At 39.8% G+C, this 57,417-nt stretch overlaps 1 pseudogene; it reads right to left on the bottom strand.

The window, feature by feature from the left end:
* Positions 1-24,783: 24,783 nt before the first annotated feature.
* Positions 24,784-39,002, bottom strand: LOC116252555 (protein TORMOZ EMBRYO DEFECTIVE-like; annotated as a pseudogene).
* Positions 39,003-57,417: the final 18,415 nt, after the last annotated feature.

The raw sequence follows: 57,417 nt of genomic DNA, 5'->3' as shown, positions 1-57,417 counted from the left end.
AATATTCAAGAGAAAGAACCACCTCAACAGTACACACCCAAGGCCGAGCCAGTCTCCAAGAATTCGCCCCAGGCTAGGTGTGCTCCTGAAATTCTCCCAAAACTATATCGATGGTGATCTAAATTATTCTGATAGATATCAAACAAAGAGCCGCCCAAGTGAGCTTGCTTTTCGCTTCCGAATTTTCGGAACCAAATTAAGCTGACCAGTTTTTTGAAAAAAAAAAAGAACAAAATAAGCAATTGTAAATAGTGTGCTAAATCCCAAGGTCTGAAATTGGATAACCCTTGTCAGATCTACTAGAGAGCATTCTGAAATCAAGTGTGCTCCTCCCTTCCTTTACTCCTTCATTTGAAATGAAGAAGACAAGGAAGTAAAAATCTAAAGGTAGCTTCTAATCCTATCCTCTTAGGAACAGAAGGTTTTCCTAAGTCCAAGGCCTGCGAATCCTGAAAAATCAGGATTAGATCATGAGGGAACTGCCATGAATGCCGTGTTCCCCTCTTCCCCTTGATTTCTTCCTAAGGTCAGCCTAATTCCATCAACCCCCTTCCCTTGTTCTTCAAGTCAAACGAAAGGAACAAGCTTCAAAAAGCTAGAAGCTGGTTGGTGGAGAGGGAGGTCCACCCAACAACATGCATGTTGCCTTCCTGCCCATGCACATCCAAGTGAGATTTCCTCTCTTTATCTCATTTGGTTCAGAAAAGAGGGACCAATTTCCAGCACCAAGTCATCATGACTTGGGGCCTACAAATAAGACCATTTGCATGAAGGATATTCGGCAGCGGAACAGCGTCTGTGCTTGGCTCTGATTCTGCGCAGCAGGTTCACTCTCGAACTTGCAAGTGAAGATGCAACAGAAGCGACTAACCAGCGGCAGAGGCAACAACAACAACAGGAAAAAGAAGAAGAAGAAGAAGAAGAAGAAGAAGAAGAAGAAAAGCAGAGGTGGACTAGATTCTCGGGTTTGCTTCTGGGGTAATCTCACAATCAACCCTAAGATAGAGATAAGCTTGACTTTTGTAGTCTGCCTCTCAGAACTTACTGAATCGGTTATGAGCAGAGAGATTTTTGGCAAGCTCGTAAATGGTAACAAATTAGACTTTGATTTTATTCAATGAAATCCTTTTATTTGGAAATCAGGATAGGGCTCAGGGCCACTATCCAGCATTGCGTACCAGCAAGAGATCTCTCTCTACCTCGACCTGAAGCAGCCTCCAAGAGAGAATACTCCAAGTGTGGTGGTGGTTCCTCCTACCGAGCTCAGATGATTTAAGCCGAGCCCAGACATCCTAGCTTAAACCCATTCCAGGCATCCTCTCCTCTGTTTGGGTTCAGCTCAGACGTTTCCCTGCTTAACTCCAACCTGATGTCGAGTACCGGTCCGACGTCCCCTAGTTCAGACGTGCTAAACCGAGCTCCCTGTGAGCTTCAGCCCAGGCGTCTTGTGCTCCATTCAAACGACCTTGCCGAGGTCGATTCCAATTTCCAAGCATCGCCCTGTTTCAGACACATCCAATCCTAACACCATCAGCATATCGGCTCTACCAGTCCACGCATGATTGGACTGCTCCCATGGCCTAACCTCTTTAACGCCTGAATCCAATGGAGGTTCCAACATGCGGTCTAAAACTATCCATCTTAGGTGCCAACCTCTGATTCTAACTAGCAAACAGTTATTAGGGTATTCTCCAATTACTGAATTCCTACGGCATGACGGTCTTGCTTGATTCATTTGCCTCAAAACAAGCTTCACATCAACAAGTCCCTAACCGGAACTGGTGGGATGGGAAAATTGACAGCCCCCATTGCTATCTTCCAACTAGAGTTTGTGGCATCCTTTCCTCTAAATCTATATATGTGTATAGCTCCTAAGATGCTACAACATTACAATCAAACATGGAGATTTTAAACTCACTACAGCCGTACTGGAAAACAGTGAGTACACACAACACTATGCCAACTCCCCCCATGAATGATGGACGAAATGGCCAGCGCCTGTGGGGTGGGGTTCTTGATTCAATTTAAAAGCTGTGAATAATGTCCAGTTGGGTTATCATGCAAAATCATATGTGAATGGTTTTCGCAATCATTCCAAACCTAAACTCTATTTTGGAAGCCAGACAATGGCATTTTCAAAAGCAGCTCCTCCCATAAAACAAAAACCTAATTTTAAAAGAGTCCTCGTCGTGTGAAATTGTGATGAGAGGATCAACATAGCTTGGAGTAAAAGTTGGCTCCTTCGTCTATGCATTGGATGGTTTTCATGATGTATGTGAAAGAAAAGGAGCGAGTGGAGGATGAATGCTGCTCTCATTCCACGAATGGGCAGCTGATCGAACTCCATAACTCACCAAATTCAATTCCACCAAGGCCGGATTCACTCGAACCATGAGTGCAGTCCATCACGCAAATGGAAAGAGCAATATATATATATATATATTTCTGAATTTTTCAGAAATTTCTATGGTTTCATTCCCATTCCGGGATCAAAACTAAAGTTTTAAACTCAAGTTTTGCCACGGTTCAACGTTTCCAAAATCCAATTTCTAGATTTTGGCTTTAAAAGCAAATTCTGGTTCAAGGCCTCCAGGAATTTTTCCAATCAAGTTTTAAATCCCAAACCCAAACTATTTTCAAAATTCTAAAGTCCAGCCGTTCCTAACTGAAATTTTCGATTTCCAAGGTCTGATTCTCAACTCCAAAAATTCCAACTAAACTTCAATTACCAAATCCACAATTTTATTTAAAATCCAAGTTTCAAACTCTCAATTTCTAAATCAAAGTTACAATTTTTTGATCAAATCAAAGTTGTTAGAGTTCAACTACTAAATTCTAGGATTAATTCAATAATTCCATTCCAAAGATGACTTCCAAATCTTTCAAATTCCTGAAATACAAAAAGTATTTCTAAAATCTCAGTCGTTGTTCAACATGAACTTTAAAAATCCAAAATCCACTCCAGTTAATATTTTGAGCTTTGATGGAGAATGCAACGCATGATTATGTTGTAAATGTGTAGAACTAATTGTCTAAACTTTTTTTTCTCCTCTTTCCATGTGATGTTCATTTTTGTTGGGCAACCAATCTTGTAGTAACTCTTTCTTTTGTCCCATCATTTTTTGTGTGCAAACCTTCTTTATTACACGACATTTGCCTCCACACAGGAATTTGTGTGAGCATCAAATCCACCTATATTTGCATATACTTTGTAAAACTCTAAAACATTTTTATCACTATTAAATTCCAAACCGATGGAAGTTGTTAGGAACAAAACACAATAAATTCTCCTCTCGCACTCTCAAGAGGGGGTTAGAAGCAACAAGAAAGAAGACAATGATTTATGTGGTTCAGAGCAATAATCTCCTATGTCCATGGTTGCACAGATCTCTTGTATTCTCTCTCTCAGATGAATACACACAGAACAGACTCTCACAAGCGGCGGCCATCCTCAAAACATAAGGATTAGGGCAAACCCGCATTGGTACAAAATGACATATATGTCTTTACATCCGTAAATGAGTGTCCAGTATGTATCAAGTTCCATACACCAACAAGGTGTACATTCGATGGGTACGATTGAAGTATATCCAACATCTTGGTTTTCAACTGGGACACACTCTTCTTTATGTTCTATAGCTTCACAGTCATCATTGTCTAAGTCTAACTCCATATCATCACAAGCAAGCATCTACATCTTGCATTGTCACTATTTTCTTTAACTAACCCAACAATGATTCACCTTCAAATAACGCTCTTGTCACTCTTCTGTTCCTCCTTACATCTACAATTCTGATGCAAAAACAATTATAAAATAATCTCATTAAATGTGATGCCAAAAGTGGATAAAGAACCTAAGTAAAATTATGCCAAATTCTAGAAAAATAGTACAATACCCCCAATAGGGAACATGTAGCTAACGAAGACGTGTGAAACAACACAATGCATGTTCCATGCTCAAGGCACATCATGATAATATAATTAATAAAGAGATTCCTTAAAAACATGTACAAAAAGAAAAAGAGTTTATTATGGACAAACCGCATGGTCCAAAAGCCATGGCATAAGTGGAACTCCAGCTACAGAGGCTGTGAGACGGGTGCTGTTTGTATAAGAAGACATGGTATTTGCGAAGAGACAAAATCAAACAAATTAACAATAGGTGCTTTCTGCCAAGGCGTAGTGCTTGTGCTCTATTGGGACGGAGGAAAGAGAGCTTCTTGTTGCGTCCGCAATGAAAGAGGTGATCGAAGCAGCGTGCATCGATTTGGGTCGATGCGCCCTGCTGCTGCAAGAGAGTAAGAGAGATGGAATTTAATGCCTGGTTGGATGGAGGAAAAGAGAAGGAAAGAATAATTAATACTTTGTTTGATTGATTAATTAAAAAGAAGGAAATGAAAGAAAAGTAATTTTTTTTTTGTTGCAAACAAAGGGAAAAGAAAGGGAGGAAAAGAAAATGGAGCTCTAACGTAAATCCAATCCTTCTAAAATTGGAGGGACTGGAAATGAAAGTAAAAGCTTATTACTTTCTACTCTATACTTTTTCCACCTGCCTGCATAAGAGATAACAATCGACCTTGTGTGGATAGGCGCCAACGGCGAAAGCACTCTGCTGGGCCGACACTAACACTGAGAGACGAAAGCTAGGGGAGCGAATGAGATTAGATACCCCAGTAGTCCTAGCCATAAACGATGGATACTAGGCGCTGCGTGTATCGACCCGTGCAGTGTTATAGCTAACGCGTTAAGTATCCCGCCTGGGGAGTACGTTCGCAAGAACAGATCTGTCTGTCTCTCCCTTCCTGCCACTGCTCGAGACTTGAATAGTATTTCAACGGCCCCTTTACCAAAATCAAGTTTTTGTCGTTTTTATGACATCCAATTAGTGCACCTGAAAATAGCGTTTTGTTTGATTGATATAAATTTTTGTCATATTTATTACTATAGAATGAAATGTCGAGTGTAAGTGTGGTTCCTCTTTTATTGAATCAAGAAATCAAATTAAAAATATTTTTTATTTGAATGACAAATTTTTAAATATTAGGGGTACCATTGTAAAGTATTATAAATTTTATCATTTCCTTTACTTTACGTGGTCCAAACAAACATGATTTAGCAGTTCATTTCTTTCTACGCAAACAAGTTTTATAATCACCTCTTTAGTTATCTTTCATTTCCATTCTTTTGTTTTTTCATTCTCTTCTTCTTCTTTTCTTTTCTTTTCATTCCTCTATTTCCTTTCCATCCCTCTCTTTCCTTCCCTTTTTTGCGTTATGGCAGTAGAAACAAATATCCCTTTTTTGCGTCCATGGCAGTAGAAACAAATAGGAAGTACAACCACACACACGAGCAAATAGGGCCTTCATAAAAGAAATCGAGGGGGGCAGATTCTGTGTCTTATTCAAGAGCTTTTGCCGCCGCAGAGTGGAGAGGCAGGAAAGGGTTGAGAAGGAGGCTTATTTCGTTCATTTTTTTTTTCCCCTTATAAGGAGGGTGATTATTGGTATGAAAAAAAATACATGAGGACCCATTGACTGGGCGGGCCATCTGATGGAAGCCAAATTACCAATGGAAGCCAAATTACCAATGGGACCGCTGTCTAGCTCTGAACACTTAAAGTTAAAATGTCTTAGAAATAAAAACCAGACTCATTGATTTTTGAAACATTACTTTAAATACAATATAAACATCTTAATATATTTATAAAGACTATTTTGATATAAAACATGTTTTGATTCACCCCAAAATATTGATTTTTTTATTATCATGTCATGGGAGTCGTTTAGTTTTTCTTATCACAAAAACACCGTTAAAGTTTAACAAATAACCAACTTAGTATATGTTATGCACCACCCCATTTTTAGGAGCATATCAATAAGGTTAGATTGTTAAAAAAACACTTTAAAGTTCCAAATCAAAGGGTCTAGTTTTTATTTCTGACTTCTCTCTATCTCTCTTTCTATATATATATATATATATATATATATATATATATAAGGTAGCTAAGTGTTTGACTTCACTCCTACTATCTTGAAGAGCAGAAGTGAGGCTTTTACTTTCATAGTCAAAGCAAGTCGCCATGAATAGTGGCAAGCACCAGGTGCCCGAGAGGAGCACAACAACCAAAAGAAAGAAGGGGAGAATCATAGGCAACTGCAAGGATGATAATGGTAGGACGACAATCCGAAATTCGGGCCCTTGGCCCGGCCCCGACATTCTATATCAGGCTTGGCCCCCGCCAAGGCCAGCCTGGTTGCAATAAAAAAAATGATTTTTAAATTATAAAATAATTGTTTGAATATAAATTGTATTTTAAATAATAAAATATTTATTATTAAATTAAAAATAATAAAAAATATATATTTTTTTAAATATTAACAGGTCGGGTCCCATCGGGCCTACCCAAGCCGGGTTTTTCGGGCCCGGACCGGGGCCCATTGTGAGCTGGGTACCGGGCCCCCGCGGGTGGCCCAGCCCAGCGCCCATCCTTGCTCCCATCCTTGCCGAATCTGCATCCTACTTAAAAAATCTGAATCCGATTGAATCTGAGTTTCAAATTCATAACTGAGTTTGAATCTGACTTCGATTTCAAAAATGCATGGACATTGAGTTTATGATATCCATCTAATGTAAGATCATTTGGTAGGCCAGCATATGTCTATGAGGAATTTCAGACATTATGGCTGTCTTAAAGTAAATATCTGCTTAAGTGATTGCATTTTGAGATATTACGTCATTTTAGAGGGTATGGGGTAATTTTGAAATGTATAGATACCAGTACGCAATTACGGACTCTTTGATGGTTTGAATCCGTAATTGTCTCATTATAAAATGGTAGTGGTCCCTAGGGTCGTGCGAACAATTGCTTTTGGTTTCTAGGGTTTTCTCTTTCCCATCTGAGAGAGACCTGATGCGCACTGCACGTATCCTGGAAGATCCTACCGCGATCTACTGTCTGTGCACTTCAGATGGATTCAGGTACGCTTCCGCTTCAGTTTAAGGTTTTGTTCAATTCAATGATTTAGCATGAGCATAATCCTGTTTTTGGGCATATCGTTTATGTATGCATGAAGGAGAGAATCCCATCATTTGGTATCAGAGCCCATGTTCATTGTTGAATCGTTGATTTTTTTGAGATCTTCCTTTTTCGGTTTTCCCCTTTTCTTCGATTCTCTTCGATGTTATACATCGAACGATGGAGAGGGCACTAAGGCATTCACGCCTGCTTCCCTGCAACACAAAATCTGGAGGTGCCGGCGAGCAACGGAAGCCATCGGGCTTTCTTTGCAGCCCCAAAACCATGCAGAGGAAAGAGGGGCGGTGGCCAGCAGAATAGTCGACGCCCACCGACCTTGACCGGAGGCTGTCGGGCTTCCGTGGAAGGCGTTGGACATTGCAGAAAGGAGAAACAGGGAGGTGCAAGAGGGGCGACGGTTTCCGGCCATCTTGGTAGGCGTCGGCCTGCCATTAGGCGACGACCGAACACCGCCGTCCTTGCGCGACCCACCGGTGGCCATCCACGCTGTTGGGTGGCCTGCCGGCGGCTTCTTCGTCGCTCCTACAGTCACCCAACTTCAGAAAGGGGCAGATTTGCAAAACAAGGGAAAACCAGCCGGTATCGGCCGGTTTTCGGCGGGCGACGGCCGGCCATCGCGGCGGGCGACGGCCGGCCGTCCTGGCTGCACCTGCCGACGGCCACCCACGGAGTTGGGTGGCCTACCGGTGGAAGGCCACCGCTCGCCTGCCGGTGGAAGGCCACCGCTCGCCTGCCGTTCGGCAGGCGAGCGGTGGAGACGACGCAGTCGAGCCAGCGGGTCAGACTGGGTCGGGTCGTAACAAAACCGATCCGGATCCATAAGCTTAAAAAAAAAAAAAATTCTTTCGCCCGCCCGCCCGCGCTCCGCTTTCGCTTTTCGGATCGGGTTTGGTCCTATCGGACCCGACCTGTATCCATATGGTTTAAATTTATATGGGATCCGTTTATTTAAGTTTAAAACCGGTTCGGATCTTTTGGGGACCCATTCAGATCTTTTCTGAACCGGTTTAATTGGTTTTCAGGCCGGTTCGAACCCTTTTAGAACCGGTTGACACTTTTGGGGACCGATTCAGACATTTGGTGGACCGGTTCATTCAGTTTCAGAACCGATTCAGACCTTTTAAACCCGATTCAGACCAATTTGGGACCGGTTCATTCAGTTTTGGAACCAATTCGAGACTTTTCCAGACCCGTTCATCCAGTTTTGAAATGATTCAGACCTTTTCCAGACCGGTTCAGTTAGTTTTCGGAACGATTTGGGGCTTTTCTGATCGGTTCATTCAGTTTTAGAACCGATTCAAACCATTGTCAAACCGATTCAGGGTTTTTCAGACCGGTTCATTCATTTTTAGAACCTATTTTTGCCATTTTTAACCGGTTCATTGGGTTTTGGAACTGATACGGTCTAATTTTGAACAGTTCATCCAATTTTTAGACCGGTTCAGTCCTGTTTAGGGCTATGTGGGTGTTTTTGTTGTGGTTTAAGACCGATATGGGCCATTTTAAGGCCGATTCAATGGTTCTTGACCTATTTAAACATAATTATGGTACCGGTTCATGAAATTTTGGACTCTTTTGGGCCCATATCATTGACTCATTTGGTTTTGGATTCAATGTAAGGCAATTTTGTATGTGTCACATCATTGAATCATTTGGTTTTTGATTTAATGCAGGACAAAATTTTGTATGTAAATTTGGTTTATGCATCATATTTTGCATGTTGTTAATTTGTTGGTGTACTTTAGATAAATGTTGGATTATGAATTTGATCTTTGGCCATGTCTGTTGTTTGAAATGAGTTAGTTTGTACTTTATGTTGCCAAAGTGACCTCTGTTGTACGAATTTGTCTGTTTCGAACATTAGATGATAGTATACTTAAACCATACGGGTAATGATCAACCCAAAGGAGGATTGTTGCTTGGTCAGGTTTAAGTATACAGGACAATGAATATGTGATAATTTTTCAGGTTTCCATGTGAATAACGAGTCAATCCAAACATAGACTTGTTGTTTGATAGGGTTAATTATCTATATTCATTGTTGACCAAGAATACTACTTGCAGTTAATATTTCAATCCAAAGATTGGATATAGCGTTGCATCGGTACCTTGTGATGGGATTTGGGTCATTGTGTTAAATTCATTTATATTTGTTATTTCATCTTTGTACATGTTTTGATTGTGAGCATGTTGGCATTTTTATTCTTTTTACAATGAGTTCTGCCTCTATGATACTTGCAAATTTGAGTACTATTCCTAAGTTAAATGATTCAATTTTTATAAGTAAGAAAAGAAAGACTGTTAAGGAAGTTGCAGTTGACCAATCATCCGTTAAGAAATAGAAAAAGCATAAGGAATGCCTATTAGGCTGCTTCTTTTGTAAGAGTGAAGGTCATATGAAGGAGGATTGTACTGAGTATCACGCATGGCGTGAAATGAAGGGTACAATTCTCACTTTGGTTTGTTCTGAGGTTACTTTAACTTTAGTACTCAGAAACACTTGGTGGGTAGATTCGGTTGCTACTACTCACATAAGTGTGTCTATGCAAGACTGCCTAAATTGTCGAATGCCAAATGATGCTGAAAGATTCATCTATGTGGGCGATGACAAGAAGGCGAATGTTGAAGTCATAACCGATTTTCGGTTATTGCTAAAGACTGGTTGTTATTTGAATTTGGCAGAAACTTATGTGGTACCGTCTTTTCGATGGAATTTGGTTTCTATTTCCTCATTGAACAAATTTGGTTATTATTGTTCATTTGGAGGAAGTAAATTTAAGTTGTTTCTGCACTCAAATTTGATAGTCACTGGTTTTTTATCTGGTAGCGATAACCTTTATTTGCTTGATACGGTTGCTTCATATAATGAAACCTTGCATATTACATCTAGCGGTACTAAACGAAAATTGCCCAACAAGAATTCTGTTATGTTGTGACATAAGCGTTTAGAACATATCTCTGAAATGAGAATAAAAAGGCTTATGTCGAATGGAATTCTTAAGTCTCTTGATTTTGCAGACTTTAATGTTTGCATGGAAAGTATAAAGAGAAAACGAACAAACATTAAGGGGTTATAAGTTTTATAATCCAATCAGTAACTCTTTCTTTGAAATGGGAAATGCCCATTTCTTTGAGGATATTGAGTTTGGGGGAGGTGATTAGGTTAAACATATTGTCTTTGAAGAGATACGTGAGTCTACTCATACAAATGTTGTAAGCAATAGTCAGGTCTTTGTTCCTGTCATTGTTTCATCAACATATTCAAAAGAAGACAATGATGTCGGTATCTCTACTGAAGAACAAACTCAACAACCTCAAGAAAATCAAGTAGAGGTGCCACTGAGGAGATCCACTATAGAGAGGAGAAGTCAATTTCAAATGATTTTGTCTATCTCCAAGAACATGATGTTGATATGGGCTTAATGGAAGATGATCCTATTAACTTCCAGCAAACAATAAAAAGTTCTAAATCTCATAAGTGGATAGATGCCATGAATGAAGAAATAAAGTCTATGATGGACAATGACGTATGGGAAGTTGTTCCCTTACTTGAAGGTGTGAAACCCATTGGTTGTAAATGGATATTTAAAACTAAGAGGGATTCATTAGGAAACATCAAAAGGTATAAGACACGTCTTGTTGCAAAGGGCTTTACTCAAAAGGAAGACATTGATTATACAGAGACTTTCTCTCCAGTTTGTCGAAAGACTCTTTCAGGACGGTAATGACACTTGTAGCTCATTTTGACTTAAAGCTGCATCAGATGGATGTTAAGACATCGTTTCTAAATGGAGACATTGATGAAACGTTATATATGGTGCAACTAGAAAACTTTGTTTCAGGTGATGCAAAGAAAATGGTCTGCAAACTCAAGAAATTCATCTATGGGCTAAAACAAACTTCCCGTTAGTGGTATTACAAATTTCATCAAGTTATAGTTTCATTTGGTTTCGAGACTAATATGGTTGATGAATGTGTATACCAAAAGTTCAGTGGGGGTAAATTTATCTTTCTGGTTTTATATGTCGATGATATATTGCTGGCAAGTAATGATGTGGGCATATTGCATGAAACTAAGAATTTTTTTGTCAACAAAGTTTGACATGAAGGATTTTGGTTGTGCATCTTTTGTATTGGGGATCTAAATATTTCGAGATCGTTCTCGTGGTATTCTTGGATTATCACAAAAGGCCTACATTGATAAGGTGCTTCAACGATATGGCATAAAGGATTATAAACTAGGAGATACTCCAGTTGCTAAAGGAGACAAGTTTAGTCTCAAACAATGCCCTAAAAGTGAAATCGAATCTAAGAAAATAGAAAGGATTCCCTATTCGTCTGTTGTGGAAAGTCTTATGTATGCTCAAGTTTGTACTCGTCCGGATATTGCATTTATCATTGGAATGTTAAGCAGATACTTAAGTGATCCTGGTATGAATCATTGGAAAGCAGCTAAAAAGAGTTTTGAGGTACTTACAAAGAACATAAGATTTTATGCTCACATACAGGAAGTCAGACCAGTAGGAGATCATTGGGTATTTGGATTCTGACTTCGCTGGGTGCCAAGAAAGTATCATAACAAGTTAGGAGGCATCCAATCATGCTTTATGATTGTCGAATTTTGTCACGGGGCTGCACATTATGTATGGTGTAGAAAGACCACTAAGGTTATTGTGTGACAATAATTCAGCAGTCATGTACTCTAATTACAGCCACAGTTTGTCAAAGTCGAAGCACATCGACATTAAGTTTTTGGGCTGTTAAAGAGAGGATACAGAATGGTCATGTGTCTAGAGCATATTGGGACAAACTCCATGATTGCGGATCTGCTTACTAAGGGTTTAACACCTAAGGTATTTCACGAACATGTTGTTCGTATGAGGGTGTTATCCTTGGATGATGTGCTGGTTTAGTGGGAGTTTGTATTTTGTTTGCTCTTATGTATGAACACATATTCAGTTTTCTGCAAAATAAAATTTAAAGTTCTTTGGTTGCATTCCGTGTTTATGTGTTTGTGTTTTGATCTCCATAAGGTTTTAAAGTTGGACCAGTTGAGAATAGACATGTTGTAATCACATTACATGTAATTCTCATGCTATACATCTATATCAGATCTATGTCATTGATTATGTTAACATTTATGATCATTGAAGGTTTAGCTAATTTTGATATAGCGAAAGCCGCTTCGGTTCTGTGTTGATATGATCATGGACGAGATTGGTGAAAAGGACGTTTAATAAGATAGCAGTTATGAGCTCCTAAGGTTCTATGTAATGTCTGAATGTATAAAGACATATTTGGCCCAAGTGGGAGATTGTAAGATCATTTGGTGGGCCGGCATATGTCTATGAGGAATTTCAGACATTATGACTGTCTTAAAGTAAATATCTGCTTAAGTGATTGCATTTTGGGATATTACGTCATTTGAGAAGTTTTGGGGTAATTTTGAAATGTATAGATACCAGTACGCAATTACGGACTCTTTGATGGGTTGAATCCGTAATTGTCCTCATTATAAAATGGTAGTGGTCCCTAGGGTCGTGCGAACAGTTGCTTTTGGTTTCTAGGGTTTTCTCTTCCCCATCTGAGAGAGACCTGACGCACACTGCACGTACCCTGGAAGATCCTACCGCGATCTACTGTCCGTGCACTTCAGATGGATTCAGGTACGATTTCGCTTCAGTTTAAGGTTTTGTTTAATTAAATGATTTAGCATGAGCATGATCCTGTTTTTGGGCATATCATTTATGTATGCATGAAGGGGAGAAATCCCAACATTTAAGACAGACCCAAATTTGGATATGAATCAGATCAAAGAATTATTTAAATCCAAATCTGATCCAATTTCTTATTGGATGTTAAAAAGCAGTCTGGTCATATATCAGATCCAAATTACATATATTGACAGCCCTAAGCTGGTCCCAACAATTGCTAAGGCATGCGCACTATTTTAGGCTAACAACAGCAATGACGACAATAGCATGTGGATGGCAACAATGGCACGCTAGCGGTGGGTTAAAGGAGAGAATATCATACTTACATAAATTTAAAATTCCCAAAACCTAGCTAATGGGGGTGCGTAGTTGGGCCGGTACTCTCTAGTGTTTAGACGCCTACTTAAGTAGAATAATAATATTTTTCTTACTAATTAAATAAAATAATCAGCATTGATGCCTAAAGACACTGTTTTAGTTTATTTGTTATCTAGATAAATATGTCTGTTGATAATTTAAGAAAAAATTCTCTAAGAAATCAATTTATACTTAGAAGTTCAATATATATGTATATATATATTTTTAATTTTAATGTGCCTTGGTGAAATTGGTTTGTCAATGCAACGGATCCCGTTCTAGATATCCTTTAGTTTGATAAAGAAGGTTGCTCATCTTTGAGTTTTCAATTTGAAGAATAACAACTAAAAATGAAATGGATCTACGCTTTGAAAAATATGAAAAGAAACAGGTTGACATATCGTTGTAGGAACGCAGAAACATATGGCCAATGGCTGTCATCAGCCTGTGTCGTCTCGTCGTATGTAAATGCATGCCCGGGCCGATCGACTAAGAAACCATCTTGTTCCTTGTGCTTGCTGGCCGTTTTATAGTATAAAAATACAGGTGTGCTTCATGTGAAGGTATGTATGTAATAAAAGTAAATCAAATGGTTTTGGGATCACGAGATGGTTGTTCACATTTCAAGGAGGCCGAATAAAAGGATATTTTTCGAGAACATGGTGGGTAATGGGGGCTCTAATCTTTGTGCACTTGTGCGTGAATGGAAGTTCCTCAATTTTTTTTTTTAAGCCAAACGCACCAATGTCGCAAATCTCCATACACTAATTATATATATATATATAGTTTTAAGTCTTGGTCATTTAACGAAACCGTTTAATCTAACATGAATGATAGATGATTAAGAGATAAACAAAAAGAAAAAAATGATGAATATTTTTATCATTTATTATTAGTCCCTACTTTTTTCAACATGTTCTTCTCTGCATTAGATGGACATCCATGATTAGGTTGGATGACTTTAGATTGTCAGAATCACCATTCACTTATATATGAGTGAACACCTAACCACTTTTATGAGTGAATTATTTGTCACGCCTGCCAATTAATTTGCACATAAGCTTATCCTAAGCAAACTATAACATTTTCATAATACGTAGACACTCTCTCATCATCATATTTCCATAGTGATCTGCCTTTTTGTTTCTTCGAAACCTACTTCTCATTCTTCCTTCTTTTTAAGTGTTGCAAAAGGGATCCTAAAATTTAATTATATGTAAAAGATAGTTGAAACCAAATCATGTTTAAAAAAAATAACTTGGTGTATGTAGGAATCTGAAAAATATTATTTTGTATAAAACTTGAAAATTACTATTGTCTCTAAAAAAAATCTGACTCTGCCCTGGACACAACCACCAAAAACCTAGATGAACAAAGAAATGAAAGAAAAATAATTACAGACGGAAAGGTGAGGATGTGTTTTGGGTCTTCTTCCCCATGCTTCCATAGGCCTCCAATGATGTCGCCGTCATACAATGTCCCACTAGAGGTTCGCCATAACCGGAAATGGCTACAGACTACACAACAGGAGAGAGTCAGGAGAGGAGAGAGGAGGGGAAGTGTCGGAAGTCGCGGGAGAGTTTCTAAATCACCCCATAATTTTCTGCGATGTTTGGAAACAGTGTTATAGTTAAAGTTTCTTATGCCTCGATTTTTCCGGAGAACTGATGCTGGGGGGTTGGCCCGGAATTTATTGACAAAACATGGGAGAGTATTTACAACAAAAATAGGATCTGTGAGATTCTAACCCCATTAACAAAATATCCTTGTATGGCCTCCAATCTGGAGACGGTTGATGCCATACCTTGCAAATAGTGGCACTGTCAGCTCTTTTAAGTAGATGAAACACCTCGGGAGTAGGGTCATCTCTAATAAAAACCAGATTGTTACACAGTCGACTTGCAACTCCCCTCAAAATCTGCTGTACTGAATCATCTCTGAAGCACTTGTAGCAGCGGTTGATGAAAAACCCATTATTACAAATGACTTTGATGTTACCCGCACTCCTATCAATTTCCTGGACTGGTAGAAGACTTTGTTGAAGAACCCAAGCTTCATCAGTGGCTCTGGCTGCGTCTCTCCAGCAGGCGATACCAAAAATATAATGCCCACTACTCTCTCTAACTAGAGCAGCCACATCCCTGCATCTTTGTTTTGGCACACTGCAATGTGAATATTATGGGAAGTTCCATGTTCCCACCTCCAACCACCCCAAGGAAGCCCAACCTGTAACCAAGTTTGGATAGCTTGTCTATCACTCTGCTTCCAATCTCTAGAGATCATAAAGTCATTGTAATAGCTCCATAGCACCTTACCACTATAGTTCATAGCAGCTTTTTCCCCATGCTTGCAACTGTTGTGCCATTTTCATATATGTCAGAGGATTATGTGCAGCAAATTCTTCCAACACTTGAAGAGGACTTTATTTTAAATTTGCGAGAGGTCCACCAAATGAGAGCATCCTTGACTGTTTCTGGATGGAAATTACTTTGTGCAAACTTCTTGATAACTAACTCCCACATGCTTTTTGCTTCTTTGGTTGACATCTTCTTGAGCCCTTTTGCAAATATAACATCTGGAGGCAAGGTGAAGTCCATGCTTATGAGCTCTAGCATCAACATGGAGGCGACCTTCAACTGTCAGGTAGGTCATCCATGTAGCACGGGGAGGGGCTCCAACATTCCAAATGGCATTCCTCCACTGCTAAGTGGGACTACTATCTTGCAGCATGTCCCAAATATGGTGTCTTGACAGCGGTCGGGAACCGCAGTCCACCCATTCAAGTATATCCTACCAACTATCATCAAGCATCGGAAGGTGCATGGGAATGCTCATAGAATCAAGGAACATATGGACATAGGTTTCCTGATTGGCAAACAACACCTTAATAGTGCAGTTCATGGTATCCTAATTAGCGGCCAACTAGTAGGTGAGATCATATTGGAGATGATGATACCATTCCATGGGTCGCGCCAAAATTTGACTCTTGAGCCATTGTTAACTCTCCAGTGAACTTGAAATTTAATTAACTGCCAACATTTGATCACCCTCTTCCATAAGCTAGATTCGCTCCCACTGAGTTTGTACTGCCACAGACTTTTTGCTTAGATACTTGGCCCTGATGAGATCAACCTACAGTGAGTCCTACGTGATATGATAGCTTTAACCCCGAGAAAACAGAAATTAGCCTTATCGATATCCACCATGCGCTGAAGCCCTACTCCACCCTCCACCTTCGGTTTGCAAAGAGCATTCCAGCTGATAAGGTGTGCCCCTTTGGCCTCCAGATCATCCCCCTAAATGAAACCCGAACACAACTTTTCGATTTGATGGCACGTGGACAAATGAATCCACAAAACCATTATCCAATAGGTAGGGATAGATGTCAAAACATGTTTAACCAAGCAGAGTCTTTCGGCAGAAAAAGGCAGCTTCTACTTTCAGCCTGTCAATTTTTTATTAACTTTAATCACTATGTGCTCACATTGGCTCTCTGTAATGGTCTGACATTGGAGAGGCAAAACCAGATGCATAATTGGTAAAATACCTCTTTTCCAGCCCGTGATAGCACATAGTCTACTGCACTCCAAATTAGATAGATTAAAGAAATAAACAGAGGTCTTGTTTGGATTAACTTTGAGTCCTCAACAAGCCTCAAACTCGGAGAAATAATCTCTAAGGCCTAGAAAGAATTTTTTCCTACCTTCAATGAAAAAAAAGACATTATCAGCATAGAAGGAGGAATGAATATAGCTTAGAGCGCTAACCTTTGGGCCACATATTTTACCCAATTGCAGATAAGCTAACATTCTACGATTAAGAATTTTCATCGTAACAATGAACAGGTAGGGGGACAAGGGGTCTCCTTGCCGCAGCCCCCTTGTGGTGAAGAACGAGGATCCTTCCTTACCGTTAATGAGCAGTGCAGAGGACACAGTAGAAACTACAGTCATAATTCGCCTAATCCAGTTGGAGCAAAAGCCTGGCAGATTAGGTCATTCTCTAGGAACCGCCAATTCACTCTGTCATATGCCTTGCTAATGTTAATTTTAATGCATGCAGCTTTAGACTAGTTGTGAGCAAGTGAATGAACCACCTCTTGACTGAGTAACAAACTATTCTGGATGTTGCATCCCATAAAAAATGCCGCTTGATTACGGTGAAGAATGCGGCTCAAAATGGGTCTCATGCATAAAACCATAATACAAGTGACGAATTTAAGAATGCTATTGCAAAGAGAGATAGGCCGAAACTTGTCCGTGGTGTACTCTTCTTTGGAAAGAAGAACAATGTGTGTTTTGTTGATCCCTTTTACCATGCGCCCGGACCGAAAAAAACTCCTTAATGGCGAGGCTCACATCGGGCCCAATGATGGACCAGTATAATTGATAAAAGCGGTTGTTGAAACCATCAGGCCCAGCAGTTGAATCCTTATCCGCACTTACTACTGCCCATTGTATTTCCTCATCATGAATAGGACTCACCGAAAACTAATTTTTTTCTTCAGTCACCCTCAGACCTAATTAGACATTTAAAGGAAGGAGCCCAGAACCCACATTGTCAGTCAACAAGTATTTGAAGTAAGTAGTGCAAGACGCAAAAAATTTCATCCATGTCAGAGAGAACCCTCTCTCCATTCATGATAGTGCAGATATGGTTTCTCCGTTGTCTTTAGCAATGGCATGGAAAACTTTTGAATTAGAATTGCCCTCCCTCATCCACCTCAGACGAGCCTTTTGCCTCGCCGCTCCTCATCCATCTTGATAAGCTTAAGGGTAGTGAGGCGGAGCTTAATCTCACGACAGGAAGCCAACATATCACCCCTATCCATAAGGTTCTGAGCCAGTCCTACCTGCACTTTGAGTCTCACAATAATTCTGTCCAGATCATTAGGGTCTTGCTTAGACCACACCTGAAGCTTATCTCTAACAAGTTGGAGTTTAGAAACAAGTCTAACCATGGGGCAGCCAGCAACATGTTGAAACCAACAGTCTGCAATGAGTTTGGTGCACTGGGGAAATTGTTCCCAATAATTGAAGTAACGCAAGATAGATTTGCCATAGGTGAAGATGTGGTTTCTCTCAGCCACCATAGCAATAGGACTATGGTCAGAAGAAGTGCGAGGAAGAATCCGAAGACTAAAAATCCACTCCCGGTCCCACCAGTCATGAGAGACAAAGCAGTGGTCAATCAAACTTTGCACATTAGCAGGCCCCTCTCTCTTGTTAGACCAAGTGAACTTGGTGTCGAGGTCACGAATTTCCACAAACTGTTTGGAAGCAATAAAATTATTGAAATCACCTAAGCATACATTGGGCTTACATAGGCCAAAAAGCTCCTCATTAAGCTCATTATACTGGAACCTACAGATGCGGAAATCCGGATGGAGATACACCCCTAAAACAGAGAAAAATATGCCAAAACTTTGGTGCTTCACCTCGATAGAAATCCAATGAGCTTGCACTTTAGATGTCTGGACCTGCATCTTGTCTGCATCCCACAAAATCCAAATCATGGCCTATTGGCCATTAAGATGTATGTTAGAAATAGAGTGAAATCTGCTAATCTTCAAACTGAGTTTTGTCAAAGCAGTCTCATTCAATTTTGTGTCAATGAGGACTGTAATATCTGACTGAGCAAGCTAAAAAATAAACTGAAGGTCACGCCACTGGCCAGCCCGCGAGCGTTCCAAGCAAGGAACCTCATTGCATCCTAGCAAGAGCGCTACACTCCCTACTACACCCCACCAGCTCTCCATTGGTGGGGTTGTTATCCTTATCATCCAATTGGATTTTCTTTTCTTCTTTGTATAAAAGTAAACTCATATCCTGATCGCCCAGATCTTCAGAAGCTGGGGAGGCCCTGGCTTCAGCTGCACCGAAGCTAGAGTGATCTGTGGTCTGAGGAAGGATCAGACCTGCGTCTGAGCAAGAGGCATATAGATCAGCGAGGTGCATCTCTGGCTGTGTATGGCTGTTGGGTCTCTTTTTGAGATGGTAGATTTGCTTTTCAACTGGTGTTTCTTCTCCATTGAAGCTTTCCGATGAGACACCAAAACATCAATTGGGTGATCATGTGACTCATCTATAGCCATAGAGTCGGCACTCTGCTGGCCTTGAAGGATACTCGCATACTCGCACTAGCCACCCCTTTAGTTATGGTAGGATTCAGGCTTTACTACATACCCTGTCATGTCCCACCATTTCCGGACAGGCCTCATTGGCCTGCATTTATTTCCTACTCGCAATCTCAGGGATAGGTGCAGAGCTAGTCCCTCCCTCCTCAGCATTAACACCCTCCTCCTTCTTAGGCACACTATGAAGTGCTGAAAATTTATTCGCCTGATTAGCTGGACCACCCGTTTTGTTCAGGGAAAAGGATCGGCGTTTGGGACTTCTAACAGCCATCCAAGCCTTCCCATCTTCTACATCCAAATGCGGACTCTACTCAACGATTCCAGTTTCAACGGCATACCAGGTCTCCATCGATTAGCAACCAGAACCTGCTCCCCAACTTTTCAGGGCCCAGGAGCAAGAATCATTTGCAAATCAGCCTCATTTGAGGCCCTTACCAGGAACAATCCTTTACCTACAGACTTGATCAGGCAAAGCCCAACCCAAAGAGCACGAAGGGAAGAAAAAAGAAATCCACAGTCTAACCTATTGCTAGAGTGACCACCTGAAAGCATTGCAATAGCTGTAAATCGGAAAGGGACTTTAAGCTGCTCGTGTGCTGATTTGGGGACGAACAACACCTTATTGCCATCCACCTCTCGAATTTCAACTTCATTCAAATGGTCTTCATCATGGAACTTTTCCCCTTCAACAATGGACGCCCAAGAGGGCCCCTTAGCTGTGGACGTATCTTTGTTAAGCGCAGCTGGTTGCATGACACCATCGCCTCCTTCCAAAACACTGGAGACCATCTGCGCAACTCCTTCCATTTCCAATCCGTCCCAATATGCTGGCCAACCGGCCGGACACCAGGGAAAAACAAACCTCAGAATCTCTCTCTCCTAAAACCCCCTCGCTTTTTCAAGATCCTATTTGCGAGAAGAGCTTTTAGCCCTTGTTTTGCAATTTAGAGAAGTTGTCATGTTCCTAAATTTTGGAAATGACTTTCAAAATTATGAACGATTCATTACGCCCACTCTTTAGGTTTTCAGAAATTTTAGAAGGGATTTCTGAATCAGTTTATTTATTATATTACTTTCTTTTACATTTCAATGCCCAGCTCTAGATCTGTTCAGTCCAATCAATTTGGATCATCATCCACCTCTTTAATTCTGGTTCTAGATTCTCAATTTATGCTTTGAATCCATTCAGCCAAATGAAATGTTGTGCACAAATTTCAAGTTCAAATCCCAATTCAATGTTCTACAAGAGCTTCAAATCCAAATTGAATATTTGAACCCATGTCTTTTTATCAGTCTGTATCTTATTCTAATTCTCCTTTTTTAAAATCTGCATTCCATCTGGATCCGTACCTTAATATGAAGGATTTGATTAATTCTATCTGGATGTTCATTCTAACAAAGATTTTCTTCACCTACCTTCAAAAAATCCCTTTCGTCCAGATACATAATTCAATTTGGAGATCAATCCTGGGGAATCAAACCATTTTGGATATCAATTCCAAAAGCTAAAGCTTTCTGAATCTTCATTTGATCAACTTACAAGATTTTTTGTTTGGCATTGTTGATCCAGGTCCACTTCCCTCCCTAAAAGATTCTTCGGACCTGGATCACTACTAAAGAAGGTCCAAACTAAGTCCACATGGACGCCACAGGAGATCTCTACCGCTATAGGCAATAGTTAGAGCACCTGCCCAAAGGAGATCTCTACCGGGTGTGTACACCACCGCTGCAGGTTATCTTAAAGCCCAAGAAATGAAATTTCCACCCCACAAGAAAACACTTCTGGCATAAATCTACTTAATGTTGATGCTTTTGGTGATCTTAGAAGGTCTGATTTTCTCATCATATCTTAAAACATTTGCCTTTCGAAGCCATTTGGCGTTGGACACCTTGGTAAGCTAATATGTTAGGAGCGTGAACACAGTGGAATCTGGTCAAAAGGCCAAAACAGCCTCCTAGGATGTAGACTAACCTGTCGGTAGTTTAATATTCATAGTTAAAATGTTTATAGCGACAAATGGAAAAAAATCGTCTCTTATTAAGGCCTTTTAATTAGGTAGACAATATTTTATTTACATACATGTGACTTTATATATACTTACAATAAACTCACATATATGTTAAGAAAATATAGTCTATATAATTAAAAGGCCTTAATAAGATACAATTTTTTTCCATTTGTCGTGACAATGATTTTAACCGTGAATATTCAACTACCAACAGGTTAATCTACATCCCCTGGAGGCTGTTTTGGCCTTTTGATCATATTCCACTGTGTTCACGCTCCTAACCATATTAACATACCAAGATGTCCAACGCCATATGGTTTCAAAAGGCAAATGTTTTAAAATATGATGAGAAAATCAAATCTGTAAGATCACCAAAAGCATCAGCATTAAGTATATTTATAGCTTAAGTGTTTTCTTGTTAAGTGTAAATTTCATTTGTTGGGATTTAAGATGAGATTTTTATGTATTAGCTGCAGCGGTGGTGCGTACACCGCTAATGCTCGACAACAGTGGTGAAGTTTCATCACCGCTGTAGACCTATAACGGTGAATTAGTTACCCGTATATTGCGCTTTAACTAACCACCAACTACAAAAACTACCAGTGTTATTGAGGCAGCCGGACGCGTATCGGGGTCCCTCTCCCTCCGGTGAGCTCATCTCTCTCTCCCCCTGATTCGTTTGCATATTCTTTTATTGTTTATCACAAATCTTTTTTTGTTTCTATTTTTTCCCACAGATACATATTTTATTTCCTCAATTGACGCCGATAGCAGCAATTGCGGCATTTTTTACTGAAATCAATGCCAAATTTGAAAATTAGGTGCCTAATGAAAACAAGCCATGCATTTGTCCATGCAACACCCTCCAACCATCCATTGATCCCATGGATCCTCGAGATTAGCGGATCATTTGATAATCTCTCTAGTTGTAGACTATAGATAAAGCAAAAGACTTAAAATCGATGCCAAATTTGAAAGTCCCCGTTGTTAGGACATACAAACGACAAGCAGAAAGATGGAGGCAGAACAGATGCATCGATTTCTCCCCTTCACGGTGATGAGAATGGTAAAATGTCCACGAATTGAAAATTTACGAGCTTCATGGAGGTCTGGTCAATCAAGATGATCACGTAAGAGTTCACCTCATTAATTGAAAGGCAATAAGACCTACTAGCACTTTGGCACCCTCAGAATACTTTCCTATACTTGGGACTTCAGGGTGAATGGGTCCACATCCGGTGTTTGCAAGCGCTGCAAAACTTTACTAGAACACAACTCCCAACAACGGTATTATAAAATCCTTCAAATCATATCCCATGCTCACTGAGCACAAATTCGTGCACCCAGAAGGCATCGGTCTCATTTGGTTAGCATGCTGGACACCAAGCAATGTCAATGGCTTGAGCCTATAGCACATGGCATGCCGTCCACTGGGAAATGAACAACCATCCCAAGCAAATCCAATCCCAAACTCTGGGTAAAGAAAGTGCTCTTCATCGAGCCCGACAGTTTCTGAAGGAACAGCGCCATAGATGTGAATGTTTGAGACAGGGTGAAGGCTGTGGTAGAGATGAGCCAGCTCTAACTGAAATGAACAGAAATGCAAAAAATTTAAAAAACAAAAAAAGAATTCACATATTTCTTGCACTCATAATTTGAATTCTCTGCATACCAATCTGGAGAGATTATCAATTGATGCACAAAGCCCAATAAATAGCCTCTGTAATAGTTCCAGCTCCAAACCTGCCCACAACCATTTAGATAAAAATAGCTAAATGAACGAAGGAAATAAATTGAATCAACTTGAACCTCAAAAACACCCCAAAAGGTTGGCTCTATATAAAATTTAAACTACACACCTTGTCACTACAACAGTTTTCAATTTTCAAAACGTGTTGCATCAGATTAGGAATCTACCTTATTACCTCAAAGATCAACACCTGAAAAGTAGAAATTGTCCCATATTACCTTATTTTATTTTTTTCAAATAGAATTCATGATATTCATTCAGATAAAATTGACCAATCATACTGTTCTGCCATCAGATAAAACACTCATGATACTCATTCATTTGGAGTTTTTGTTTTAATAATCTGGATATAGACCAGATCTAAGAGGAGCCTAATGTCATCTTAGAAAGCTGCTAAATTTCTCATTAGCAGGACCATAGCATGCTTTCTTTGAAGAGAAAAAACCTGTTCAGAATCACATTAAGGAACTTATTACAGAAACAACACCATCATCTCTCTCCCCCTCCCTGATTTGTTTGTATATTTTTCTATTTTTTACGGTACATAATTGGAAGAGGCAGCAGCTTTTCGTTTTTTCTGCTTTGGAGGGCCTATATGCATGTAGGTCCCATGATAAAACTGAAACATTCCTCCCCAAGCATGAAATGTTTCTCATGATCTACCTTTCAGCTTTTGAGCAGACAAACTTCATGATCTATGACAGAAAACAAATGCATCAGAGAGCAATCTACTAAAACAATGAAAATACATTTATTTTGTTTTCTTGTATCTGTCTGCACACAAATGGCAAGTGCTCAATAGAGGACCCAAACCTGGGTGATCTATCCATGACCAGGATGAAGTTTGGGTGAAACTAAGTGGAGGTCCGAACCGACTGATGTTGAAGAATCAGCGGATGAGTTGTGGTTAGGGGTGAAATGCCACTCGAACCCAGAGCTAGCTGGTTCTCCCCGAAATGCATTGAGGCGCAGCAGTTGACTGGACATCTAGGGGTAAAGCACTGTTTCGGTGCGGGCCGCGAGAGCGGTACCAAATCGAGGCAAACTCTGAATACTAGATATGTCCCCAAAACAAAATAACAGCGGCAGTAGCAATTGAAAATTGCAAATAGTGAAATACGTGCACACATGTATCATATTCATGCATATGTCATGGGGCAAATAGCTTTCAATTTTAATCTACCTTAGAATTTCAAGGCAACTAGCAATATCATTCCTACATTCATCAAACTTGGAAGGTACGCAAGGTTTCTGAAGAAGTGAAACTATTTACAGATATGCAGACATTATCTAGTCATACAGATTTATCTTCCAATATTAAGCATTAGCTGAGAAAGTAAAAGGCCACCCAGCTCTCAAACAGATACGCAATTAACGTAGCAACAGTAACGAGAGAGGTTGATCCTTAAGCTCTCTTAAAGAGTAACAGGACACATTGGCAGAGCTGAGCGGCATTCATTCAAAAAATATTGGACCTTTCAAACAGTTAGCCAAATGACTAAAGGGAATCATATATAAATAAGTAAATGCTTGAAGGACACCTTATATACAAATATGCAAATATTTAGGGTTGAAGTGAAGAATTATTTTGTTGGACTATGTGAGTAACTGCCCACACAAGCTCATTTGTAGATTCTGCCTGGTCACTTATAAAGAATAGTCTATATATGACATAAGAAAATAAGTATGTGAAACAAATCCACTAGCGGCACTGGTCTAAATTAACAGGAAGCAATTAACAATGGTGTCTAAAGACTTGGTGGTTAACAGCGTCTCTGTTACTCGTGCACTAAGGATACCTTGGATGACTTTGACCAAAATCGGATATATTGTTTGGCTCAGACCTACCAACATACCAGTTGCATCATCCAGAACTCATGTTGTTACCTCAATAATTTCTGTTGGTGATAGAACGTTGGAAATCTAAAATAGCACAAATTGTGCAACATGGCAAAGCTTTGGTTTTGTGTTCCACTCTCGAATGTATTCCATAAGATGAACAACCTTTTTTGTAATTTTTTTTCTTAAAAGAGCATTGGTTTGCAAACTAAAATTAAATTTCTCATTCACTAACAATTTGGATTTAAGTGTGGCAGTGGTACCACATCGATGATCTTATAAATTGTTGGATTTGGGTATAGATCAGTGGTATTACTTGATTTGGAAATTGTTGAAGATGGATATGTTTGTGAGCCTAGATCAGTGGTTTTATTTGATCTGAAAATCATCAGATTTATATCTAGTTATGGATATCTAGAAATTGTTGAAATTGGTTCAATGGTCTTCTCTAATGTGTAAATTCTTGAATTTGAATCTATTGTAGGTCTAGATCAGTGGTCTTATCTGATATCAAAATTGTCGATTTAGATCTGGTTGTGGGTTCGGATCAATGGCCTTACATAATCTAGAAATTGTTGGATTTTGATTTAGTTATTGGTATAGATCAATGGTCTTTTTTTTTTAGAAATTGTTGGATTTGATATAGGTTGTGGGTCTGCATCAGTGGTACTTATATGATTCATAGATTGTTGGATTTGTCAACAATAATCAAAGCTAAATAAGTTCATCTGCAGTACATTGTCCGAGAATAAAGCTTCATTTTCATGAACTATCAAACAAAGGCCCCATTGATAGAAAAAAATGTGCCTGGTCAATTGCATTCTCATGAAATTTAATGCCAATTTGTTTTACCATGACAACAAATTTGATTTGACCATTTTTTTTCTTAAAAATTTTGCAATGAGTATCAAACTCCAGAAAACAAGAGCTATCATCTCACATATGTAGTCCAATGTGAGTCCTCTTCATACATATAACCGTAACCTATATTTGCAGCTACATTAATCACAAGAGGGCAAGACTAATTACTCACCTTCTCCAAGATTCTCCAATGGACGCATCGTCTTGTGAATATAGGAGAAATGATAAACAAAAGGAAGCCATTTCAAGTCCAATGATGCATTTTTCTCTCTAATGGCATCTGCACTGAATTTTGTGAAAACCAGGCTCAAACTTGAAGATAAAAATACTTCAAGAGATACACTGTTGAAGATATCAGCTGCTTTAATAAGTCACACAAATCAAACCTCAAACTACAGGTGAAAGAAACATATATTGATCTCAAAAGATATACAATAACAAGCCTAAAAGCCCATACCTAAACAAGAGAACTGGTACACTATTTATAGAGGAGACTGCATAAGGAGCAGAAGGAACTAGACGTTGGACTAGTTCCAACGGCTAGAAATCTAGCCATTGGGACTAGTCCACCTCTAGTCAACAAGTTAAAAACAAGAGGGTAAGTGTGAAAATAAAAAAATACAAAAGAAGAAAAATACATTATGAAAAGAAAAATTAAAGAAATCTCCTAGTTGATATTCAAATGGAACATAGGAGAGATCAATGTTTTTCTAGAAAAACTCTTCACAAACATAATGACAGTTCATCTCTATATGCTTTGTTCTTTCATGAAATGTGTGATTGCTGGCAATATAAATTGTTTTCTTGTTGACACAACAAAGCTTGACAGGATCCGCAAGATGAATTCCCATATATTTCAATAAACTTTTGAGCCACACAATTTCCATTGTTGTAGATGTCATGGCTCGATATTCAGCTTCAGTTGATGATAGATACACCTTATTATGTTTCTTGCATCACCAGGAAATTAACGAATTACCTAAAAACACACAAAAACCAGTGGTAGAGTGTTTATTATTGGGATCTCCACACCAATCAGCATCTATATAAACAATTAATTCTAATGTAGAAGAGGAAGATAAGAAAAGTCCTTTGTTGGTTGTGTTATTCACATAACGCACAATTCGCATTGTCGCTCTCATGTGTACTGAAGTGGGTCTTTGTTGTAATTGGCTTATAACGTCAACTGCATGAGCAATATCCGGTCTGGTGATAGAGAGATAAAAAAGAGCACCAACAATTTGGCAAAAAAGAGTAAGGTTTCCTAATAGCTCTCCATCATCAATCAACGTTTTTACTTATAAAGCTTCTAGAGTGTCTACAATTTTGTTATCTGAAGCACCTACTTTGTCAACTCATTCACTAGCAAACTTCATTTGCGAAAGCAAATAGCCTCTTTTGTTATAGGCAACTTCAATTCCAAGAAAATATGTTATTCTTCTCAAATCAATCATTTAAAAGCAATTCTTAAGAAATTGTTTTATCTCTATGATTCCTTTATCATTGTTAAGTTTGTGCACCTAGGATCGGGTCTGTCCAGACCCGATCCAATTCTTGTATATCCACATGCCCAAATATACTAGGCGGTGGCATACTTGTAATTTTTTACATATTTTTGTACAAACTGTTGTAATCTAATTAGGTTATCTTAATATAACAATGATTAAGGATTGCAGGGCTGCACTTACGCCAACTGCACCTTCTCTTCCATCGGCTTCTATCTTCTCTACTCATCTCTTCCATTGGCTTCTACCTTCTCTACTCAATCACTCTTGTTTCAGGCCGAAGAGACAGATTTCTGGAAAATCTTACATGGTATGAGAGATAGGTTGTGCATCGTCCTCCGGTAAGTGGATTCAAAACTGGCGTGATTTGCCCTAAATCCTATTTCTGGCGTGATTTGCCCTAAACCCTATTTCTGGCATGATTTGCCCTAAATCCTATTTCTGGTGTGATTTGCCCTAATTTCGTTTTGTCCAAACTCCAAACCAGACCCGATCCTTTTCATTATTCCTCTTCGATTTCGGTTCTCGTTATTCAGCCATGGACCAACGAAACTCCTCTCTCTTGTCCTTCAGTTTTCTCTCCCAACTTATCTCCCAAAAACTGAATCACAGCAACTATTTGACTTGGAAACGTCAAATAGTCCCATTTATTAAGAGCCATCGACTCTATGGACATATCGATGGCACCACTCCAGCGCCTCCAAAGTACATCGACTGTGAAGTGAAGAGGACTATAGTGGCAGATCAAACTGATGGGACGCCGGCTGGGACTGAGATCAGATTTGAGTATGATACTCTTACTGAAAACAACCCTGAGTATGAAGTTTGACTGGCTGACCAGTCCCTTGTTGCCTACATTACTTCTACTCTGTCAGAGGAAGTATTGGGAGGCATTGATGATGATTTAACAGCCCTAGAGTTGTGGTCTATGCTTGCCACGACGTACTCTCAAGTATCGGAAGCACGATTTCTACAATTAAAAAGGCAGTTTCAGGACATCAAGCATGGGACGCGTATAGTTTTCGAATATTTGAATGAAATTAAAAATATAAGCGGCCAGCTTGCTGTCATTGGACATCCGATCAGCGACAAGGACAAGGTGCAGCAAGCTTTAAGTGGACTGGGAACAGATTTTGACATATTTTGTACAGCTTTGGAAGTTTTACCTGTCCTCCCATCCTTTGAAGATCTGAAGGCCAAGTTATTTCAGCACGAAGCTAGTCGTGTACAACGACAGAACTTGATTCCTTCCGGCAGCCACAATGCACTGATTATATGGACACACGCCGTGCAAGGGAATCGCACCCGTCCTTGGACTCCTCAGGCAGGAATGGAAAGAGGTATTCTCCCAACACCACCAGGCATGAATACTACATCTACCATGCCTAGAAGGGTTCCTACTTGCTTCTATTGCAACAAAAGAGGGCATGTAAAATCAGAATGTTGGCACAACCCTCAGAACAAAAATAACCAGCTCAGGCGTGAGAACAAGGCAGCAGCAGGGTCAGCTTCATCATCATCTGGCTCAAATGTTACATCAAATATTTCAGCAGACGTGCAACAGCTTTTAATGACAGCCCTATCTAAACTCCAGTTGAAACAAAATGAGCAAGGAGAATGGTATGTGGACTCTGGAGCAGCAGCCCATGTTACTGGTGACACAGGTAATCTCTCTCGTGTTTTTCCTTATTTAGATCAAGGCTTAGTTGTCACGGGAGATGGTTCCCATCACACAATGTCGCACATTGGAAATGCACAAATATCTATGGGTCATTCTTCCATACCATTAAAGAATGTCCTTGTTGTTCCAAATGTCAAAAAAAATATTATCTCAGTGTCCAAACTTATTGATGATACTCATTCCTCTGTTGAATTCACACCATCTTTTGTTTATGTCAAGGATGCTCGAACCAAAAAGACATTCGCTGAGGGCATTCGCAAAGGAGATATGTATGTCCTTGAAGAAGCTCCAAAAATGTCAAAACCTTACCTCTCAGATTCATCTTTTTCAAGTCATAGTGAAGTTAATGTCGCAGAGTATAATAAGCCGTCCATTTGGCATTGTCGATTAGCTCATTGTAGTCAGTCTTTTGTTCAGAGTCTTATTGCAGACGGACTCTTAGACAAGTCCAGTCTGAATTCAGTTAGTGAGTCCATCATGTGCTCGAGTTGTCACATCTGTAAAAGCCATTCCCTTCCTTTTCAATTAATCAATAAAAGAGCTTCAAAGGTTTTTGACACTATATATTCCGATGTTTAGGGGCTCGCTCCAATTCCTTCTTCTTTCGGGAGTCGATACTATGTCTTTTTTATTGATTCATATTCCCGATATACTTGGATCCATTTCATGAAACACAAATCAGAAGTTTTCCGCTTGTTCACTCAATTTCATGCCTTAGTTCGAAATAAATACTCCAGTGATATTGTGCATTTTCAATGTGATGGTGGTGGTGAATTTATTTCAAACGAATTTACTGAGTACTTACTAAATCATGGGATCACTAGACAAATGTCATGCCCGCATACACCTTAGCAAAGCGGAATTGCTGAAAGGAAACATAGGCATATCGTTGAAAGTGCACTTAGCATGATGCATGACACAGATTTACTTATGACGTTGTGGACCGAGGCTTTTCATACGGCTGTCCATGTTATAAACCGGCTGCCATTGGCTTTGCTTGATGGAAAATCACCATTCTTTCTATTACATCAAGAACAGCTAGATTATGAGGAATTGCGTGTTTTCAGATGTGTGTGCTACGTGCATATTGATGTTTCCTTAAGGGGGCGTTTGATGCCCCGGAAAAGAACTGTTCATCGAGAAAAAAAATTCAAAAATTTAAAATTTTTCCATCGTATCAAACATGGAAATTTTTTTTCGATCGTTGAAGTCGAATTCCAGAAATTTTTTCCAAAAAAAAAATTTCCGTCTGGAGAGACGGAAATTTTTTTTTCGGAATTTTATTTTTGCCCGTTAGGGCACGCGAGCGCGTCTTCGCGTCTTCTTCTTTTCCTTCATGTGCCGCAGCCGCTCCCTCTTCTTTCTCGTCGACGCACCCGTCGCTCCCTCTTCTTTCTCGTCGACGCACCCACAGAAGACTCCCTCGCGTGCCTCCAGAGCTCGATGCCTCCACGCCTCCTCTCAGTGCAGCCGCTAGCCTCCCGTCCCTCTCTTTCTCACAAGGTATTGTCGTCTCTCAAGCCCTCTCACTCTCCCGCTCCCCTCGTCGCCTCTCAAGCCCTCTCACTCTCCCTCTCTCAGTTTCTCTCTCTGTTTCAACACCTCGCTGCCCTTGGTCCCGATCCCATTCTTGACGCCCATACCAAGATTGAATCGGACGCCCTTGCGAGTCTCCCTCCCTCTCGGCCTCTTCCCCCCTCCATCACAGGTTTGCCCTCTTCGATCCCAAACTCCCTCCTTATTATCGCCTAGGTGCTTGGGATGTCAGATGGGATTCTAGTTTGTCATGTAAAAATTTGGAAGCTAGGGTTCTTTCTCACCAGTCTCTTTCTTTTCTTTCCTCCTTCCAACTGATTTGAGTCTCCTTGGTTCTAGTTGGTTTTGGAGACTTTTGGGCTTTTCCATCTCCGTCTCATCTGAAATTGCGCCCTTCAAGATGTTCTGGCGTATGACTGGATTGTCCACTACATCTCCTGTAAGTTTGGCATCCCCTTTTTGGATGTGTTTTGGTTGGTTGAAATTTTGTCCCTTTTTCCGCAGTTTTGTGAATATGTTTTTTTCTTTGCAAGTGTTATTTATCTCAAGATTCGGGAGCAAGATTGGGTGAATGGTAGGGCTTTAGTTGTGTGTCTGCATTTATATATATTATATAAATCATGGTTTCGAAGCCGATTTGTCTAAGATTTGGTTTCTCTGTGAGGGTCATCACTTCTCGTTGGATTGAGTGGTCAGTTCTTTACAGGAATCAGGAAATTTTGAGGCTGAGATGTTCGATATAATTAGGAATACATACTTTCTTCATTTCAAATGCAATAAGAGGATCATTCTTCTTGTGCGCAAGTTGGATGAAAGATTCATGTACAGGGAAAGAGGGGCTTAGACTTTTCTTGGAATAATCGGTTGTTTGCTGTTGACGAGTAGAATGACATTAAAGCTTTGTTGTCTGTAGATCTGTCTATTAAGAGTTTTGTTCATCATGAATGAGGAAATACTGCCCCCCTGTTGAATATCTCTCTCAACTACATGTGTGATAGCTGGGCCACATACTTGGTCTTTTGGCGTTCGCTGGATTGTCTCTGAGGCTGTCCTTTGTAAACCCAGAAAAGTGATGGTTTTTGTTTGCTGTGGTTTTAGTTTTCATATATTGGAACATCCTTGCTGCTGTCTGTAATCTGTATGTGAAAATGTTTCTGATTTTTCTCTTAATGGTGTGCAAGTGTTTAGCGGCCCTACACTGCTTTTTGTGTGGCCATTGAGTTATTAAGCTTTCAAAAGAGAGCTGCTCATACTGTATGTCTTGAATTGCTTTGACAGCCAAGTGAACTCGAAGGTTATGTTGCACTCAAAAGAACTGTGTCGTTCTTAATTCTCTAATTTTCGAGTTGTTAGGTTGTTCAATGCTGACAAGTTATTTGTCGTTCATTATCTCTTTTGTCTTATTAATGTTACTCACTAATTGAAGAACATAATGGAAGGAAACTCATTTTGTCCTCCTTCCTTTGTGAATTTTTTTCTCATTAAAAATGAATTGTCCATGATGCTTTACACTAATATTTTAGAGACTTTACAGTTTACAGGCCTTTAGTTTTTCAACTACATATTTTATTAAGTAAATTGTGACCAAATCTAAGATGTGATTGACAAAATAATTGATGAATGTGATATAAGAGGCATTGGGTCATTGTTCTTTGTCGATGTGCACGTTCTTTTGGTTCCTACTTTATCTGGAAATATGTTTCTTATATCAAACTAAGAAATATATTTCTGGAAATCTGGAAATATCTTTCTTTATCATCAAACACAGAAATATATTTCTGGAAATATATTTCTGAGTCATCACACACACACCAAAATTGGAATTGGAAAGATTTTTCTCATTCCATTTTTTCATTTCCTATATTTCCAGAAATATATTTCCATAAATATATTTCCAGGCCATCAAACAGCCCCTAAGGAACAAATTTCAAGATCATGCTGTTTTATGTAGATTTATGGGGTAGACAGAAAATTACAAGGGCTATAGATGTTACAATCCTAAAACTGGGTGTGTGCATATTTCACGGCATGTTGTTTTTGGTGAAAGCAGGTTACAGGATCCAAAGGCGGCTTCTGTGACACTCAATGACAAAAATGAGGTATATGATACTTGGTTACATGCTGAAATTTTAAGACAAGGGGCGGAAATTTTGCCTGAGCAGAGAGAGCAAGTTGTTGATGAGCCCGAAAAAGTTGTCAGTAGTTCCTTGGACAGCATCGCTTTCTTGGACAACCTGCCTTCATCCTCTCAGCCCAATGATCCACCTATAGATAACCGCTTCTCAGGCCTGGTGTATTCTCGGCAATCAGTCCCTACCGCAGCCCCACGTAAGTCACAACGCGTACGACATCCTGTTGATAGATGGGTGAGCTATAACAATTTTTCCTTGGATTTCAATTTTTTATGACAGAAGTCAGCAAAAAGGTGAACCAAAATGTTATCAACATGCGAGTAAGGAAAAATGTTGAGTTGAAGCTGTGAATGAGGAAATGACAGCCTTGAATGAGTGTCAGACTTGGCAGATTGTTCCTCGACCAGACGGTAAGAATGTTTTGGGCTTCAAATGAGTTTACAAACTGAAATATAAGCCTGATGGTAGCATTGATCGATATAAAGCTCGCCTTGTGGCGTGAGGCTTCACTCAGCAATACGGGAAAGATTATGATGAAACATTCAGTCCGGTCATCAAGATGGGAACGATCCGCGTAATTATTTCTCTTGCAGTCTCATATGGATGGACTCTCTATTAGTTGGATGTCAAAAATGCCTTCCTTCATGGGATTGTAAAGGAAGAAGTATACATTGAGCAACCTCCTGGCTATGCTACACATGATCCTCACAAATGGGTATGTAAGTTACACAAGTCTCTATATGGGTTGAAGCAGGCTTCTAGGTCATGGTTTGATTGGTTTTCTCATCATATACAACAAGTTGGTTTTCTTCGAAGCTCTCTCGATCACTTTTTATTTATCTACCATACCGGGGAAGCTACCACTTGGTTACTTATCTATGCTGATGATATTGTTATTACTGGAAATTCTTCTTCACATATATCTTATGTTAATGTTAAAGATATGTTGAAGCAAGAATTCAAGATGAAAGATCTCGACGAATTACAATACTTCTTGAGTGTTGAACTTGATAGGACAGATGATAGATTGACTCTTACACAGCACAAGTATACTCTTGATATTTTGGACAGGGCAGACATGATTAATTGTAAACCCATAACTACTCTTAGTGTTCTCAACACTAAATTGACTGCCTCTGATGGAACTGCTGCATATCACAATCCTACATTCTATCGCAGCATTGTTGGTATGTTACAATACCTCACTTTTACATGCCCAGACATAGTATATGTTGTAAATCAGATCTCTCAATTTATGCACGCACCCACGGAAGGACATATAGATGCCACTAAGAGAATCTTACGGTATCTCAAAGCTACCCTTGGAGATGGACTAGTCTACTCAAGAAGCCCCAATGTTACGCTTGGACATTGCATTTATACCTATACCGATGCAGATTGGGCAGGAGATCCAAATGATCGACAATCAGTTTCAGGTTTCTGTCTTTTTCTTGATTCTAACCTCATTTGTTGGAGCAGTAAGAAGCAGCGCATGGTTGCTCGATCTAGCATTGAGGCAGAATATAGAGCAATGGCTACTGGGATAGCTGAAGCGTCATGGTTACGCCATTTGTTTGGAGAACTCAGCCTTCCTATTGTTCAGTCATCCTTACTATTTGACAACCAAAGTGCGATAAAAATTGCCTTCAACCCCATTCTACATAATCGCACCAAACACATAGAGATTGATCAACATTTCATCCGTCAGAAGGTTGAAGAAACCGAGATCTTGCCTACTTATGTACCCACCAACGAACAAGTAGCTGACCTCTTCACCAAAGGACTCACAGGACAACACTTTTGGGAATTGAAGAACAAGTTATGCATGATCAAATCTCATGCACAACTTGAAGGGGGCTATCAAGTTTGTGCACCTAAGATCGGGTCTATCCAGACCCGATCCAATTCTTTTATTTCCACATGCCTAAATATACTAGGCAGTGGCATACTTATAATTTTTTACATATTTTTGTACAAACTGTTGTAATCTGATTAGGTTATCTTAATATAACAATGATTATGGATTGCAGGGCTGCACTTACGCCAACTGCACCTTCTCTTCCATCGGCTTCTATCTTCTCTACTCATCTCTTCCATTGGCTTCTACCTTCTCTACTCAATCACTCTTGTTTCAGGCCGGAGAGACAGATTTCTGGAAAATCTTACAATCATCACTCCCAATGATTATCATATCATCAACATACAACAACAAAACAATTATGCCTACAGAAGTATTATTCACAAACATTTAGTAAATAGCAAGAATGAAAACCTTGATCAAACATAACATTACTAAATTTCTCAAATCAAGCCTTTTGGAGCTTGTTCTAAACCACAAAAAGGAGTCAATGGCTTCACTTCATGAAAAATAGAATAACACAAAATTCAACAAGGAACATAAAGATTTATGAGTCAAGAGTACATCTTCATGATGTCAGAATAGTTATACACACAGAAATCATGTATAGGCAATGCATACATGTGCACAGGCATGTACAAAACAAAGTTTAGGAAAGTTCATGATCAATTGTAAACTATTTATTGATACAAACAGACAAAGCATAATCTAAAGCCACTTTGTACAGAAAAAGTTGGAGCGCAGCATATTGCGGAAAAAGTGTTGTATTTCATGAAAAGGATGTATGGTACGTAAATCCACCTTTTGCAGTGCATCAGCTTCCATGTCAGCAGCTGTCCAATCATGCCACAAGTTAATAACAGAATCGGTGGAACCAGTAGCGAATATTTCCACCCGCTGTCCAACAGCCAGTCCAAAAACCTGTTGAATGAAGCTGGATTAGCAGTGACACAAAAGACCTTGATATAAATCTTGTCAATCTACTCCAAATGCATGTCTTCCAAAATAATAGTATCTCTAAAGGCACCACAAATAGTTAGACTCAATATATAGAATCTACTACGGATGACATTTTTTGGATGCAAGTAATTTTCACTAGTGCAGGTACAGATAACAGATGGACTATCATGTGATTCAGCTTCCCAAACCAGAATTCCTAGCAACAATATTTGAATTTCACAGCTTAATGTGAAAATACAATAGTAAGATTTGCTTGCATTTGCTTGTTCTAAGAGGACCTTAACCCCGAGAACATCTTAGGCCACAGTTTTTGTTTTCCTTTTATGTCAGACAGTGAGGAAGCACGTTTGCAATTACTCAGCCTGTGATTGTTGGTTACAGTCACAGGTATAACCATATAAATGTACCTCATCTTTCAAAGAAGGTACTCAAGAGGCACATGCTAACTCTTTCCATTCATGCTGCTGGTGCATTTCTTCATATGAGGATAGCAACACGTGTAAGTTTAAAAATCACAAAGCAAACATCCACTCATTAAGTCAATTTTTGCCTTGATTGATTTCATTCTGAATTCTTTTCCTGCTTGGGATACAGCTGAAAAAAAGTAACATCACTAGAGTGTGTGCCTGAAATTCATACTTTCCAACATTCCTTCACTCAGTCAGAGCCAGATTATGTTGCATTGGCCACTTCCTGCTGCCATTAGTAACAGCACACAAATGTGCATTGCACCTCGGTTCTCTAGTCTGTTTTATTTTATTATATCAAGAATTAGAAGGCACCACTTCCAAGACTTAGATAAGACAGTTGAAGTATCTCAAGCGATCATCTATGTATCAACATTTCCATATGAAGCAAATCCTCAGATAATTTTTTTGAAAATTAAATCATAACCAGAAGAACTAGAAAGTGTGTGCAGCTAAAAAAACCTGAGCATCATGATGTTCATATGTAGCAATGCACTCGTTTGATTTGATAGTCCATAATTTTACTAAGCCATCATCACCTGCATATGCAATGGATATAAAGTGCTGAAAGTTTAAAAAGACGCATTTTTAAATTACCTATATAAGATATTAAGAAATACAGAAGGGGGAGGGTGATGACGAATGCATCTATCGATACTAACACATAACAGCCGTATCTACACTCTACAGCTATGATGTGCCTTCACCAAAGAATACAAATTATACTCACCACAAGAAACAAATTGAGTGCCACAAGTGAGAAATGAAGCTCAGAAAACACTAGAAGTGTGGACTTCAAATGTTTTTAAGCAGGTTCCATCTGCTATAGCCCATATCTAATTGTATAGTCACCAGATGCAGTCATAAGTCTCATAACACACTGATCCATAGGTCAAAATTCAACAGACCAAATCCCCCTCTTGTGTCCTTTCAGTACATCAACAGACACAAGATCAGGAAGCCTCCATATGGAAACAGTCTGACCCTGATCAAAGAATGCAAGTCAGAGAATGTGATAAGAACCTAAATTTCATAAAAGGACTAATTTAACTAGAAAACCTGGGAACCGCTGCAAACATAAGCATCATTTGGTGAGACTGCCAGAGCATTAATATCTTTATCATGTGCAGCAACAGCTTTCGCTTTGAAGTTAACAACATGGCCACCATCATCAGAAATTCCATCCTGGCTCCAAACCTTAATCGTATGACCCATGGAAATGAAACAATTCCATCCTGGCTCCAAACCTTAATCGTATGATCCCTGGAAATGAAACAAGCATCACCTTCAAATTCAGGTGCTTGAGTATCCCCAAAAAGGAGAAAAGAGAAGAATCCCAGAAAGAAAGCACAGGTGTCTTGCTAGAGAATAATTACAAAAAAAAAAAAAAGGCTACAGTTTTTCATTACCAATCGCATGCCTATATCTCAATTTAATTATTACACTAGCCACTACCAACTAGCTTAGAATTGTCCACATTATTACTTAGTTGGAGAAGCATTCCTTTAGCGATAAAATTCTCTGCTGGTGTGATACATCCTGATTTTCCCTTTTTAACTCTTTTAGTAACAAACTGAGTCTACTGGTGGGAAATTAATTAGAAGAACCACAAGTGGATCTCGGAGCAAATCCAGTGCAAGCAAGTTAGAATTCCTGGGTCTAGCCAGCCAGAGTGCATGGGTGAATGCATCAGCTTCTAGACAAAGAAGATTCTACAGGACTTCCCCACTTTGAAGAGGAGCTCTTCATCATGAGTTCACCTCCTCACTCAGGTCACTGCATCTTTATGACCAGAAGCCACCAGATTCCAGCCCTGAATAAACCAAGAAAGAGACATCTTATGGTACTCAATCCCTCATTCCCTCACAGATGGACATTGATGAAACAAAGCTATTAGTCTCAAATAGAGCAAATTTATCAGCATTTTAGTTGAAAAGAACAAACATTTTGATGCTAGAAGCACACGCACCTATGCTGTTTCACAACATTAATGTGTTGAATCATCCTCTAGTGTTTCAACGCATGCACCACAACACCCAATAGCTCATTTCTCATGTCAGCACAGCATTTTCGTTGAAAAGGACAAACATTTTGATGCGAGCACATCCACCAATGCAGTTTCACAACACTAATGTGCTGAATCATTCTCTAGTGATTCACCGCATGTACGACAGCACCCAATAGGTCATTTCTGCTCTAAGGTTTCCAAGAACGCCGCTTCTCTAATGGTTTATAAATATGACATCTTCATTTTATATTTTGTCTGTAACCGCATCCAAATGTCCCTTAGCCACACCTATGCAGCATCTGGTTTCCGTATCCCATCTTCTTACCAACAAAGGTTACAACAGTCAGGAAAGCTACAGCTAAAATTGAAATTTGTACTGCTGTCGCAATCAAACTTCAAGTTTCACAATCTCATTTTCAGTTTAAAGGAAGTACAGAGCAACATAGCAGGTTAAGGTTACTTGTTAGTTGTTACAAGATAAGCTGGTGCAAAAAAAGGTTGATTTGTAGAACATGAAGTGCAACTCCAAGAATAGTTCTAACAGCCTAGAATATTAGAGGCTTACACTGTTGTCCTTGCTCGCAGATGCTATAAATCTCCTCCCAGAAGCTAAAACACATGAGTCAAGGCATAGTATGATGTCAGTGTGACCTTCCAGTACATGACAAGTTCTTGAAGCAAGGTCGAAAACTCGCATCTGAAAATGTATTCAAACTTCAAAGTCAGAGTACATATCAAAGTCAGAGCACATACCCAAGAAATAAACTTTCTTCGTAGACAAAGTTATCATGATAATAAGTAAATGCTAGCATTGAGAACAATTCCAACTCTGAAATCTGAAATAGGAAATAACAAAAATTGGAACAATGCCAGTTTATGTGGACACCTCTCCAAAATGGACCTTAGATGCAGGAAACCAATACAAACAAGCATCAATTTAAAAGAAAAAAGGCATCTATACCAGCCCAATATTTGTGGCTACAGCAAGATACCGCTCCTCATCACCCAAGAACTTCAAATCTGAACATTCTTCTTTAGACTCTACTAGCCTTCTTGATGCAGCGCAGGACCAGACCCGTCACTCTCCTGGGTCCAGTTCCTCGCCTCAGGTTCCACCTTCGGGCAACAGTGCAGTCCTTGAGCCTTCAGCCATGGGATCCCCTGTGGACCCAGAGCTTACACGAGAGGAGGTTCCTCTGCATAGATACTCAAGGCGGACCAAGGGTTGAAATGTAAATTTGGTCTACATATGTTATTTTGTTATCCATTTTGTTAGTATATTCATTTTGTATCTAAGTGGGTCTGTTTGGATTCGGGCACTTGTTCAGGACCCGGCCCATTGCTTTTCACGTCCGTATAAAGGGACGACAAAGCTATTTTGTACACAGTTGATATGGAATGAAGAAAAGGGTTATTTTGTATTACGCTGTCTTCCTTGTTGTCTTTTAGTGTATCTTAGTTTCGAAGCGTCTTTCATGTGCGAGTTACTTTTTTTTTCGTTCGTCTGCAAGTTACTTTAGTTCATCTGCAAACCAAAGTTGGTTTGCATCAAATTGGAATCAAAGCAAGGCTTCGTCCCTGCCCTGTCGTGCCGTGCCATGGCTACAAGAGAAATGGCTGCAAAAGAACCAAAGGAAAAAGAAAGGTTAAATGATGTTGCTGCTACAGGAACAAAAGTTACAGAGCCTGCATCAAATGTAAATGAGAAAAATCAAGCAGAAATCGTGCAAACTGAACAAGATAAGCAAGAAGTTGTACAGCAGACTCTGGCGAAGCATGACTCTGAAATCACCCGTATGAGGCAGGACCTTGTTGTCGTAACCAGAAATGTTGATGAAATAACCAGAAATGTTGATGAAATCAAAGGAATGCTGTGCTCGTTTCTGCAGTACTCACAAATTAACGCACAAGGCTTCCAAGCGCTACCTGCTGCAAATGAAGCCAGACACGTCCTGAGGGAAGCGGTTCCTGCCGGAGCCTTGTTGCCGGCGGATGTAGCAGACTCGACGTCAAAAATCTTCACTGGAGCTCTATTGTCGGCAGATACTCCAAATCCGACGTCAAAACCCTCTGCCGGAGCTCCGCTATTTTCGACCGGAGGAAGGGGAGACTCAGCCGCGTCTTCCTCCCATCGTCAGGCGGGAACGACGGGCATGGATTCGACCATGCCCACCAGCGAACAGTCTATGCTACCCAGCCCGACTAATGGAGCATCGGCGGCGCCGGTTCTTCCGTCGCCGGCCAGTGGTAGTGCGAGGAAGGTCGCCGGCGCTTCTGCAAACTGGGGGCGAAGACAGGATGTGCCCTTGTCCGACCAGTCGCCGTCCATTTTCCCGCCGCCCACTATTCCACCGCCTGCCGTTCCACCGCCCACTGATGCTCGTGAACCGAAGGGGGACAGCCCGCCACCACTGTCCACCCACCATATCCACGGGTGGGGGGCGGTGGGCGCCCCTCCCTCCGCAGGCTGTTTTCCCTTTCTGCATCAGGCAGAAGGGGGAACCCCGACCCTCTCGCGAGAGAGATCGAGAGGCCCGACGGTTCGGGCTGGTCTCTTTTGAGACCGGTTAGAACCGATTTGGGCCGAGGATCCGATTCTAACCCAAATCGCCCGATCCATGGTTATTTGGGTTCGGATTCGGATCCAAACTACTTAAACTTTCCTTTTCAACCCGGTTTGTACCCGAGGTTGATTCCTAGTTTGACCCAAACCTATAATTCTAGCCTGGAACCTACTCCAAGACCTTAATCGGACCCAGAACCCACCTATTCTGTTTTCTGGACCAGGTCAAGACCAGACCCATTCTCTTATGGATTCTGGATCGAGTTCAAACCCAGCTTCTTATCCACAAAAACCGATCCAGAATCCAACCCAAACTACTCTAGGTCCGACGAATAGTTTAGGAGCAAACCCGATCCAAACCCAATCCAACCAAAACCTTTATCCAAACCCCTACCCAAATCCGTCTACAAACCCATACCCAAATCCACATGTGAATCCTTTTCACGCCCCATATCCATTTCCAAATGCATACCCATATCCCTATCTGTCTGCCCGTGTGACCCAAGCCCCAGATCCAGTTCCACTTCATGCAGGTGCCGTCACAGAGCCGCCACTACCGCAGGTTCCACCATAGAGGCGTTAGCGGATGGGTCCCCTTGCAGATCAGACCCGCCCGAGGCCACCTGCTATTGAGCCGTACTGACCTCGTGCGCCAGCGGAGAGTGACAACGACTCAGCGTATTCAGATGATGACGACTTTTGGCGTGCGCATCCAGCAGGACCAGTTGACCATCGACACAGGCGCACCGCAGAGCGTCCAGATCGCCCCGCCAGTTATGGGGTGAGATTGGACCTTCCAGAGTTTGTTGGTCGATTCGACGCACAGGAGTACTTTGACTGGGCATATGCAGTCCAGTTTTTCTTCGACTACCACCAGGTGGAGGAGCATCACACAGTGCCACTTGCTGCGACTAGACTACGTGGGCTTGCACAGACATGGTGGTTTGAGCTTCAGAGATCGTATGAGTGATGCGGTCAGCAACCCGTGCAGGCTTGGGGTGAGATGCAGAGGCTGATGCAGACCAAGTTTGTACCTTCAGACCACGCTGAGAGGGCCTACAAGGAGTACCTCAATCTTCGTCAGGGCTCGAGCTCTGTAGCGGATTACACGACAAAGTTTCATTGACTGTCACTACGCATCCAGATTGTGGAGACTGAGAGTCAACAGGTTACCAGGTATGTTTCTGGTCTTCGTCCTTCTATTTCTGATGAATTTAATTGTACCAGAGTAGATACTCTAGATCAGGCAAGCAATTATGCAATGAATGTAGAAGAAACCTTAAAACGTAAGCATGAAACCCGAGTGTTTAGGGGTGACTCCTCGCATCGCCCCAAGTCAAGTTTTCCAACTAGGGGAGCTAGCTCCTCGAAACCTGTTGAGTCCAGACCCATCCCGCCTTCTCATGGCAAAGGCGAGCAGTTAGGTCCAGCCTATAACACCCGGTCTAAAACTCGTAGTTCTGACCAAACCATCCGTTGTTTTAGGTGTCATGAGTTAGGTCACTTGGCTTCAAAATGTCCAAATTTCCAAAAGAAAACTCACCTAGCAGAGACTATAGAGGAACCGCCAGATTCTGATGGTAAGGAAGCCTCGAGTGGCTCATCTGATGCTAGTTCTGATCAGGATGATGCTGTCCACTTTGATGGTGATGACATAAGCAACCTTTTATCTATACGTCATGTCTTGACTGCACCTAAGGGAAAGTCAGATTCTTCGTGGTTGTGTAGTAACATTTTCAGGACTCGATGCAAGTGTGAGGAATATATTTGTGATGTGATTATTGACAGTGGTGCATGTGAGAACCTAGTTTCACAAGAAACAGTTACTGCCTAGGCCTGAAGCTCGAGAAGTGCACTCAACCTTACAAGATGGCTTGGTTTAAAAAGGGAGAGGAGGTTCATGTCACCCAACGGTGCCTAGTAAAGCTTTCTATGGGACCACATTACCTGGATGAAGTGTGGTGTGACGTTGTTCCAATGAATGCATGTCACATCCTTCTTGGTCGACCTTGGCAATTTGATCGAAAGACTGTTCATGATGGGCACAAGAATACCTATTCATTTAGGTTTAAGGGCCAAAAAGTTGTCTTGCTACCCACTAAGAAAACCACAACACAACGAGTTGGTCATCCAGTGCAACATCAAATTTTGTGGGGCTATCACGTAAAGAATTCTTGGATCATTGTAACGAAGATGGATTCTGCTATGCTTTGATTGTTAAACCTGTGTCTTTGACCTCTTCAGACATGCCAAAAGAGGTAGCGCCACTCATTTTTGAGTTTCAAGACATTATGCCAGATGTTCTACCTCCGGAGCTGCCACCAAACCGAGATGTTCAACATGCTATAGACTTTGTCCCAGGTGCTAGTTTACCCAACTTACCAGCTTATCGGATGAACCCCATTGAGCATGCTGAGTTGCAAAGGCAAGTGAATGAATTATTGCAAAAGGGTCACATTCGAGAAAGTGTTAGTCCATGTGCAGTTCCAGCTTTATTAACCCCAAAGAAAGATGACACGAAAAGGATGTACGTGGATAGTCGGGCTATCAATAAGATCACTGTTAAGTACCGTTTCCCCATTCCAAGATTGGATGATATGTTGGATATGTTAGAAGGAGCTCAAGTGTTCTCAAAGATTGACTTGAAAAGTGGATACCATCATATAAGAATTCGGGAAGGAGATGAATGGAAAGCTGCGTTTAAGACACGAGATGGACTCTATGAGTGGCTAGTTATGCCATTTGGACTTTCAAATGCACCCAGCACCTTCATGAGCGTCATGACGCAAGTACTTTGGCCATACATTGGAAAATTTGTTGTAGTGTACTTCGATGATATTTTGGTCTTTAGCCTCACAATTTCTGATCACCTTGGTCACCTGCGTCAAGTCCTAGAGACCTTGCGTAAGGAAAAGTTGTTCGTCAATGCCAAGAAATGTAGTTTCCTCACTTTGAACCTTGTCTTCTTGGGGTTCATTGTTTCGTCAGAAGGAGTGCAAGCTGTTCCCTCTAAGGTGCAAGCTATCATCGATTGGCCAACGTCGAGAACAGTAGACGATGTAAGGAGCTTTCTTGGTCTAGCCACTTTCTATCGCAGATTCGTCAGAAACTTCAGCACCATTATGACTCCTATCACAGAGTGTCTCAAAGGTGAGACTTTTAAGTGGACCAAAGTGGCTGAGGACGCCTTTTGCAATATCAAGGATCGGATGACTCATGCCCCCGTATTGGCTTTATCATACTTCACTAAGGTATTTGAGGTAGAATGTGATGCTTCTGAGGTTGGAATTGGAGCTGTTCTTAGTCAAAACAAGAGGCCAGTCGCTTTCTATAGCGAGAAGCTAAGTGGAGCAAAGTGTCAGTACTCTACTTATGACTTGGAGTTCCATGCTATTGTACGGGCCCTTCGATATTGGAGACACTATTTAATCTACAAAGAGTTTGTTCTGTTTACAGATCATGAAACACTAAAGTATCTCCATAGCCAAAAAAAGATGAGTGCCATCATGTCAAATGGGTTAATTTCATGCAAGAGTACACCTTCTCCATTCGCCATCAATCAGGAAAGCTCAATAGAGTAGCAGACACCCTTAGTAGAAAGAACAACCTACTGATGTCCATGTCTGTGGAGGTAGTGGGATTTGAAAGTTGCAAGGACATGTATCATGCTGACCTAGACTTCAGCCACATTTGGTATGAGTGCTCTAGTGCGTCTCAACCTCTGGAATCTAAATTTTCCATTCACAATGGCTATCTTTTCCGTGGAAATAAGTTGTGTATACCTCCATATTCTTTACGATTACAACTTATTGCAGAACTCCATGGTAATGGAATGTCGGGGCATTTTGGGCAGGACAAGACATACTCTTTGATGGATGAATATTACTATTGGCCCAAGATGAGGAAGGATGTCATCAAGTTTGTTCAATGTTGTCGTACTTGCCAAATCGCAAGGGGGCATAGTCAAAACAGTGGTTTGTTTTCCTTTTAGCTGAACATAATAGAAAAAAAGACGCTACAAGAATTATCACTTACTACCACAAGAAGTAAAATTGTGTCCAACAAAACAAACAGCTCATGCTGTAAAAGTCGTCACCCTCTTTTATAATGCGGCCATCAAAAACTCATGGCCTTTCATTACACAGCAGAAAGTTTTCGTTAGATTGTTACCTTTGTGTGCATACTTTGTGGTGTGTCATATAAGGTTCCCAGTTGGCAGCTTGCTTTTTAATTATAACTATAGAATATTTGATCCACAAATCAGATTTCAAGAATCTTTTAAAATTTTATAGATTTCAGCACTGGAGCATATCCATATGTCACTGGACGTGTAAAATATTTACATGTATCTTGGTAAGTTTCCCTAGAAATTGAGAATAATCATTAAAAGGGGAATGTGCCTGAAAATATGTAATCGATAATGTTTGGTCTATAGTAAATAAAATTATTCTCTTATCACTATCTTTGTGACTGCTGGATGCTCTGGATTAAATTCATTTCAACTTCTTTTTCTTGCTTGAGTTTGTATGAATACCGTTGTCTATCATAAAGAAAGTGATGTTCTGGTGTCTTTGTCTTTTTTACTGGTGGATATTATGGATTAAATTCATATCACAACTGTCTTTTCTTGCTTTAGTTTATACGAATACCGTTGGTCTATTGTAATAAAAATGATGCTCTTGTCACTGTGTTTTCTTTACAGATTGATGGTTTAGATTAAATTCATTTCACAATTGTGTTTTTTGTTTGAGTTTGTATGAATACCCTGAAGATGTTGAAACTCCTTCCTCTTTTCCTCTAACTCGGTTTTCATTGGCCCATCAGTCTTGATATGTGGGGACAGATTGAATTGCAAATGGTCAATTTTGTATAGGTTATTACAAATGGACATCAAATGCAATTTAGCTACTCTACCTTGTGAAATGAAATTTAAATTTAGCTAATCAGGTTTTGTTGAAAAAGAAGAAATACTCTAGCTATAAGCCACATATTAGACAAATAAGAAACCATATGGACTCACTGATCTCTCAACAATTTGATTTACGTTCTCATTCTAAGACATTCAATAATACCCATCATGTATATTATATTCTCACGATAGCGATAATTTCTCTTATAACAATATGACATATTTGTAAAATTGTTGGTATTTGATTTTTTAATGTTTTAAAGTAAGAAAAATGATTAATGTTGAGATGCCATTAAAAATTTAAAACAAATAATTTCTTAAAAAAAATGAATGACTGTCTTGAAAAAAAAAGAGGGGCCACTATCAATAGACTTTAGGGAGTCTAAGTGTTGTCCCAATGATAAGGATCTTGGGTATTGCACCTTAATGTTGGCCTTGGTGAAGTCAAATGATTTTGGGGCAAGAAAAATGGGAGCTTTTTTTGCTTAATATATAAATATATATATATATAGAGAGAGAGAGAGAGAGAGTAAAAGTAGAGAAATCTAAAAGGAGGGGAGTAAAGGTGGGTATGGGAGGAGACAAGAACCAGTCCAGTTGAACTCATAATGGCACCCCTAATCTCAAAATCAACATTGTTCCTCAATACCATTAGGATAGCACCCTCCAAGAATCAAACTGAAGACATGGCTGTGACACACTGCCTAACCCAACTGTTGTCCTACCCATCATTTGTATAAAAGGGGTTGAAAGAGATAGAAAGAGAGGGGGGGTTTAAAAAGATAAAAGATAAAAAAGAGGTAAAATAAAGAGAGAGAAAGAAAGAGATTTTAAAAAAGGGAGAGAAAGAACTGAAGTGAGAGAGAGAGAGAAAAGAAAAATTTTAGAGGGAGAGATCTAAAAAGAATGACAAATCAGAGAGAGAGAAAGAAAAATAGGAGAGATAACTAGAAAGATTAAAAGAGAGATTTTGCGTTTTTAAATCCTTTTTCCTGGATGGAAATTAGATTAACGAGTTTGGAAAATAATTTAAATGTTATAACAACTTCATTACATTTGTTGTAGGTCAGTGAGAAACTTAAGCTCATAAAGAAAAAGTCTAAGCAAAGTCTCCAAAGCCTTTAATTTCAAGAGTTTTAAATGCTTTTGAAACTATCAAAAAAATCTTTGTATGCATGTGTAAATAGTAAAGAAGACATCCTATCTAATCTTGGGAATTACGAGAAGACGCCCCTCCCATCGTTAGGTATAAAATGAAGCCTAGATAATGAGGAAGAATCGTCTACTCTAGAAGTAGATGGAGGAAGTTCCCCCCCTGTTCCTCTTGTACTCCAATCTCGTCGAAGGGGCATTTCTAAAGGAAACTCACTCTTTTGGGATTGCTAATATAATAACAAATAAATGGTTTATCAAGAGAAGAAGGATACAAAGGTGGCTAAAGTAGTGGTCTAAAACTAATAGTATGGTATGTATTAATCTTGAACCTGACCAGATAAAAGGTACCGATCTTGAATCTGACTTCCTCTCTTGATAATGAATGAGCATGTAAGCTTTTGTTGGCCAAACTGCAATAAAAGTCTTACAATAAAACAGAAGGTTTATGGATTTTGATGAACGACAAAGCTATGTGACAGCTTCAATAGGATTTTTGGCGGAGCTTTCTTGATGTGGTTCTGTACCAGAGACTCTAAACAATTTGTTAATGAGAAAAAGAAAAAAAAATAAATTGCAGTAACACTTGAATGTTAAGGGATTGGATTCAAATAAATCTCATGTTACCATATCAAATTTATCAGATATTCATAATTCCAATTCGAATTTGGATTTAAATACAAAGGAAGAAAAATCCATGCCGTATCCACATTCAAATTTTATTTAAATTCAAATTTCAAATTTGATTTTAGATTTACATCTACACCTGAATCCAACTTTTAAATACAAGAGCCAAAACCACATTACGATATGTTAAGAATGCAAAGATATTCAAAACGTATAAATTGGGTATATGGTAATTCATTTGAAATTGAATTCAAAAGGAAACCTGAATCGGAATATGATGGGATATTTAGTTAAGACTGAACCCAAATTCGAACCCAATGAAAAGTCATTTCCTAAATATAAATCCCATTCAATTTTTTTAGTTGAAGTGTTACTTTTTTCTTATTTCATATCAACTAACTTTTTCAGAGTAATGAATGTGCATTCAAATTCATTACTCAAAATAGATGTGAATACATACATGAGGTTGCTTCTAGAGAATTTTTACTACAACAAAAATACAAAAAATCAATAATTAGTTCTTACAGTTTTAACAAATTGTTATATGAATGTTTATGTTATGATTTGAAGACAAACAAATAAATTAATATGATATGTTGCACCAATCCAGATAGATGAATTCTCCTGAACAAATACTGCACCCATTAACACAAAGCTAAGTAGAGATATATAGTGGAGAATTATCAGGCCAACCTCCAAATAACTGAATCATCCAACCACCACCTTTGACATTTCATAATGAAAAAATAAATGCAAAAGATCAAAACTGAAGTGGCTGAACTTGGCAATAGTAAAGAAACAAAAGTATTTGTTGACAAGTTTCCGAATGCTCCAGCTTCTGACACATGCAGTGCATTAGGCAATCACCTCCCCTACCTCAAAAAAAAAAAAGAAAAAAGAAAAAAGAAGCAAAAAGAGAAAGTTGGGTTGGGGGGAGGAGGAGGAGGAGTCATTGCCACCCTTGAGGGAGTCGAGCATAGGCATGGGCCTGCATGATCAGACCCGGCCCGGCCCGGTAACTTTGCGGGCCGGGTATCAAACATTACATGCAGCCCGTCACGGGCCCGTAGGCCCAACAATTTTTTTATCTTTAATTTTTAAATACATTTTGAAGTCTGTTTCCGTTGTAAAGGTTTCAAAGTTTCAAAATTTGAAAGTTTGCTTTAGTCTTTGTTTTCTTCCTTCGCCATCGGCGTCTCACCTGGCTGCATCGCCATCATCGCACCTCCCGGCTTGCGCGGCCGTACCTACCATGCCATCACCAATTTGTTGCCTCTTGTTCCATATCCAAACCATTTGTCGTCATCCTACTACTGCTCGGCTTGAGGACTCATCGATTCCACTGTCACGGGTCTCCTCTCTCTCTCTCTCTCTCTCTCTCTGTGTGTGTGTGTGTGTGTGTGTGTGTGTGTGTGTGTGTGTGTGTGTGTGTGTGGATGGTTGTTCTCCGTTGGAATGAATCCGACGTGAATGATTGTTCTCCGTTGGGCTGAATCAGGTGACATTCGTAAGATGGGGAAGGCAGGACGGTGGTTGAAGAGCATGTTGGGTTTGGCCCGTCCAATCGGAGCGTGAAGCTATGGAGGAAAGGTGCAGGAGGAAGTGGCAGTCTGGCAGAAGCGATGCCATGGAGGCAGCAAAAATGGGCCAGCCCTCATGCATTCTTATCATGGCCCGGCACCGGGTCCGGCCTGACCCGTTAATAGTTGGGCTGGGTAGGAGGCTGGCTGGGTCCAAGCCCGGGTAGTTAACCGCACAAAATTGTTGGGTCGGGCTGGCATAGCCCGATGCCCAGGCCTAGTCCAGCATGCATCTAGTGTTTCTTTTTTTATTTAAAAAACAAGAATGTGGGCCCTAGGTGGATGGCTGGGTCTTTGTGCAATATATATATATATATATATATGAACTAATAATAGATGACAAAACTGCCTTATCACTTTTTTATCTATGTTGTTCTCCCAACCACCGTCATGAAAATGATCAATTTCTATTCTGCTGGAGGCCACCAGACCAGTTTTCTATGCAATCTAAACTTATAGACATGTTTTTAAATTTGGTAAGAAACAATCACACACACACATATATATGTTAAGTTAATCATATTTTGGATGTCAATAATGTTTTTAATAATCTGAAAATGAATGGCTCTTTTAACATCAAAATTTTGAACATCGTAGAAAAGAACAATTTTTTCATGAAAATAACTTGAACCGAAACATGATTTTTATAAATTTAGTATTAATTATATACATATTAGGAGGTTCACATTTTATTTAAAATATCTTTGAATATAAATTTGAGAGGCATGGCTTTATCCCTTAGCCAAGTGGTATGGTGTGTATGTGTGCGTATTAATGACATTAGGGATGGGGTACAAAGGCTTCAGACTTGCGATCTCAACTATTAATTACTAAAATACTCTTAAGATAACATCTAAAAGGTTAGTTTGTTATAGAAAAAAAATGTTTTGAACATTGCACTTAGATGTATATAATTGTCCACTTGGTTCAGCCATCATCTTCTGGTCTCTCTCTCTCTCTCTCATATTACTTTATGCGAATCTTAACATTATGAGAAAGTTTAAGATGTGGCTGTTGGATTCAATATGTATTTTTGCAACCGAGTCCAATACGAACTTTATGCTAAATAAATTTGGATTGATCATATATGTAAATTATTTTTACATTATAAAATCAATCAAATAAAAAATTAACAAGAAATCTGGCAAGTCCAAAAGGGGGAGCTCTAGGGGATGTAGAAGGCTTGGCTTTGGGGATTTTTCTACCAGAATTATTTAGGAGCAAGTAAATTACAAAATTGAATTTCTTCTTTAACACAACCTATAAAAAATGTGCCGATGAGTATTTTTCTCATGTATTCTAGTATTATATCAGATCACACCAAGATTGATGGGAATTAAAGTTAATGTGAATGAAGAAAATATAATGAATTGGAGAGAGAAAAGAAGCAGCAATATGAACGTAGCTAGTCTGGAAGAGAAGAAGAATACAGTGTACGAAATTGACGAAACAGCGTGAAAGGATTGAAGCCAATGAGTAACAACTGACAGAATTGAGGCCGGAATTTCTTGAGCCGTCCAGGGCCGAATTTCTTCCGTAACTTGATTACTTCAGCGCTCTACCAGTCGCAAGAGGAAAATGTGGTGGTGGTGGTGATCAAATGAACCCACCTGCTCAATTTGAATTTTATGTGCAGTTTTTTGCCTATGTTCAATAGATGCTCTTGTGCAAACAGCCATTTTTACTGCAACCAATTTGTTGAAAGAGATGAAAGACTACATCTTGAATGCCAAAGATGATCTGAAGAAGCTCCAAAGGATCCTGAAAATATTCTAAAAGGCCATCAAAGATGCTGATCGAGTCCTTTTTCAGCAAGGAGTGCGACACAGAACTAGAGTTTGAGCTCAAGGATGTTCTTTATGATGCCGAGGACATCATCGAAGGATATCGAAGCAAAATTGAGGCCAGCAAGAGGGATCAGGTACAGAAGTGGTCTTTGACCACAGGGCTCTCTTCCTATTAAGAAAAAGTTTCTTTTCGTTACAAACTTGGTATCAAAATCAATGAAAGGCTTGATAAAATAAAGAAAGATTGGGATATGGTGGATAGGCTCAAAACAACACCAAAAGGGGGTGGTACCCTGTTTAATGTGAACATGTCAACCCCAAAGAGGCAACCCGTCACATAGGTATACAACTTCCCATAGGCAGGCAGAATGATAAAAAGGTGTTAGTAGAAATGCTCTTGACGAATGACTTTTGTAGTAAGACTGAGAAGGGTGCTACTTCTATTATCTCCATTCTTGGAAAGGGAGGAATCAGTAAAATGACTCTTGCAAACATGGTATTTAATGAAGTTGAACAACAGTTCATGGAACGCAGGTGGTGGGTTTGTGTTTCAGAAAGGCCAAACCATAAGGATTTGACTAAGAGAAGTGTGCAAGGGTTCTGCAGAAAACACTGATTGTTCCTTGACTGACTTATGCACACAATTACTGAACTAGCTCTCAAAGGAAAAAATTTTGTTGGTCCTAGATGATGTATGGGAAGTAAAATGGTGGGAGGAAGAGATAGGGGGAATATTGATGGCGGGTGCAATCGGGAGCAAAATTTTGATTACCAGTAGAAAGAAATATGTGTCAGAGGGAATGGGTGCTTTTTATATGCATGAATTACAAGAATTTAGTTTCCACCAAAGTTGGTACTTGTTTGTGAAGGAGGTTTTAAGAGAGGGCCAAACAGAAGAAGATTTGGTGATGCATAAGATCAAATTTGTTGGAGAGGAATAGTAAAGAAGTGTGGTGGGTCGCTGGGATTCAGTTCCATTGGAATCTGGTATCCATCAGGCCAATTTAACAACCACACTACCTAGAAAAGACCCAAGGGCCCCTCATACGTTTCAGCTTAAGTGTCACAAACTCACGTTTAATTGTTCATATATGTTTTTGGTATTATCATTTTTAAAAAAGGTAAATTTTATATAGTGTTTTGCCGATTCACAGTTGAATCAATTGAATTGTTCAAATAGCCAATTTTACTGAATTGACCAGCTTGATTGATTTGATTCCATGTATGTATGTTTTTTGCAATAGCAGTATTTATAAAAATATAAACTGAACCCTCACAAGATGGTTTCCACAACCATAAATGTTTACTACCCACGAATGTTTTTTTAGAAAATCAACAGAGAACGTCAAGATACAACCCTCACCAACATTTTATCCAGTTATATTAATCATGAGCTGATAAAAATCCAACCCTCCAAAAGGGTTAATTTTCCTTAATATTTCTGGAACTTACAATAATTTAGTGTGCATTGTCAAGGTATCATTTGTTTGCAGGGATATTATATGAGTGTAATAAATCCACTCTAAGGATTAGGGCCTCATGAAACAGTACTAAATTTATGTGTTATCCTTCATCGAACACTCACATAATAATGTTCATGCTTGTTGTTAAACAACCCCTAAGAGTATTTAATGACAATGAATCTCTTCTCGATTATTTCTTTTCTGAGAACAAAGTATCTTTATTTAAGGGCATGGCTAAGGATGTCGATGTATCTAATATCTGATTAAATTAGAAAGGAAAATAAAAGTGTTTAGGTTGAATTTCAAACAAATATCCTTGTATATTGAATATACAAACAATTTGAAAGATGGCCAGTCCTTCACATGTCAAAATATGGTCCGAATTTGTTTGCATAATTAAAGGATGGATTCAGACTTGGATCATGTTAAAATGAAAATTAGATATCAGATCGGATCTGGACTATAAATTCAAAAATTTAATTCACACAAACTTTCCTTCATTAATATTCAAATCTTAAATCAAATCTAAATATGTGAACTTCTGATATATAGAATAGGGTAATGCCATACATTCGGTTCGAATCTGATCCGATGGGGTATCATTCTTTCACCGGCCATACGCCACGCAAGGTTGGGGAGAGAATGGAATTGCTTTTAGAAAGATACAAATGGCACCACATGTTCTCTTCAATTTGTCGCGTTGACAATTTGTCCTTGTGAAGAGAGAGAGGGAGAAAATTGGGGGGGTGGGGTGGAGTTGAAGGGAGTCGAGCTCAAGAGGGACAAGCTTGGGCTCGACACATGTTCAGCCCTACTTGGCAATGCAACGTCCTTGCTACGAGTTTGGGCGTCCCAAACTTTTTATTACAATATAACAGATAACAAAATACAAGATACCTGAGCTAGAACAAACCAAAAAAGAAGAGAGACATAAACCTCAAATACAAAGATAGAAACTACAAATAACCAAAAAGAAGATAGTCATAAAACGAACCTCACTGTACAAAAGGATTACAACCTCATTGCAATCGATTGTTGACAGCAAATACATCAGCTATAAAAAGCCATTTTCTGCACACCATTTCCCCACATACAGATCGACTGGGAAACCATGTAGTAAGGAGGAAAGATCACCTCTTGATGTTTGCACTTTATACCTGCTATCATATCCTTTAAATCATTGCAGACTCTCCATTCGAGACCACTCAGAATCAAATTGACATGATGCATAATAGAATTTCTTTCTTTTTTTATGTTTCAAAAGAGTACATGTAAGCATAAACACAGCGTGTTGTAACCCATTTATTTGAAAGACCATTTGAACCACCATGAGATAACTTCTTGAATAGAGTTATGCACTTCTAGCCATGACCCCTCCCCCCTCATATTTTGGAAAAAATATGATACTTATATTTTAAAAAAAATATTCATTTGGGCTATGTAAAAATTTTGAAAAATATTGTTTAGTACTTGTATATTTTTTGTAAATACTATTCTACCCTTCCTAAAAAAAGTTGCTGGCTTTGCTCTTGTATCTAGGGTCTTTTGTTTTTTATTTCATGTCCATTTCATCTCAAGTTAACAAAATTATGAGCACCCCAGTCCTCACACCAAATTTTCACCTTTATTGTAACCTAAACGCCGCTAAATTAAGTAACAAACTTCTTCTCGTCCCCAAAAGGCAGCTTTTCCATATCCAAGAGAAATAAGTGTTACTTTACAGTGTTCACAAGCTCCCATTCAAGTATTGGTGTCTGATCAAAATAGCACATAAGGAGTTGGTGATGTCAAGAAGGCCAAGACCACCTTCTTGTATCGGAGCAAGTAGACTTCCAACTAAGTAAGTGACGTTTCCTAGTATGATGAGAATCCCCCCAAATAAAATGACAAGTTCTTATCTACAAAGTTCAGTACAATAAGTGCCACTTGCTGCAGAACATGCTTCTTATATAACTAAGTGGATGGTCCACCCATCTACAAATCTTCTCACATAAGTCAGGCGTGAGAGTACCAACAAATAATGGAACCCAAATAAGTTAGGGGAAGTTTAGACAACTGTCAATGAAATCGGTTTGCAATGACCATTGTGTTCTCAAGAACATTAAAATGAATAAAAAAATGAAATGAATTTATAGTCAAACCCGCTTTGGAAGTGAAATCAGGTAAAACTTGGTTTAAACAAAGAAGTGGATTTTCACAACAGCCCAAAAAAAGAAAAGGACGTCATTTGCAGAGAAGAAGTGCCCCAGGTAAGAATTAAATTGAGAAAGTCATTTTAGGGGCTTCATGCCCTATAAAACTCACCATTGGAGGTTTTGAGATAAAACTTCCACAACACAACGATAGTAAACAAAAGTGGAGAGAGAAGGTGCACTTGTCATCAGCCTCCATGGCAACAAAAAGTGGTTCCCTCCCTTCTTAAAGGTGACAACTAAGGAAGCAGTAGAAGCATAAGTAATAATTTTCCTCACCCAATCTTCACAGGATCCCAAAAAAGAAAGACCAAAGTGCGGGAAAGACCATCTCACTTTGCCATAAGCTTTTCGAATATCTAATTTGAGGAGAAAAAATTGTTTTATATGCCCTTATCCAAGCAGTTGACCGCTTCGAGTGCAAGGTGCATGGTTGGTGAATAAATCTACTAGAGAGACCAGATGCCCCTTGTTCTGAGCCAATAATTGTGCTAAAACAATCTTCATTCTCTCAGCCGTCAACTTACCAACTAGTTTATAGATCAAATTGTATAATAATTTAGGTCAAGACTTTTATATCCATAATGACACGAAATTAAAAATCAATATCATATGTGTTCCATTTACCTACAAGCTCATTTGTGATGAGGCGTCCTGGCACAGGTATATTGGGGCTGTATTCCATGTTTCCTCATAAACTTTTTCAATGCATCATTCACATATTCACCACAATTGTCAAAGCGAAGCATTTTAATCTTACACCATATTGAGGGAGAATGAGGGCATAGAATTCTTCAAAATTTTTGACACTTCACTCTTATTTTTGAGAAAATAAATCAAAGTTACACGAGTCATACCATCAATGAAAGAGACATAAAACTTAAAACCAGCGTGAGAGTCCTCTGGAGCAGGTCCCCAAACATCTGAGTGAATGAGATCGAAAGCTTTTTCAGACCTTTCATGAATTGGCTGGAAGGTGAGGTGTGTGAATTTGGTGAATTCGCATGCATTACATGCTTTATTATCATCAGTGGTGAGGTAAGGGATGAGGGGACTGAGGTTCCGATCATATATGTGTCCGGATCCAGCATGTCAAATTTGATTGTCCGTCCTTTGAGTTGATTTTGATTTGGTGAAAAAACTCAACCTGTTGGTGTCCAAAGTGTAGAGGTCACCATGGCGTCGGCCCTTAGCAATCACCTTCTTCGTGCTTGGGTCCTGAAACGTTGCATCCTTCTTGGAGAAAACAACCAGACAATCATAATCTTGAGTGATTTTGCTAACAGACATAAGCTTGACAACAAGCTTAGGAACAAGTAAAGTGGAACTAATATTTTTCTCGAATAATGTTTTTCCAATGCCAGCAACAACCATAGATGACCCCTCAACAGAAAAAAGAGAACGATAAAGATCCTTATTTAGATCGGCAAGTCTTGTGGGACCATTAGTCATGTGATCAGTAGCACCAGAATCAACTATCCAGGATTTATTTTTAGTGGCAGTCAATAAGGCACATAACTTACCTTCTGAGACGTCACCCACTGGTTGGAAAGATACTAGATTTGCTTTAGAAAATTTCTGGAAGAATTTTTCCAGGTCATCTTTGGTGACAAAGTTTGCAAGGTTGACGTCTTTGTCTGGGACTGAAGAACATCCCTTTTCCTTCCCTGGTCGCCCCACAAGTTCCCAGCAGCGATCGCGTGTGTGACCCAATTTCCTGCAGTGAGTACACTTAAGTTTGCTGTGATTTTTCTGTGTGTTTGAGTGGTACCTTTGCATGCCTTGATTAGTGCCCGATTGTGAAAGGCACGCCATTCTTTCTTGGCAGTCTTCTGTGGAGTCCATTTTAGGAGGGATGCTCATGACCCTTCGCCTTGACACCTCTCTCTGAATCATTTGACAAACTGCATTGAATTTTGACAGCAGCATAGTATTCAGGGTTTGAGTCCTTATGGCTTCACAGTCCTCACTCAATCTAACGAGGACCTTGAAGATTTGATCTTCTTCAAAACACTGTTTGTAAATGACTGGATCAGAGGTCGCTGGTCGATATTGGAGGAGCTCATTATGTATACTCCTGAGTCTCCCAATGTACCGCTGCACATCTTGGTCATGGAGGATGAGATTGGCAATCTCGCATTGTATCTGGTATACTTGAGAAAGATTATGTTGCTCACTGTGAACTTCTTTTAGAGCATCCTATATTCCGTGCAGGGTATCTTGATATGTAAACAGATTTGCTTTGATGGTTGAGTTGAGCAGCCACGCCATAACCAAGTCATTCTCTGATTCCCATTCATCATAGTTGGGATCAGTAGTGGCTGGAGCTTTGATTTTCCCGTTAATATATCATGTCTTTGATCTTCCACTAAGAACCAAGCGAGCAGCCTTCTCCCAACTCAAATAGTTTGCACCATTGAGTGGGGTGGAGGTAATTTTCTGGGTATTATGCTCGGTGGCTTGGCTCACTTGAATGTTTCTTCTCTTTGACTTGAGCTAGCAGCATCGGCCATGATATTGGTGCTGCGGATTCCAAGCTCAAGACAGTCTGGGTGGCAGGTGAGTCTCTTGGTTGCAGGAGGTCGCAGGGTCCTTTAGAAACCTGTGGCACTTATAAATTCCGTATCTCTCCAGAAGATTGTCCAAAAAATCTGAAAATTCGATAAAAAATACTAGACACGTGCCCAAATCCAACGCCACCTTACTCGACCTCTGAATCGCCTCCAGTCAAAAACGCGCTTAGAGAAAGTCACGCCTGGAATGCCCTGCTTGGCGAGCTTCGTCATGCGACAGCAGCTGCGGCACTTCTGAAATGCCGTCTTTCCCTCCGCTCCTTATCATGTTCTCGCGAGATCTTCAGATAACTTGCTGGATACATGTGTGCATACATGTGACAGAGAGAGAGAGTACTGAATTTATTTTATTAATGTCCATTTTATTACATGATGATACATAGCATCATAAGTAGGATTCGGTTAACGGGCACCACATGGTTGATAGATTGGGAAACAGCGACACTGGTGAGTTTCTTAGGCAGTCTGGATGGGCTCGGCAATGAGAGAGTAGATATGGTCCATGGACTCATGCTCCAAGACACCGACGCCATCTTCATAGTCATACATGCACTGGGAGACCCTCGCAATGTTGAGAGCACATTCATGAGGAACGAGAGAAGGTGGTCTGTTGCTGCTGCTGCTGAGCAGAGAGCAGCTCCCTGTTCAGCTTCCTCCATGCATCCTTAGCAAGTTCCTTATGTGCTGCGTGCTAGCTCCTCCGCTACCCTTGCCTCGTTTAA

Source organism: Nymphaea colorata, chromosome 4 (genome assembly GCF_008831285.2).
Source record: "Nymphaea colorata isolate Beijing-Zhang1983 chromosome 4, ASM883128v2, whole genome shotgun sequence".
Classification (NCBI taxonomy): domain Eukaryota; kingdom Viridiplantae; phylum Streptophyta; class Magnoliopsida; order Nymphaeales; family Nymphaeaceae; genus Nymphaea; species Nymphaea colorata.
This window is presented reverse-complemented; position numbering and strand designations above follow the sequence as displayed.